General features: G+C 37.0%; 1 long non-coding RNA gene across 2 annotated transcripts; it reads left to right on the forward strand.

Moving 5' to 3' along the window:
* Positions 1–17093: 17093 nt before the first annotated feature.
* On the forward strand, positions 17094–48045 carry LOC108492344. 2 transcript variants are annotated; one of them, XR_001873078.1, is made up of 5 exons: positions 17094–17183; positions 17307–17345; positions 31407–31595; positions 45678–45726; positions 47466–48045. It is a non-coding gene; the product is annotated as an uncharacterized LOC108492344 (long non-coding RNA). The 2 variants fall into 2 exon arrangements; XR_001873079.1 differs by having other exon boundaries at positions 47510–48045.
* The last annotated feature ends 24044 nt before the right edge of the window (positions 48046–72089 follow it).

The raw sequence follows: 72089 nt of genomic DNA on the forward strand, positions 1-72089 counted from the left end.
TAATGAAATGTAATTTAGATGGATAACATCCAATAGGTATAGCTTAACTCAACATTGTGCTTCAGATCCTCACTTCTTTATTATTTTGAATGTCCTGAAAATCTCCCTTCCCACCTAGTGGCTCTGACTCAAACCATTTCTCTCCTGCATACCTGCATACCTATTGTCATGTTCACAACAGGAAAAATTCATCAAATCAGCTTCCAAAGTGTAGCTAATGGACAGGTGGTGGAGGGACTATCAAGCAGTTTTCTGGCTATATGCTGAAAATGTTGGCCAACTGCTGCATGTTAACCCCAGCTGGCAGCTCAGCCACACCCAACACTTGCTCACTCCCCCAGGAGAATGAGAGAGAGATTCAGAAGTGTATTTCTACCTCAGAGTACCTGCTTTCCCAGTTTCTGCGCTAAGTAAGGTTTAACTTTTTAAAAAAGGCACACAGAATGGTACAGCATCTCAGACTTTTTCAGTTTTTTGAATTGAATAAAAATAATGAGTAAGACACAATCCAAACCATACCCTCTTATTGACCCATCTGTTTTTCAATACACAGAGGTTAAGTTTCTTCTCATGCCATTCAGACCAATTTTCCTTTACTGTTTATGTAACACATATTCTCCAAGGCAACTACTTGACAGATCCAAAGTGTATTCACAGTTTCAGAAGTAAACAGACGCTGCTGCCAGATATGCCAGAAATAGGATTTATTTTATGTTCTCACAATTAACCACACAAACAACATCAAACAATTATTCCCAGCCGGATTATTAATACTGCTACTATTATTATTGTTTTTGACAATGACTCAGAGAAAGAATCAAAATGTGGATTATAAGTAGCCTGTGTAAGTACAATACTTAAAACCTTTGAGTGTTTTAATGGTCTCGTTTACACTTGCATGCATCCAACACTTCTGAAACCAAATTAAACAGATAATAGGTGCATGCAAGGAAATTTGTAAAGTCATTGTGCTTGTTTACTGCAGTTATCTTTGAAGCAAATTAAATTTGCTGTGTCTGTTTCATAGGTCAAGTTTTCAGGCCAATGCATAGCAGAATTTAAACTGTGTGGATCTGAACTTACAGAGTGTTGTATCAGTCACCATTTTTTTCAAATGGCAGAAGTACAAATGGTTATTTTATTACAAATAACCATACCTGCTGTTCCTTTTATTTACAAGAACAGAGAAGTAACTTCTCACAGGCTGCAAAACTTTGCACACAGAAATTGCAGTGGAATCAATGGCAGTTAAATAGGACCAAGCATCCTAATATTTTGTTATCTTCTGTGTGTGCAAATAGCCCTAAAAAGAGCCAAGACCCTAAAGGATTATGGAAGAGAAGAGCTAATAAATAAATGTAGGTTTATAGGCCAGGTAACAGAAATATATTAGTAAGGAAAACTTCATTAACAAAGGTAAGTGAGAAAAGAGATTTTATTCTGAAAATATTTGTGAATGAGGGCTTCCTTTCCTTCTTGGTCAATGAAGCCTTATTTACTTCTGTAGAGGGATAATTCATTTTCTCTGTAAAAACAATATCTTAGACAATCAATAGTTCTATCTGCTGCTTAAGTGAGTTAGAACTGAATGGATGGAGAGTCATCTGCTACCTACCAATTTAAATAACTTGAACAGATTAGAGTAAAAATAACCAGATAGCGCATGTTTACTTTGTCCCATAAGAGGTTAAATCATGGTGTTAGTCTTCACTGCACAGGGTGATGCCATGCTATTGCTCCAACTCTGCAGCTGGAGACAGCATAGTGACTTGTGGAATCCTCCACTGAGCTTTCCAAGTAGTTTTCTAACTGGTTTAAATAATATTCTGCACTGATTACATTGATTTCAGACTACTCTTCCACATATAGTGCTCATGAGAAACTACAATGGGAAGTGTCCATATTGCCAAAGTTGCTATCCATAAGGTCCATCGCTCTCACAAGGTTAAAGTCGACATACAACATGGGGCACTCTTGTCTTGTCAGTTTATCTTTTCAGATATCTTCCATCCCTAATTTTTCCTTATTTGATCTACTTTGTTCTAAACACTGGAAGATCAAAAGGGTCATAAAGTTTTGGCTGCATGTTGACCTGCAGCCTCATTTTTGTTTCGTTTTGGTTTGGTTTTTTTCCATTGGACATTTCCAGGCTACTTCTGTGTTCTCTCATAGCCAGTTGTTCACGTGAGTGTTCTGAATGAAATATTTAGGAAAGTAATAAAAAGGTTTCCACAGAGAAGCATCCAATATTCAGTAGCAGACAGCTGAGCTGCAAGATAGCATTTAGATCACAAGTTAATCCTAATGATGTGACTGCAAAGCTTCACAGCTGGAGAAATTTTTGAAAAAAAATATTCAGCTGCTATTTTAACTGATATTTAGATTACATCTTCCAGAAAGAGCAAAATATATACGTGAAGGAAAGGTCAAAATCTTCTCTTTCTCTGGGATTTTAGTATTCTATTTTTCTACTGAAATTATAAAACCCAATACACATGTCAACAATGTCAAGATGAGGTTGGTTTTGTGCAAAAGTTTAAGCCATGTAAGGTTCAGTGTATTGAAAGCAAGAGAAAGAGATATGAGTAAGACAGGCAGATGGGAATTTTTTCTGCAACACAGGCACACATCCCCATTCTTTTTGTCTTGAGTTTGATCAATATGTAAATATCTATTAAACAAAAATATGGTCACTGTATTTCTTTTAAAGGGGAGCATTCTGGTTTATTATTATATTCAAGACCTTCCTCTCCTCTCTTGCACCTTCCCTTAGAGTCTGTGTTTCAATCTTTGCAAAACTTTGGACACATTCTCAAGGCAGAATAAATGAAGGTGTGAAGGTGGGAGCTTAAAAAGGCATCAGGCCCCTATCCCTCCAGGCATCAACTATGTTCTCTGATGTCACTGTTGCTCCATCTCTCGGTCCCATAAACCAGATATGGGCACCCAGAAAGAAACTGACCCCTTTTTGCTGTTCACCTTGTCCAACATTTCAAGGTTTTCTTGGTACAGCTCCTCAGATAGTCACACTGATCACTTTAGTTTTCTTTCTCATTATTTATCATTCTATCATACCACCCATGATCATTTCAGCAGCTTGGAGTTTCCTTAACCTTGATTTGGTCTACATTGCAAGCTGAAATCTTCTTGATTCTTGATGAAGTTGAGATCATCTTAATGTCAAACATATCTTTTCCCCTTCAGACTGAAAGGGTCAGTCTCACTATCTTCTGCCTCTATTGCAATATCCATATTTATGTCCACACCTAAGCCCATTTCAATAGTCTAGTTGCAAAACATAGTTAGAAAATTAAGTTTATGTATATATATATATATATATATATATAACTCCTTTCTTTCTCTTCCCCGTTCATTGGAAATCTGCCTCTCCAGCACAAAGGTTATTGAGGAATTAACTAGGTATATTAGCTTGGGTATGTCTGCAAACTGAAAAGCCTGGATGCCTATTTTGGACTGTTTTTCAGAATATATGAAAATATGTGATGTTCCTGAAGGAATCCTGTACTCAGAAAATAAGACCAACCTGGTTCCATTCTGTACCCTGAGAAATACTAATAGACACTAAGAATGACATTTTATAAGAATATTGAAGCCTGCTTTCAACCAGAATGCTGTTTCAATAATTGTGTGGTCTTGAAAATCTCAAAATTATTCAAAGAGTAAATGAAGGAAAAAAAGTGGAATGAAAGAGACAAAAATCAGTGTAATCACTGCAGTTTGCTCAAAAGAGAAATCCAGATTCATTGCAAGGAAAGACTAGATATTATTTTTATAGATATATGTCCACACTTTCCCATTAAACACTGGTATTGTGCACTACAGTAAGGAACATGTGGATCTATGAGTTCCATAAATATTTAAAACATGTAAGCATGATAATCCATGAATAAAAATATATTTTCTAAGTGTTTGAGTTCACTGCAAAGTGTTGCCAAAACAGATGCCTGAAGGATATTTGCTAATCTTTCAGTGGACCAGCCTGTAACATATGGCTATATAATCTGTCATGCATTTCTCAAAAACTACTCTGGTGACTCCTTTTAGTAGCCATGATGCAATGTGAGACACTTTAGGTTACCTAAGAAAGGTCCTAAAAGGTAAGCTGAGTCCTCCACAGGGTGGAATTTATATCTGAATTACAGCAGGTGTAATGCAGTGCCTACTAGAACAAGTCCAGCTATTAGTTCTTGCTTTTTTCTTGATATTGCTATTTTACCCAAGAGGAAAATGAAAATCTTAAATTACTCTTAACTGGCTTCTCTCCTAATGTCTCCTTTACCCTGAATTTCCCTCAATTTTAAACCACTCTTGGGATCCCTCTTTAGAATAAGATTATGTTTAAATTAATCTCAGCCCTCCTAAATCAGTACTATCAACATTGTTAAGTCCCTTTAGCAAGTATAACACAGAAGAATGCAAACACTGCAAATAAAAGTTCAATATTTCCCAATTGTTTATCATACTGTTATAACAATTATACGGTTATGACACTGCAGCTGCTTAGGAAGAGAGTTAGATGTACAGGAAAGATAATGTAGCATTTTTTAGTATATGTGTGGCTATGAGTGGCACATCTCTAAAATATTTTCACACTGAAGAAGTAATGAAGAAGGCATGAAAACACAGAGTAAGTGCAAAAGTTCCCAAGATCAAAAAGATAAAAAAGAACTGACTTTCAAAGGCAAAGTGCCTTTGAAAAATCGAAGTTTAAATATATTCAAAAGTATTTAAAGTTTAGTGAAATGGTACAGGAAGAGAATCTGAATAATGCCATGCTAACGCATGGTTTCTTCTTCAGCATGTTAGTTACCTTTCTGTAATTCAGTGCTTTGGTCCCATTTAAGTAAACTTGTGCTTCTAATTCGTGGCATGGAAGAGGGAACACTGGGAGGCAGAGAGCTGACACCTGCTTGCAAACTGCATCTTAATCCTACTATCCATGGACTGGAGCTCAGTTTTCACTCTTGTGATTGTTCAACAAACACAGATTTTGTAGCCATGTCTTTTCTTTTTTTTTTCTTTTGGTTAGTATTAATTCAGGTTGCATTAAAAAAAATCCGTGACTGGTGTAAAACTAAGGACATACTGCAGACCTAGAGCATGATAGAGGCTTATTTTATTCTGAAGAAAACGTGACATTTTATCAACTACAACTCTTGCCAAGTTATTTACTCAGCAGATTTAAGTATTGCCCTTCTGATAAAAAAATAATGGGCTAACCTTCTTAAATTACACAGAAATTCTGCTGTGCCTATTCAGATCAAACTTCCAGTGATAGCTGTTGATTTTGGTTTATGATTACAGGAGTGCTCCTAAAAATGGTTATCAGCAAGGTTAAAAAAACTTTGGATCAAATTTGCAGTTATACAGACTTCTACCAGAGAAAGCAGAACTTATTTTAAGGTGCCTAGACAACTTAGTTTCAAAAGTCTAGATCTTTAATTCTAAAAAGAACTAACACCCAGGTCTACTATACGAAAAGGATGTATGTCATGAAAACATATTTCCACTTAAATGATAAAATGTTCTCTCAGGGAAGGACATGATTTGTTAAGGAACATACAATGCCTGTGAAATTTTGGAAAGTCAGAGTGACAGTCCAATGAATCACCACTTTTTGGATTGTTGTACTTCCTAAATTATTAGGGGATTGTAGGAGAGACCCTCCAATTCACTTTACCTTGTTAGTGTGCACACTTTACCTCGTTAGTGTGCATATCTTGAGCCTTGGAAAGTGTCTTACAAGCAAGTCAGGACTGTGGAAAAAATGATTTAGTGTCTCTTTTCAGTGAATGACAAATGCTGAATACTTTCCAGAAATGTGGGTATCAATAATACCTTTTCAATGTATCTGCCTTTCATCTCTCTCATTTCTCAGTATAGGCTTTTATATACAGGAGAAGCTTATGTTTCATCCTTCTGACTGTCCATGGTGCACTGAATACTCTTGTGATCCTGTAAGATCCTGGCTTTATCAGGAGTGAAGAATGTGTACAGCAAAATACAGAGTGAAAGTTTGGAGAGGAATAGTCTCCTGTAGTAAATCAAAAAATAGAAATGTTTTGTAATTCATCAAACAGAAAACAAAAGTGGGTAGAGTATTGTTATGTCAAATCCTACTCACTTAAAGAGTCAAGCTAATACTTAAATTCATGCATTTCTTTTATACATGCTTTATGATTTTGAAAGAGTTCCATTAAAACTTGGGAACACCTCTCATTTTCAAAAAAGATTGAGAATAAAATAAGGTGAGTCTTGTGCGTTAAAAGTAATTTCATAAAAGTGGTGCTATGCATTGTTTTGTATATGTTTGCTGACAAAATTTCTTGCAATCAGTAGAAGTAAGATAAGGGCACAATAATGATGTAGCAATATGGCTGTGGTTTTCAGCTTTTAAGTTCTGTTTTGAGAGATCCTTTCTACTCTGTGTCGTACTGGACTGAAAGTATCATTGACAGAGCTGAGTAAGACTGTTTCTGTTTCATGTATTTTTAATTGAGAAACCTCATGTTTTTCCCAAGTTTGTTTAGTTGCCAAGTTCAGATTGTATCATTAAACACATATTGTGAAATCAGAAGCATATTTTTTCACATCTGCCCCAACCTAAATTTCTATTATTTTTGCAAATTTTACCAGAGGAATTCCTCCCCCACACCCTACCATTTTCCTATTCACCCTACCAATACCTATAATTTCAGAAAAAGGAACGGTGAAGGAAGGAAGCATAAATTAATTCCCAATGAGTAAGAAAAGGGGTTTTTTTACTCCTTCATGCCTATTCTATGTTTTTTGCACTTATTAGTGTGTTTGTATGCAATGGAGGTACATGTCACAGACAGACGAAACCAAGGAATGGACACGAATATACAACCCCTGGTCTTATACAAAGGCACATAATATGTATCACAATCTCCCTGAAACAGTCCTTTGTTATGCTGCTCTTCACTTGGGCAGATTTCTTTAGGCCATTGTGCAAGAGGACAGATAGGAGCTGCTTCTGAAAGTACAGGGTGTTACATACTCTAGAGAAACCTCAAAAGGTAGTCAAAGAGGTTGCAAAGCCTTAAAAATTCTATTCTTAATAACTCATGTTTTCAATACTTCTCAGGATCAAGTTACTCTGTCAGCTCCTTGAAGCATGTAGACAAGCACATTGCATAACATTTCTGCTGTCATTGATTCCTCTCCATTCATGTTGTAATAGAAAATGTTAATATCTCATAAAATATTTTATTTTCTTTGAGTAGGGGACACTGTCAACATGAAAAGCTGAGAAATATCCATCTAGATATTTAGTATGGTTTCGTTATTTGTAAGCACATAAGTCTTTTAATTGTTTTTTTTTTAAAGTTTAACTGTTTGTTACAAAGGTCCATAATACTGCAGAGCCCCATAATAGTTTAAAAAAAATGGAGAGCTTAACCTCATATATAATTAAAACAGAAGGTCAGAATATTTAAAATATGTTGGTAAAATCCTGCAGAAGCTATTGATTGCATTTAAAAATTGTTTCTTAAACAGGTTTCCGTTTGGTGCCATGAAAGATAAGTTGAATCTTTATCTTCTTAGTCTATTTTCAAATAGGCATGAAGACCTGTGAAAGCAGGCAAAGGAAAAAGTGCAGTGAAGTTCACACATACATCAATATGTTTTTTTCTTTAGTTCCATGAGCTTACTCACTTGAAGGTGACACCACGTTTTCAAGAAGTTCTCATCAATCCTAAGCTAACAACACTGTGGTTTATACCTTCAATAATGTTACTTTTATGAAATGGCAGAGAGATGTGCATAACTTTCTCAAGTGTGCATGTAACTTTCTGAAGTTTCTCCTAGCTTTTAATGATGTCTGTGGTCTGAAAACACTTGGCCTTTTCTGAAGATGTGAGCATGTATTTTTAATATTGCTAAAGATAACATCCTTAAGATAGTTACCCTTAAACCACACCACCGGGTAGCAAGACTTTATATTTCACAAGAGCAGTTAACTGAAAATAGGTTCACCACATACATCTCCAGTCACCTCACACAGTTCCAACTCCCAGTACATCATGCAGGAGATATAATTTCAACATCCTATGTAAATTAATGTAAATGAGGATAAGTACCAGTGTAACAAAAAGCCATCGTTTAGCTCTTAATCCTAGAACATCAGGCTGAATTTTGAAATTTTGTTCTTTGTCTTGAACATTTTGTTTTGAGATGCTGTACAACATCCATCACTGACATTCCTATGAATAGACTGGATAAACATCTGTCAGAAATACTTTAGCTGCATTTGATCTTACCTTGGGGCAAGCAATTGGGTTAGACATCTTTACCAGGCCCCTTCCAGCCATGTATTTATGACTCTTTGCATCTATCTTTCAAGCTTGTTGAATACTAATCAGCAAATTTCTGATATGTGGGGCTTTGACAGAATGAACAAAACTGTTACAGGTCTGGTTCTAACAAGTCTCCAATACTGAATCTTAAAGCTCTTTGAAGCCTATGTGTGTAAGGATGATTAAAAAAAAGAGCGGGAGATAGCTTACTCACTTTAAAATATCACTGCCTACACTTTGTGTACAGCCTCCATACTAGACCAGGATGTGCAAAACAAACATTTTGTAATTGCCACTGCGAATTCCTGAGGCAGTACCTCTCAATGAGTAAGGTTCTCCTGTCAATAAACACGACACTGTGGTTTTCCAAATATATATTTTAATTAAAGATTTTAAGGAAGGTTAATTGCCTAGAGTCACTTTTCCTAAAGTCCAAACATCTGCTGAGTTATCTTGAATGTACTTTACCTCAGGCACATTATTAACTTTAATGATATTCCTTTAAAAGTTGCTCTTAACAGCAACTACAAGACCTGCAGTATAGAATGTCTGATTCCTTCTCATACAAAGATTGCTCCCTACCAAATCAGACACAGCAGCCACTGAGATTTGTCTCTGTAGGTGACTACATAGCTTTCAGATGGGTATGGTCTGTACACTGAGAATACTACAGCCATACTTGTAGGGATGACAGCCTAACCCTGTGAAGTAAAGGGAAGCTTTGACAATCATTTTTGAGTTAATCAGTGGCTGTGTTTTCAGTTGCTTTCTGTTTGTTTTTTTTTTTTATAATAAGCTTAAACTTAGAGCATTTGCAAAGAAAATTTTCTATATTTCCATATTTACAATTAGGGAACTGAAACAAAACTAAATTATATAGGCAAGCAACCAAATCAAAAATAGATTTAGGTCCACATCAGTAATCTATATATTATGTTCAGTTCTTATTGTAGTATGAACTCAGATGGATAAAAACAAAAGAAACAGTGTATTAAGACTCTAAAGAATGCTTTTTCCTGACTTGTAGGCAGCAAGCCAGCAGTCAGGAAAAATATGTTAAGCACACTGTGTTAACTCAGATGTACTGGCTTCCTCTGGTTGACTGCATCATCATAGGCTGGGTAAACTTGTTTAACAAGCAGATAGACACATCAGGTCTGATTTTAGTGAGTTTAGATCAGATACATGAGGACAGCATTTACGAAGGAATTGTTTTCATATTAATTTCTGAGGCCAATATTCAGCAGTTGAGATGGGCAAAGAAAACTAGGTGAAAATATGACTTCTAGAATGTGAACAGAAAATACAGGAAACAAAAACTGAAATAGTTGTTTGGACCAGAAACAGGAATCCAAATTTCCCTTACTAAAGTTTAGAGCGTAAACTATTGGGCCAGAGAGAGAGCACATCACTGTACTCCCTCTTCCCCTTCTTCAGTCCGATGAATATTTAACAATTTCAAGCAAGGGAAACCAGTTTTGATGTGAACCAACAAAAGGGCCTCTCTCAGGACAGCTTGGTCATTGCCAATCTGAAACAGGTGTAGATTCGAATGAGATCCAGGTCTATTTTTTCCCACAGCCTGCTAGTCTTTGAACTACAGGGCAAAAAATTGAGGAGCCAACAGCACATGTTCCTTTGGCGTCTTGGGCAGAGCTTGGCTCTCTAATGTAAGAGGGATGCCTGAGAACTTCTAAGGGATGAAGTCCTTGCGATGAGGCAAACTTTAAAAGAGCACCCCTCCTTTAATTCCAGTGAGGCTTAGTTGTGCTCAGTCTTGGGAGGCTTCTGGTCAGACTGCAAGCAGGACTTCAGCATTGGCAGCTTTGATACTCCAGGCTAAGGTAGCAGATAAACAGGATTTGGAGAATCTAATTTTTGACGGTAGACATCCTAAAGCTTAACTACCTACCTCCCTTGCTTGAGCCCACATCCCCTCAGTTCACTTATCTGTGAAATGAGGATTATTTTTTTTTCTTTTGTAAAAAAATGGTTTTAATGTGTTTATTTAGCAATTTATTTTCAGCCTTGGGAAAAACTGAAAAAATTTTACTCAGAATTCTTGTTCTTGTCTTTTTATGCCTTCTTCCACTTCTATTTTTGTTTCTTTCAAGATAAATTGGTGTCATTTCACTTGTTCCTTTCCTGCCAAAGACAAATTACATCATTTTCTTTTTATTTCTTTACCTCTTTTAGCCCAGAGAGATTCCCTAGCTTCTTAAGCAAATAATATTATTTGACTTTTTCCTTTGCCTCCATACAGTTTGCAAGTGAAGTATTGAGATACTTTCCAAAAGAGAATAAGTTGTTATCTTTTCTTTCAAAAATTAACCTTTAAGCCATATTTGTCTTAAAGTCACTGTAAAGTTTCAGAATAACTTTAATATACATGGAGTTAGGACTTTAAGGACTAACTCTCATCGTAATTTACACCAGAATAACAGCAGCGTTAACATTACTGACGTATTCCAAAATTTTATAGATAAAAATCTGGTTTCACTTATATCAGAAGACTTGTATCCTCTCTGCAGTAAAATGGATGCTTCTCCATCTTTTTTTCTTTGTTATTTTCACAGAATCACAGAATATGTTGAGTTGGAAGGGACCCACAAGGATCACCGAGTCAAACCCTGAGCCCTGCACAGGACCATTTTCAAGAGTCACCCCACGTGCCTGAGAGTATCATCCAAGTGCTTCTTGAACTCTGTCAGGCTTGGTGCTGTGACCAGTTCCCCAAGGAGCCTGTTCCAGTGCCCAACCTGGAGGCAAGAACCTCTGGGGGAAGAACCTTTTCCTAATATTTAACCAAAACCTCCTGACACAACCTGACCCTCCCTTGGGTCACCACAGAGAAGACATCAATGACTGTCCCTCCTCTTCCCCTCATGAGGAAGTTGTAACTGCAATGAGGTCTCCCCTCAGTCTCCTCCAGGCTGAACAGTCCAAGTAACCTCAGCCCCTTCTCATACAGCTTCCCCTCAAGGCCCTTCACCATCTTCGTTGCCCTCCTTTGAACATTCTCTAATAGCTTAAAATCTTTCTTATTTCGTGGTGTCCAAAACTGCACACAATCCCCTTTTATCTTTCTTCTTCCTATTTAGTTTACATTTTGTATTCTATATAAAAATCTTTTTCTGTATACAATTTATTATGCTTTGGTTCTTCATTTGTATACTACATTCATTTTTCCTTTTCTTAATTTCTTTGCAAGCCAAAAACTGGAAGAAATAATTTATTTGTAACCTTATTTCAGCTAGGTTTGAGATTATCCTCTGCCTCCTAATCCTGCTGACAATATGCCTATTCTGTTTGTTGTGGAGGCTGCAAAGTGCTACTTCACAACCCACTAAGAAGACCCCTCAGTTTCACACAGAGAGGGCACTATTCTGAGGAGTTTCCATTTGGTTTGGCTGCTACTTTACACCATTGCTTAAAAATATGTTTGTGTTGCTACCCTACAAAAGGGCAATTATAGCTAGTAAGAGAAGAGAACTACTATAATCAAATAATACAATATATATTTCTGTAATAAAGTGTTTTTCACTATTATTGAAAGACCTAAAAGAGTCTGATTATCAGTTCTTAAAGGTAATGTTCTGGTTGATCCTTTTGTTCAAGAGTTGGTACATCTGTGCCGTGCTGCTTTTCAAGACAGAAATCACCAACTCTACTTGATTCAAAGAAGAGACTCATGATTCTGGGAATTAGGGCAGTAAATACTGTCCTGATTACAATGGATAAGAAAAACAAATGGTCAGCTTTGACTAGGGAGAAAATTAGACAGACCTTGAATTCCAGAATGTAATTAGACTCATTAAGGATTGATTAAAAACAAATTGTACCTGACACATATTTAAAGTACTCATGTAAATGAAGTGGTTCAAAGATAAAGCCGTGAATATATTTCACCTGGATATCTTCAAAGCTTTGTGTACTTCATACTACAAAAGGATACACTTCAGCTCCCTTTTTGTTTAGTGGTTTTCTTAAAAACAAAATAATTGCAAGCCAGAGTAAAAGGAATCAGATGAAGTTATTCAGATATATCTTCTGTGCTGAATTGAATTAACTGTCATTGGCATGTTCTTGGACATCAGCTCAGAATTTTGGAGAATTTAACTTGTCTGGGTGACAGAAGGGGCTAGGTGAGCTCTCCTCTAATTAGAAACTACTGAAATCTTTCACACACAATAAATTATATAATCTACAATAAGTACATATTCATTTCCATAGTTATTTTTAATTAAAATGGCAAATAAAAGCACATATACTAATGTAATACATGCATAATTGATAGAATAATGTTACATGGGATTTTATAAATTGATATGCCAATAACTTCAATTGTTTAGTCCAGATGATGATCTGGTCTTGGATGGTATCTGGAATCAGAGGCAATGAGCTTTTAATCTTAGTCTGTCTTCAAACAGCTCCCAAGCACTACATTTAAAATAAATTGCACAATTGTTACAGAAGAACAATGTTTTCTGCTCCAATGCTGAATCAGTTAACCCATAGTGCCCAGAAAATAAAAACCTTTCTACACAAGATTTCTGAAGGCATGTCTGTCACTCCTTTCTTTACAAAGTTGGATACCACATTTTCCTGTTGAGCACATAAGTGGTGATGAACTCTGAAGTTAAGAGTCTCTAAGTCTTCTATGTGAAGGAGTTTCCACAGGTTTTCTGTACATGGCTGTGCATCAGGACACAGCTACGCCTTCTGAAGCAGAATCATCTCAGTGCTTCAGGGACATTTCAAAATCATGTATAGACAGGGCTTGTATAGGATGTGTTTATAACAGAATACTTCTTTCAAGAGATAGCTTCAAATTCAAGATAAATTCTGAATATCAACCCATATACTGCACATTTACAAGAGGTGTCATAGTGAAAAACATATTGTCTATCTGAGAGAAAGAGACAACCCTCTTACTGAGCCTTGGTGGAAAACAAGACCTCTAGAAGTGCTCTGGAAGCATTGATTGTTCAGAAGGAAATTAGGAAGTGCATGAGACCTCCAACACTGGTAACTAAAATAAAGCCTCAAGCAATAATGTCTCCCAGGTTTGAGGGATGGTTTGTTGGCTGCACGTTGTTTTCCCCTGTGCTGCAGTTCTTCCTCCTCTACTAGAAAGAAAATCAGACAGAAAAAGAATACAATGTTTACCTAGAAAATCAGGCCACTCAGATGTATTCACTCGCTTGAGTTCAAACTGAATAGCTTTCCAGACTCCAGCTCACTCTCCATTGATCAAAATGGGATCTCAAATATCGAGCTCCAGTGTATGCCCAAATGTCAACACTTTGATTTACTTATTTTAATCTGTGAACTGAATCCCACTTGGACTGTGGCAATAGGAGGCAGAATGAGGATCCAGGGAACTACAGGCCTGTGAGTCTGACCACGGTTCCAGGGAAGGTCATGGGGCAGATCATCTTGAGTGACATCACATGGCATATACAGGACAACCAGGGGATCAGGACCAGCCAGTGTGGGCTTATGAAAGGCAGATCTTGCTTGACCAACTAGATCTCCTTCTATGACAAGGTGACCCACTTGGTGGGTGAAGGAAATGATGTGAACGTTGTCTACCTGGTCTTAAGTGGAGTTTTTGACATCACTTCCCATAGCATTCTCCTGGAGAAACTGGCAGCCCATGACTCGAACAGGTGCCCTGTTTGTTGGGTAAAAAACTGGCTTATGGCTGGACCCAGAGAGTAGTGGTGAATGGAGCTACACCCAGCTGGTAGCCGGTCATTAGTTAAGTTCCCCACTTCAGAAGATCAGTGTTGAGGCCAGTCCTGTTTAGTATCTTTATTAATGACATAGATGAGGAGATCAAGTGCTCTCTCAGTCAGTTTGTAGATGACAGCAAGTAGGGCAAGACTGTTGATCTGCCGGAGGGCAGGAAGGCTCTGGAGACAGATATGGACAGGCTGGACTGATGGAACAAGGTCAACTGTGTGAGATTCAGAAAGGCCAAGTGCCAGGTCCTGTCCTTGGGTCACAACAACTGCATGCAGCACTACAGGCTGGGGGAAGAGTGGCTGGAGATTTAGAGTTCTGCAAATCTCAATTTAAGCATGCACAGCTGCTGTTACTTTTGCACATGTTAAGTATTTTTTTTATTGGGTCTATAGGACTTTGATACCTCTGTCTTTTAAAATCTATGCAAACAATCTATGCTTTATGGTGATTTTGCTGTATTCTTGTCTAGCAATGGTTTAGAAAGACAGAAACTGTAACAGCAATACCTCAACAGAATGCTTGATTACCTCTATTGAAAAGAATTTATGAGAAATAACGATACAAAACTCATCATTTATAGTGATTGGGAAAAAATAGCTTCTGTCTGTCATTTCTAATGCTTAAAGTGTAATTATTCTTAATCTCTTACATTAATAAGCAAAGCAATCTAGATACTTCTCACAAGGATGTTATCTGCTTCAATAAAAAGGAACAAAAAACTATATAGGTATAGGAAACCACTGAAAAGAGGTAAAACACATCTGAGTTTTCCCATGGTTTTCACCTGAGTTGCAGAACTATCTCTAACAGTTGAATTTTCTTTGTACTAACCTCTAAGGAGCATGTTAGGGCTAGAGGGGGCTCAAAGGCTGGTTCAGGTGGAAGTTGTAACACTTCCTAACAGTGGTAAGTCTGAGAAAAAAAAAGAAACATTTCCATGAAAACCCTGAGAGGATGGTGCTCTGTGTTCCTCTTAGCTACAAGCTTTTAACTAAAGTTCACCTGTTGCTTTGCTCACATGGTAAAAGTAGAAATAAGAAGTCATTGTGATATGTTACACAGAAATCTAACACTTTCCGGGAATGCAGCTGCTTTGGTCCTTGAGTCAGGAACATATTTTCAAAGGCCAGTTACAGTGTTACTAAAGCAGATTCTGCACTGGGTGTTGAGGGCTGTCCTTGAAAAGAAGATTTTGGCCTTCTAGATAATGATGCAGAGAAGAAATCCCTCACCATGTCTGTTCTCATGAGAGTCATTTAATGCCATGAGCCATGTCTAACAGGTAAAATAGATGCAGGACTTTATGTGTGGGGGATATCACTTGATCAGCCAGAGAATACATTTACATTATGTCATTTGTACACACCTAGTTGCATTCAGACATCCAGTCGTCAAAGTTCACATAAGGACCATCTCCTTGTACCTCTGTCCCCCAGGGCAATCATTAGACGGTCACAACTTTCTGTACTGGCCAGAGTTTGACTTAAACCCATTGACATTGAGGGAGAGGCTCTCTGTACCTGGATCACTGCAGACCTCATGCTGAGGACTCCCTCCAACTTCCAGCTGCTCTGTGCTGCTGATGTTACTTTTAGAGATAGGATATTATTTCTTGTTTGGTTTCAGTGTAACTCCATAGCAAGTATTAGTTTCAAGTAAGTTACCCTAGAAAAAATAAGCATTGACTAGGACCCACATTTTCTATTATTCTTTCTCCGAACAGCCAATCCCTGCCTTTCTGGTGCTTTAAAAATGTTTTTCCTATGACTAAAGGTTTCTTTTTTCTTTCCTTTTTTTTTTTTTTTTCCTTTCAGTTATGTCTCTGAAAGACTGTAAACACTTTTATATGAGAATTGTAAAGCATTGAACGTGCATCTGATTTTAAGCTTAGGAACTATTACAGTCAATAGCTGCTTCTATAATTTGCCCTTTTTATGCTAATTCTTCCTCACCTTGAAGGGCTTATTGCCTATACATCCTTTGTTTGTGCTTCCATGTCTCATTTACCGAGAGTGGCACAGCAGGCTCACAAAATTAAGAATTAAACAGACAATGGACAGGATTCTTCTCCCATCTTTGTCTCCTGTAAATTTTCACAGATACAAATGAAATCTTAAAGTCCATATTTTTTTCTATATTGTTCTGAGATTTTTGAAACCTTCTTACTCACCTGATCTCAGAACAACCTCTGATTAGCTATTCATTTCCTTTAGTGCTTAAATATACAAATATACACAATATATATGTCTGCATGTACTATTTATTCATACAAAGATACACATAATATATATATTTGTGTGCTATGTCATAGAAATATATACATAAATAAGATATAAAATAAGTGCATCCAATAAAGTGTAAGAATGCAGTGTATACAACATTCTTTAATATTAATGAACAATTAAATTTAAAATTTTAATAGGAAATAACTGAACAAAATTAAAAGGACCAGTTTTGGAGCCCCTCACTTTACAAGGCTGCTGGACAAGCCCAAATATACTTGAGGTGGGAGAAGTTCAAGAGGGTGAGATGGTGCATCAAAGGGGTGGGGGGCAGAAACACACAGCAGTTTTACACCTAGTAGTGAGACCATCACAGGGTGCACACTTGTGTTTCCTTATCCTTAGGCTGATGACCCTACCAAAAGTTTCTGTTCTGTTCCCTTTTCTGCGCTATCCTGCAGCAGTGAAAGAAGGAACAGGTGCACAAGGGGCAGCACTGTTTGGAGAAACAAGAGAAAAGGCTGATCAGCAAAAAACACGTCCCATACTCTCTTAATAAAGTTCCTTAGCACGTAAGTTACGTTGGTAGTCCAGAGTTTCTTTCTTATGTGTGTGGCAGGAGTCTGTGAGTAAACAGGTCTATGCCACAACTTCAGTTAAAATCCACTTCCTGTGCCCCTGGTGGGAAGCTTTGGCAGTAGAAATTCCTTTTCTGAAGCCAGTAAAAGGTCAATTGCTGATCTGAACAGAAGCCAAGTTGTAACCTGACTTGCAAACCAAGATGTTTACAACTCACAGAAGGCAGCAAGAAAGAGCTATGAAAGAAACAAGAACTACAGCTGAATAAAAGATTGAATTATTCTCCTCAGTAAATATTGATATTTTTTCTGTAGTCAGAACCATTTAAATGATTTGTTTAAATACTATGATTCTTTTGTTTCCTTTTTTTAACATTCTAATAGTTATATTAAAATGTTATTTCTTTTGCCAGGTTGAAAATTATCACTGAATCCTTTTTCCTTGTTAAAAGGTGGGATCATGAGCTTTCTTTAAAATGATTTTGTTCTGGAATATTTATGATTAAACCTGTACCTAATTGTGACTTTATAGTCCTAATGAAATTAGTTAGGAGGCACTCAAATGAGTACAGACTAATCTCTACCATCATACTATTGTCTTGAGAACATCATATATGAATAAGCTTCTAGACTATTAAACGGTTTGAACTTCCTATGTGATAGTTTGGTTGCTATGCAGTTTATCCCTAATTGTCTTTAACTTTCTTAGAATTTTGTGTCCTTAAGTACCTTGCCTGCCTTACTCTTGCACAGCTTAGTTTTGCATTGAATATCGTGACTTTCTCATAACAGTGATTTGTGGAACTGAACTTATTAACTATCTGACATTGATCACTGGGCTGCTAATCTCAGGAGAGAGTCAACTGCTGTTCCCAGCTGTAAATGCTGCACAGAAAACCTGGATCAAGGTCTTCATCTGATGGCAGCTGATATCTCTATTATATGTAATAAAGTTCTGATTAGCCAGGAGGTAACGCTTGATGAATATGTAGCAGGACAGTCAATGACAGAACATTATGACAACTCACAGAAAGAGTATTTAGAATATTATTTAAATGCAAAAGAAAAGCTTATTTTTCATTACTCAACAGATTTCTTTCTGTCTGTCCTATTAATGGCAAGTCTCTGTTCTGCTTTCTTGCAAGCTTTTTTCCACATTGCCTTGGATACAAAAGGATTATGTAATGGGAATAATGGAGAATAAGAAAGTGGAAAGGTGTAGCACAAACTCAGCAAAATGCAATAAAATAGAGATAGAGAGCATGAAGTTTGGATCTGCTTACAATTTATTGTTGGAATGACTGCATAGAAGAAAGGGCACTGCGACATTCATTTGTAGTTCAGGTGTAATTCTGAGCCAGGAGAGTAGAGAGTTTACATTCCTGCTATGTTACCAAAGTACGGAGCGATAACACCGGAATCATGGGAGGTTTAAAAGAAAAAACCTGTGAATCATACATGTTAGCTGTCTTTTTCTATTTGTTTTTTTTTTCTTTTTTCTCGTCATATACCAAAGTGTCTGTGATATACTAGACAATAGAAACCCAGAAAAGATTTCTGGGCTGTGGAAAACTGAAAAAAAAAAAAGAAAAAAAAAGAAAAAAAAAGTCTATGAATGGAGAGTAAATGAGGACATCCAGGCTTAAAATACCATCAGGGCATAAAAATGGCTTGTTCTGCTGGCACCTGCAGTAACAGGTCGATTTCCTAGCACCCATCTACCCACAATTCCTTAGGGCAACTGGACTTGAAAGAAAGTCAGTGCCTAAATCCTGATGACTCACAGATTGACAGACGTGGGACAAGACAGAGAATCATATCTGAAGGGTATAATGAAGTGCATCCCAAACCAGCACACTCCTCAGTGGTTTCTTACTCCTTAGTAAGACCCCAGGTAGTATGGAGAGAGGCTCAAAAACTCAACTTTCGTGTCACTCTGGCCGGGCTGCCTGGGTACAGTGTCCCAGTGCCTGAGGGCTTGCAGGCTGCTCACACACATCCTACCACTGGAGGTACTGGTGCCTCAGTGTGAGAGACTGAAATATCTTTTGCTGTAACCAAATCCATCATTCCTTTCTTCAAGGTGTTGCGTTGAGCTGCATTGTTGGCGTTGTCTTGCAGCATTGTTTTCTACAGGACAGTTTGACAATCTTAATTTCAGGAGTCTATAAAAGACGAAAATCAGCATTGAGTTTATCCCCTCCCGACCCAGAGTTCTCAAATGGTTCCCACGGATCATAGCCACTAGAGCACTGGAAGACGATCAGGTTAGGGAATACTTAGCAAATGGCACACCCCTTTGGCCCTGATGGGATGAGCAGACAGTGGTTGAGCAGGAGATTTGGACAAGACGACCTGTAGAAGTCCCTTGCAACCTCGAGCACACTGTGATTCAGTAATCTAATCGAAACATGGGAGGTGAAACAAAATGGTGACCCTCTGTCTGAAATGGGGAGGGACTTTCTTTTTTATGTGCTTTTGGGTAAATTGGATAGGGCAACAGATGAGACACAGAACAACATGCAAATGTGGGAGGGAGGATGTTTTGCAAAATTGCTGAGGTGAAGTAAAGAGACAGCATGTCTTTTGAAGGGGCAGGATTTCCAGGGGTAGTAGGGCAGTGGGGCAGTGGATGACAGGAAGGAACAAGACTTTTCCAGGACTTGGGTTTTGGGCATCTGTTTCTTCTGTTCTTGTATCAGAGGTGTCTATAGAAGCATAGTACTTCTTCGTTTGACTGTTAGATAGTGAAATATTAGCCATGCTAATTATGACTGTGGTGCAGATTTTATAGAATATGAATCTCCCTGCTTTCACTCACTCTGACCCTAGATGAAAAGTTAAACACGGTGTTGTAAATTACCCACAGGGGATGACAGGATGGTGCAGATGAGGAAAATTAAGTGAACCTGGAGCAATGAATTGAGATCAGGATCAGACTGGATCATTGCTCTTCTTGATTTCCCGGTGTCATCCCTTCTTAATCTAATCTTTTTATACTGGCACAGCATGAGAAAAGTCAGATGGGCAATTCCAATTTCTGTTTGGTCTGAAGATTGTCTCGGCAATCTGACACAATGGACGTGGCATAGAAAATATAAAAGAAAGAAATATGAAACACAGAAGACCCTACAAGAGTAGGATGAAGAAAGAAAGGGGTTAAGAAAAAATGGAAAATCAGTGCTACAAGTGAGTATGAAACGGATGTAGGTCCCCCAAAATAGGGATGCAAAAAATGGATGAAAGTAAACTGGTGAAGAAAACAAGCACACTGAGAAATAATCATCACATGAGGGGTTACAAGAGTATGTCAGTGTTTTGCACAGCATGCTGAATAGTAAGGTAAGAAGTGGGTTGGAGAAGAGACAGGTATTGCATAGGCAGCAAGTCCTTTCTGTCAGACATCATTTCTGCATTATTTTATGTCTCCTCGAGCAGGATGCAGAGAGGGGAAGAAGATGTTTCAATCCCAACTGGGGCTCTTGCGTACCATCATCATAATAAGACTTAACAATCTTAATAATAGTCATTATAGTTGTTTTGTTCCATCAAACACTAAGATTTCTGGGCTTTAGGAGAGCCTGAAAATTCATAATGAAAATGCAAACTCTGTGTGCTTTAGTTCAACTTTATTTGATTGAGAACTGACACCCTGTACAGGCTCTCACTGTTCCTGAATTATTATGGAAGAAATAAAAGGAAAAAGTCTAACTTCTCTGCATGAACTGGAATGAAAGCTTAGCAGGTCTCAGGTGGTTTTGCAAGCATTCATTGTGCTACTGCTGCAGAATGTGTCCCTGCATTGTGATCACTGCTGACGGACCCGCAGCTAATTTAACAACCATTTTCTTTTTCCTAAAGGAAATCAGAAGACTATTCACGTAGGTCAGAATTCTACAAATTCAAACTCTCTAAGTGTGTCTCATAATAAATAAAGAGTGATTTATTTCTACTTGGAAAAGGGAATTTAGTAATTGCAAGGGACATGCCTGAGTGTCCCCTGACCAATAACAAATGGTACATGTGACATAAGGTGTCTGTGATGGGTGCCACAGTAAGAAATAACATTTCTTTTGTCTTTTACCTTAAATATTAAGACAAATCCCAGTGCCTTAAAATATTTAAATTAAGGAAAACCAGACTGAGTTCCATGCAGCAAAGTAGTACCTCTCACAAACCCCTAAAGTAAATGGATATGTTTTTCCAAAACACCTGTGTCACTGAAAAGCTCTTGTCACTAAAAGGTTACAAAAATCCCCTCAGAATCTTCAAACTACCAGTCCACAGATGCCAGGCAAGAGAAGTGGACTTTACAGCTTGCAAAAAAGGATAGAGGTCAAGACTTTGCCAGACCCAGAAATCTCAAAACTGTCTTTCTTAGACAGTGTAAAAAGGCTGAAGCTTGTAGCTTTGTCAAGAATTATTTTTTTTCTCTCAGAAAGGGCCAACTTTCCTTCTATCCCTGTTACTGACGGGCTCTGTGATGTGGGGGAACTCACGGAACTTTTTAGTACCACAACCAGCCTCACTGCAAAATAAAGGCCCTTAGAGCACCGTCTTCTTTGGGATTGTGAGGCTCAATTTGTTAAGGTGTGTACACAAACCTCAGCTTGACAGAATAAAGGTTTGTTTATTAATTATAATCTGTATTTGTTGACTAGTGATTTGTGTATTTAATTGGGAACAAAGTCAGCTCTCTAATATGAATGTAGGAAGGGTAGAGAAAATATTATTTCCCACTCAGATGGGATTCCAAGACACTTATTTTTAGGTCCTGCAGTACTTGATGGGGCTAGGACAGTGATACACAGTTGCCCAGCTTCATGCTACAATAAGGCTTCCACAAAAAGGAGGCAGCCTTGTACTCCTCCTTAAGAGAGTTGAGACAACTGTGGAGGGTCCTGAAGAACTGCACAAGCAGAAGGGTGACTGAGGGAAGTGTGATGAGGTGCAGAGAGCTACTGGAAGGAGAGATACTTCTCTAAAGTAAAGGAACATTAAAATGCTCCAATAACCTAAAATATGCTCTAAGTAAATACATACCTATAATATTTATATATAATAGGATATATATATATATATATATAGGATCAGATGTACAACAACTTTGCAAAAGAGGACTTTTCATTGTGGTCAACTCATTGACCACAAGGAGATAATGTGCCCTTGCAGAAATGGTGGACAACAACATTGCCAGCAGTTCAAGAGGAGTGATCTTTCTCCTCTACTTAGGGTTGGTTCAACCACATCCGGAGTGCTCAGAGCAGTGCTGGGCTCATCAGCACAAGAGGGACATAATTATGCTGGTGTGAGTCCTGTCAAGGGCCACAAAAGTGATTAAGGGACTGAGACACCTCTTGTATAAGGAGAAATTGAGATAGATGGGAACATTCAGCCTGGAGAAGAGAAACTTCAGGGGATATAAATATCTGACTAAGGGGACTAAAGAAGGCAGGGCGGGACTTTTCTCATTGGTGCTCTGGGAAAGGACAGGGTAGAACAGGCACAAACTAAACCAGAGGAAATTGTTTTAAACATTACAGCTACTCTTTTTTTACTGTGAAGGTAGTTGCATGCTGGGGCAGGTTGCCGGAGATTTTGTGAAGTCTCCATTGTTGGAAATTTTCAAAACTCAACTGTGTAGTAAGGGAGAAGGACTAGAAAACTCCCAAACCAGAGGTACATTCACACCTCAGCAATTCTGTGGTTTTGTGATTCTGTAATCAAAGAAAATCTTCTGTCGCCATGAGAAAAAATAACTAGGCTGATAGGTAAAGAAATGGGATGCTGAAGAAAATCAGCAATTTTAAAAAAAAACTACAGGTTCTTTCTGCACTTGATTTGCATTCAGTTGAACTAAGGCATTAAAGAGTTGTCAAAAGAAAATATTCCTTAGTAGTTCATTGCAGGAAAACATCAAGAACAAATTTACACACATCTATCCAACATCCTGCTAATCTATGTTCATTAACCTTCAAAACAGTATTTAATGATCTTGGCTTTTATCTAGACCTATGGATTTCACCTTGAGAGAAAAAGTTTATTCTGCTTGGTGTATTTGTTGACTGTCTGGAATGAAAAAAATACGAGAAGCTTCTGAAACGTCTTGGTGAAGAGATTTGAACTTCTGTGAGTGTCTCAGATTCAAGTTTTAGGCTATATCACAAAAGAATACTTCATCTGAATCAAACCAAGCTCTGTTCTGTGTGTTATATGTTTTATAGTCAGTATCATCCTTATACAAGATTTTGGCCAGGCACAGTACACTCCAGTTCCTGCTTAGCACTCCAGTAATTTCAGTGGGATGGTGAGCAAATGGAAGCAAGCAAACTGAAGAGTACTCTCAGTAGTTATCCAGGTGTAAATAGTCATCCAAGTGTCCCCTGACTCAGAAGTACCAAGGAGGAGGTCCCGGGCTTCACAGAGCTCATGGCCATGAGAGTGGGGAGCCATTTGGCAACCTGACTATGAACAACCAGGGGCACCTCTGACTTGTTCAGATTTGCAGTGGACAGACTTGCAGGAGATCAAAATGTCAGCAAAGGAGGAAGAGATAGAAGCAATTAATCAGCAAGATGAAAGGAAAGGAAAGGCAGAGCAAGGGCTAAATGAAGTATATTTTCCCTTTATTTTTGGTTGTGTTTTGTTTTGCATTTTTGGAGACAGACTAATTTCATTATTTCTTGTAAAGATATCATCAATGAATACAGCATTAGTAGGCAGAACCACAGCTTGGAATAGAGACTTATACTGAGAGGTGGATTGGGTTGGGACCCCTAAATTTGATTTCTGCTATTCTTACTGACAAATCTTCCTACTACAGGGTTTCTACTTCTTTCATTGCATGTTTTAATGGATAAACAAGGACACAGAGAGTAGATAACGCTCTCTGCCTGGAGTTTGAGCAATCTTAGAGGTCTCTAGAGGGAATTTAAATATTTGGTGTTTTCCAGTATGTCTATTCATCTTAATAAATTGGTACTAGGCAACCAGCTCAAATACCGAATGCATGGTCAGCAACCCTGTGTAATTTTGAAAGCATTCTCAAGTTCTCTTTTGTTGTCATTAAATTAGCTTCCTCTAAAATGAAACTTGGAAATCATTTGGGAAGATACCCTTTCTGGGCCCTGCCAGGAATCAGTTGTATGGATAAGATCACGTGAACTTTGATTTATTCTAGCCATTTTAGAGCTCTCATGTTCACCTTGTTGTCCTCAAAATATACCTGAGAGTATCCTATACATTCTTAATACGTTATGCTATTAAAATTGTTTTTAGTGATTGCAGAGAAGTTTCTACACTACCTGGGGCAAATAATAATTCAAAGTTGAAATAAATAAAAAACCTAAGGCAGCTGTCATGTTTCAAATCTTTGTGCATATCCCAGGAGTTCAGGAAGCAGCTTTTCTTTCTCTGTTGTGGTGATTCTGGCAGGCAGTGTCTTGCTTGCCCCATCCTTGACAGACTGATTCATGGGCTAGAGAAGATCTTAAGGTTATGAACTGTGAAGAATATGAACAGAATATGACCATCAGTTTCATAGAGCTGTAGACAGAACAGTGTCATGCCTGCCACTAAAATCCTGCGTGCATACATAGGGCACTTTGAACCTTTTTTAGGGACTGTGTGTGCAGTCACACACCATGCATGCAGGAAATAAAAAGGGAAGATGTCACGCAGGATGTGACAGTGAGGGCCTCTGGTGAGTAAGCATAAAGATCAGTAGAATGGGCATAAAGGCAAATATCACTCTAAATAGTGTATAGTCTGCACACATCCACTCTGAACTGAGGGGAGGAGAGGGGAACTTAGCAAGGGTGACTCCTTGGTCCACAACCATTCCTTCCTCCTTGGGGCCAGGAGGAACATGCCAAGCATCAGGGAAGGATAATGCAGAGGAATTATCAATGGTGATTCTCAAGCCTCAGATGATGGAGCAGTGTCTCCTGTAAACCCTGTTATCAGAGGCACATTCGGCAGACCTATTAGATGAAAATGCGTCTCCAACAAATGACCCAGTACACTTGGATATGACTTTTTCCACATGGAACAGCTTGAGAAGGATTTAATAAAGCAGATGGTAATGGCCACTTTTGGACCATGGGCAGGGCTCAGAGATAAACAAACTGTTTCTCAAAGAACAGTGCAAGTTCATTGTATTAGGCATAAATGTGATCTTATGCAGCTTAAACTTAGCAGCCTGTTGTCAACTCAAAAATGGATTTATGTCCCTTTAACCTTTGCTTATATTTGACTGACATTTAAAATGAAAAGTTCTCCAGGATTATATTTGCATCCCCAGTTTATATTCTGCTTGTTTTTAAAGATGTGTTGATCATACATGAAGCATCAAGATCCTGATATGCAGATGTTACAAAATAACTCTAATTACTATGATGAAATATTATAGTTTTGTATGTCAGTTAAACTAAACACTTCATGCTTGCTTTAATAAACAGCATAGAATTTGTAGGATTTCTCAAATCTCATTATTGAATAATTGATCATTCAAATAACAAAGCAGCAGGGAATTGCACAGTATAATGACCTTCTTCCAGTTAATGAGTATTGTTATTTGTTAAAAAATGGTGTTGGTTTCAGTTATTTCATGACTCCATTCTTTGGCCTTCTACACCAAATAAGAAATGTTCAATTAATTGAAAAGTAGGGACAATTCTGAAAACAACATGCAAGGCTAGAGAATAAGAGGACATACTTTTATTTAGATACTAACGCAAGTTTTAATTACAGACAAGCCTAAATGCATTCATATGTTCAAACACAAACACAGGCACACAGCACACAAATATGCACTTTCACTGGGTTAGCATTTTTGTAGTCTTTTTTTCTTAAGGTTGTTGTGCATGTAAGTTTTCTATATCCAGTTATTTGAGATTTTCCAGTCATAACTCATTGCCTCCTATCCTTAAAATCAGCTAAGTTTGACAGATGGGGTCAAATTAATAATTGTGGTATGCTTTGTGCAGAAGTCTGCACTAAAAAAAATAGTACCACAAGGAAGTGTTTAAGAGATGGAACTGGAAGTGGCATTTAGGGATATGGATTAAGGGTGACTATGGTGGTGCTGGATTGACAGTTGGTCTAGATGATCTTGAAGGTGTCTTCCAACCTTGTTTATTCTGTGATTCTGCGATAAATGACTTTCATTTTTCTTGTATCATAAAGTAGTGGCTGGGAACTGCAGTAAAAGCGAGCATCTCTCCTCTTGAATAAAGTAAAAAATGTACCATGTAAAAAACAAAAAGCCAATTTACTGCACATTAAACTCCCTTTTCTGATGTGCAGCATTTAGGAAACCTTGGCTCAGAGGAAGTGTACTGAAAGCTCTCTCTGTTTACACAATGCTAAATCTCTGTTTTCCGGCAGTTTCAATAGGCAAAGGTTCATAGTCAGATACAGAAGTTAAAAAGGGTGAGACCTCAGGAGTGACCAATATGTTCAAAAAAACCCACTGTAGCTGGAAAAAAAAACCAGTTTTGGTTGTGGTCAGAAAGAGGTTGACAGAAATCTATTTGTGGTGTCAGAAGACAGGGAGTCAGATTGGAAGGTAAAAAGAAGTTGGAAAATAATTCAAATTCTCAAGGACAGGTAAGAGCCAAGAGGATGGAAGACAACATCCTCTACAAAGACAGCATAAAAGATCATCTAAAGTACTTTTCATGCTGTTGAAATGTTTTTTTTTCCCAGTTCTAGCAAAACAAACAAATGTAATTGGGTGTGACTAATTACATGTTACTTTAACAAATATGCTTCAATTCACTGTAGTTCTCATCACAACATCTGCAAAGCCACTGAAGTTTGGGAATACTTGCTGCTTAAAATTCTACACTGGGTGCTAAATTAATGAAATGAAGATATTTTATAAATTCTTACAGCTATTAGAGAAATTTAATTATTCAAAAATATTACTGAAACTGAGAGAATGTGCTGTACAAACGCTGGGGCACCAGGGAAATTAAATCATTTTGCTGAGTGTACATAACATATCACTTTGCTGCTTCCAAATTGCCTCAGAGCAATCAGTGAAATGACTGATTTTTCAATGAACAATGGATTTAAGCAGACCTATTGGGTCCTCTAGTGATGTCCCTTGCTGATACAGGTAAACATATCAATAGTATTTTCACATACATACAAAATTCTCACTTAAAATCAGTTAGATTCCACTGTAGGAAAGATATTTCAGAAAGTCTGTACTCTGAGTATTAGAATCTGCCAATAAAACTGTATTTGTAGTTACTTAGCTTCTATTTTCTCCAGACCAATATTAATTAACATAAATTAGTCTTCTCCCTCTCTCGTGTTTAGCCCATGCAGTTTTAGAAATTTACTCAGCTGACTAAATCAAAGGTTAATTAAATTAAATCTAATTAAAACTTAAAGGTTTTCTGTTCCTTCAAATTGTTGAGCAGTCTTTTTTTTGAGCTTTTTTTGAGCAATGAATTATTCTGTTTTGGTTCCTTCTTTATTTTGTTTGGAGAATCTGAACTCCAAAATACAATTTGCTAGTGCCTCATATGAATGTCAAGACTTAACACCTTGACAGGATTGACTGTCAGATTGACTCAGAAATACCTTCTTTTTTCCATCCCCCAACACAGCAGAAGTTATAGAGAGACAGTAAATTCAGAATCACCATCTGATCCACCGATGCCTACAAATTTTTGAACACCTTTGTATTTTGTATCTGGTAACTCTTCTGTTTTAATTATTAATTTCTCAGTGGAGGTTTTTTCATTTTACAGTGCAAAATTTCATCCTATTTCTCTAATTACTGTCCTTAAGGCATCTAAACAACAAAATGAATGAACTCTGCAAAAATACTGACTTTTAAAGTCCATGAGAGCTTTAATAGGTGTGTGCAAATTAAGATCTAAGGGAAATCCATCTGATCTGTCAGCCTTTGCTGTACAATTCTGTGCAATGTGCTCTGGGGTAGCGCTGCTCGAGCAGGGAGGTTGGACCAGATAATCCCACTGTGGTCCCTTCTAACCTGACCCATTCTGTGATTCTATAATTCCCCCTGACTGCTTCATATCTTTAGCAAATGCCATTAGTATACTTCTTTTCTTTAACAGTTACTTTAATTAAAGAAAAAATTTCCAGGATTGTAATAAATCTTCCTTCTAGCACAGTAGTTCCCATTTCAATGCAATATAAATATCTTCCCTTCAGCCTGTTTTTTGCTTGTTTTGCTACTCATGTAATAATCCTCATGATCTCTAGTTTCACTAACAATTTTCTGTGACCTTCGGTTAGGTGTATGCTGAATGGTCTGCTGTATTTCTCTTGATTAGAAGATATACACTGTTGAAACAGTGAGATATCAGACTAGCCAGGAATTATGTGGCATTGCTGCTTTTCAGCTCGTTTGTTTCCATATCTTTTCTTGTTTTTTCTTTGCAGTCTGCTGATTGCTGACCCCTGGTTTCAAAGCCTTAGTATAGAATGTGTCAAGAAAGATTTAGTCCTTGGGTTAATGAAAGGTTAATTCACAGTTACAGGGAATGTAAGCATCCTCTTGGGATAAGAGACATAAGAAACTTTTCTTGATAAGGCATCTCCAAATAATAATTTTAATTTTTAATAAAAATAATTTTTTATAATAATTTTTAATTCCTTTTACAGAGGAGTTTTTTATGAAAATTAATGTAATACTGTACACAAGAATTAGATTCACATTATCACTCAGATTTGAACGTGCTGTTTCTGGAGGCAGCTAAATTCCACACTAAATACACATGTAGCTGTAGAATGCCCGAAAAGCTTATTTTATACTGCAATGAGCAAGAACTCATGATGTAAGCAATAACACACCTATGGATGCTCAAAAACAAGATGCTTTTTTTTTTTTGCCTGATGTCCACTTGCGTGACATAGTCATAACAATTCCTGACTCATTAATTCTAGGTCATTACACTTTGCATAACTTGTGTTTTTAAGTGTTTTGCTTAACTGCTTCTCATTCTTCATCATTAATCATATGAGAAGATTTAATAAAATTGTGTAAAATCCAAAGGTCATTTAAGGTCTATAATTTTATTGTGGCATGGGACCTTTCAAAGGCAACTATCAGGCAACTATCAGCAAGACAAGAGGGCATGGTCTCAAGTTGTGCCAGGGGAGGATTAGGTTAGATATTAGAAAGAATTTCTTTACAGAGAGGGTGGTCAGACATTGGAATGGGCTGCCCAGGGAAGTGGTGGATTCTCCATCCCTGGAGGTTTTTAAGAAGAGACTGGATGTGGCACTTAGTGCCATGGCCTAGTAGCCGCAGCAGTAGTGCATCAAGGGTTGGACTTGATAATCTCGGAGGTCCCTTCCAACCCACCTGATTCTATGATTCTATGATTCTAAGAATCAAAGAAGCAAGGTCCAATGAATCACAGTGAGACTTAGGCAGTGAGTCTAACCCACCTGCTTTGGAAATCCCATCTTTGACGAGATCAGTGCAGTTAAGAAGTCTTTTTTGATAGATCAGTGGTAAGAACTATATCACATATCCTTGGGGCTCACTGCTCCACAGAGAGAGTATGTGACTCCACTATTACCCTTTCCTGAGGGCGCAATCAGCCTCTGTGCATTAAAGATACAGACTACAGGATGCTGTGGTCAGTCTCAGAAGAGCTGGTTGACATTTTCTTTAAAATTCTTGGTGCACTGATCCTGGGCTTTTAAGGACTTAATATAAAAAGATCTGGCTTAATTTAAAGCTAAAAAATATCTACTCGCCTTTCATTATACCATTTCAGGATGTACCAATTAGCAGTAATGGACAATCATATTCTGAAATTCTTCAATAATTTGTTTTAGATAGTATATATCTGTACCTCCACAGTCTTACTTGCACATTTATAGAGCCTATTGTCTGTAAGTCTGCAATAATAAATTAACTTAATAAAAAAGGCAATAAGTAGCTGTCTTGTTTATGATGTGATTATCAGGAGGGATATATTTTATATAAATAGCATTGCTGGGAATATTTCTGTACTAATGGAAGATGTCTCATAATTTAATTTTCATTTCATAATTTAATTCTTCCCCATCCAACATCCTTAAAACTACTATAGATAACTTTGTATGTTATGCAATACTTTCATACTGAAAAATATCAAAGAAACGCATCACTTCTTTTTCTAAAGTGTTTTATTTGAGGAAAAAATGAAGTTCTGAAAATTTAACTTTCTAACTAATTTTATTTTCTTTTCAATAACAGGGGTTTATTAATATGTTTGTTCTTGTGATATTTTAGTATACTTAAGATATTTATAGATAAACTAAGTAGGTAATTTTTGAAATAGTAACACTTAGACACATTAACTGTATGCCAAAAAATAGACAGTTGAAACTTATACTTGAGGAAAAAACAATAACCAAAATTGTGCCAAATGGCCTAAGACAATGTAGAGTATATTTTGTACATTGTGGAAAAAATTTATTATTGAAATTTATGTTTGCCTTGGCAGATTAAAATTGTATACATGCATTTGGTAATATTTTGGTAATAAACTTTGTGGACTAACTAAGATCAAAATTCAGACTCAGAAAACATGTATATTTGTTCTCCCTCTATGAAACTGTTGAGACGGAAAAATTATATACTAATAGGTAAAACACATGGCTAGTAAGGACAGAATAAAAACGCAAAGTAGAAGACAAAAAATGAGAGATAAAGTAGTTCTGGTCAGAAAGTAATTTCAGACCTGGTTTTTGGTGTGGATTTACTGGCTCCAGTGACAAAATGAAAGGCAGCGTCATAGAGTAAGAGCAGCCTTGAATCCTTCATGCATATCATCAAATAATTGCTTGTTAAATTCTCATCTGTAACTTCTAGACAATCTCTCTGCTTCTGATGGGTTGCACCGGTTGTCACTGGGAATACAGTTCAAAGGAAACCTAAGTGCAGAATGCTATTGACTGACTAGTTTAGACTATAATGGTTTTATTAGTCATTGCGATATCTGAGGAAGACAAGCCCCAGGTGCATTTTCAGATTTGATATCCAGATAGATCTCTGGCCAGGCAGAGTTCTTCTGTAACCTGGACATTTGATCCCAAAATATACAAAATTTCATTACACTAAAGTGCTTCTTTTTCAGAAATAACTGCATTTTAAACTCTGCATCACTATAAATTGTTCTTTATAAATTATATTATATGATATTTTATTTGGCATTCAATCTCTTCAATGTTCTCCCACAGACTTTTTTCATAGATTATGGCATAAATGAAGCACATTCACTGAGTAAGCCTTAACATTATAAACTTGGATTCTGTTTCATCTTTCTTTGGAATGTGGCAGGTGTAAGGTCAAGCCAGAGAGAGTCTACACTAGAATTTTAGTTCAGATCAAGTGTGACTTCTTTTGAATTTCTTCTCCTGGCCATCCCTGTTTTCTGCACTTTAGTTGCCATCACAGAGTTTTGGAGTGCATGACCTGGCTTCTTTTCAGGTGAACCCACAATCTCGTGAGATGATCTCATTCTTTTCAGATGAAACTGAGCTGGAAGATGGTCACCAAATGTTGGTGGGCCACAGGTTGAGAGTGCCATAAGTCAAGGCCTCAGGACCAGGCTGGAGCCCTCCTTTTGGCACTTCTCCACCAAAATCATGTGTGGTGTGTTCACTGCACCCTCAGCACCGATGGTTTCATCTCTAAGATCTGCTCCTTTTGAGTCATGGTAATTTATAATGTGGATATAACCTCTTTTGTGAATGTAACCTTTATATTGAAGTTATTGTAATTCATGTGCTGGCCAGTTACAGACTGGCTTATAGTACAAAGGAGGACACTGTGATAACCACTTGTAATAGATTTTGTTATAGCAGTTCATTTTATCTTAAATGTTTCCATTTCCATCTCAGTCACTCTGAAGGATGTTACAGATTTGATTTATTTTATATATATACTTATCATTGGTTGTCTTCTCAGAATCTTGAAAAATACTTTATTTCTTTCTCTAAAAAATCAGTTTTCTTTTTTTCATCTGCTGGAAGTAGGGTGCACAATGCATTTCTTTTTATTTCCTTTTTTTATTGTACCACTGTCATCATTCATGGTTTTGTTAGTTGATCTTTACTTTCTCTTCTGCATCTGGGATTAAAATTTACAAGATATTTTGAGATCTGCAAAACTCAAATTGAGTCTAAGAGACTAAGCTCAGAATTCCTGCTTTGAAATAACTTATTCTCATCTAAGAATAACAGTCATTTGGGAAAAATTACACATTGAACTGCTTCAGGTTTCAATTTTTTTTCCTTGGAAAATAAATCAGTGTGTTTCAATTGTCCTATTTTCAGTATATTTGAGTAACGTTGAATATTTGAGATTGATAATGCATATTATACACAGGATTGATGATAACTTGCCATGTAAGATTAGGGTTGATACAGACATGTGACAAGTTTGTTGCTCTTTTGAAGTAAGAACTTTATTCAAAGGAAACAGTTCTCACCGTAACAGAGGCAGAACAGAGGAAAAACATCAGCCCTGCCTGCAGCCAAGGCACAAGATTGAAAGGTGCAGTACCCCATTTATTCTAAAAAGTGAACTCCAAACCAAAAATCTCATTCCAGACTCTCAGGCTGTCTCCTTTCCTATTGAGCTACCTAGTAACAATAAAGGAGAGAGAAATAAAAGATAAAGAGTGGATATGGGTTTAAAGTGCTGTTCCTATTAGCCTGAATTCTTACAGCTGTTTTAGGATTGTGAAAGATGAATGCAATATTTCTTTTAATGTCAGGTGTAATACAAATGGATTTTATATAAAAAGTAGAGATGTAGGATAGAAGCAGGGAACATGGCACCAAAAATCTCACACTGCCTTACTACAGCAGAAAAATTGTTTATTCCCTATGGTTACCACATAATCACTGAAAAATGGGAATACTGGTATACATCCACAATCCTAACATTTGCAGTGGATTAATATAGCACTTTTGTGACAAATATATCTTCAAACAAAATAATGTCCTGTCCTCAAAATGCATTGTAAGGCTTCAAATACTGGAGGAAGTTTTCTCCTAATAGTTCAAAACAAAGGAGCAAAACAATTATCCCTCAGGAGAACATAAGGGTTGACACAGCCACCCTTTCAGGAAAAGACCACACAACAGCCACTGCTCTGACTGATGTCTGCATAGATTCAAATGAGCAAGCATTGCACTGACATGGGCATTGTCTGTAGTGTTTTCATAGCAGTGTGCAGATCAGTGTAGTCAAGAAAAACTAAGCAAGAAGTGGAGCTTCTGCATAATCCATACCGAGCTGTCTGCTACCACGGTTAGCTGCTATCTGTAAGAATCAACAAATCTAAAGCTATGTATATGTAGTTGATGAAAGATCAGAGCCTGTTGCCAGAACACAAGTATGCAAATTTTGCATTTAGTAATCATGAGGAAAAATGCCCTAAAAACTGCAGATAGAAAAAGGAGATATTCAGAGTTTTATTCTATTTGTCACAATGCCAAAGCATTATTAATTGCAACAACTAACTAAAATTTGTGAATATTTGCATTTATAAAGGTTTTTTAAAGTAATATGGAAGTGAACATAAGCTTGAGCAACTGCTTTTTGTGAATAACAGACTCATTTAGTTATTTTTGTTACACTTATGATCTCTGACCATAATTTCTTCTACATTCTTTTACAGAAAATACTTTCTACAATGCAATTTTCATCAAGGATTTAGCATAATGTTAAAATAATAACATTTTATTGTAATAACCCTTCATCAATCACTATTTATCTATGCTGTCATTGCCAGTCTGCTCCCTAAAATTTGAAGTTCATCTATGAATACAAACCTTAAAAAGCAGACGTGGATGATCTATTCTAAGACTTTCCACTGAGCAGATAAAATTTGCTCAGATATAAGGGAAAGGCAAGCATGTTATTTGTTATTCAAAAGGTTAAGAGTTTTCTGTGAGTGATGCATTAAAGGCAATACTCTCAAGTACAAAAAAACAAAGAAACAATACTTCCCACTCCTCTAAAAAAAAAAAAAAACCCACAAGAAGAAAAGAGAAGGAAAAAAATAATAATAAAAAGAAAATCTTAAGACACACACCCCAAAAAACAACAACAAAAAACCCCCCTAACTCATAATGTCTTCTCAACCTTTCTTTCAAATTGGAATAACAGTGAATAGTACCAAAGTATCATAAAGTTTCTTATGAGTTCATAATTCAGCAGGTACTTTTATTGTCATATTTGTGGGTTGTTGTCCCTTTTCTCCTATCAGATGCCACTTGAGAATGTAGATAAATTGCTCAAACATGGCTCAAAGAGTTCTGTTTCTGCTGCTCCTCTGAGAACATTTGGTTGATTTTTGTTGTTCTACTTGGGTTTTGTTTGTCTGTTTAATACTAGTGAAAAAAAAAATACAACAGGAAGCTGCAATGTTGATAGTGAAAAGTATGTTCTGACTGCTCTGTTCTCTTAATACAACTTCAATACCTCAGGCAGAGCAGTCTCTTGCCTGCTGCCTCTGGCCAGAAGCAGAGCATGGAGTGGGACATTTTGGGGGAATACAGGGGTAATCAGTTAATTTTTTAATGCAGCTTGTGAATTACCTTTTTTTTCACCTGTCAGTATTGCCAGTCATGAACAGGGGTCAGCTTTTACTTCCTCTTAGCTGACATTGTGTTAATCTGTGTTCTCTTCTGAAGATGGCAGTTTTCATCATGAAACAGTTTTCTGTTTAACCATTTTTTCAGGCTCTCAAATATATCTTAAAGGAGATTTCCTTGAAAAACTTTTAAATGAAAAGGGCTCCTCTAACAGATACCTTTGTAAAATATTGAAATGTGTTAAATCCAAAACTTTATGGTGTCTCAATAATTTTACATTGCTTCTCATGAAATGTTAAGATTATGCATTGCTATTTTTACTGATGAAATGGATGCTTAGTAACTGGAATATGGTTTTAATAATTTATTTTAACTTTGAAATCATGATGGGAAAATAATAAATGCCATCTTTTTAAACAGAAAGATGATACAAAATTAAAATTGTGATAATCTCAAATGGGTGCTCAGTGACAAATGTCTTTGGAAAACCCTTTTTCAGGGAGGAAAAATGTATTTGATATGATAAGTGTGATGGATTTAATCGAAACATGATCTATCAAAATATAACCCCTTTTATATTCTCATTTTTAAATTCAGTATCCTTGGTGCTTATACCCATCAAAATGTACTTTAATTAGGTCTCGACTGCATGGCTATAGAAAGTCTGTCTACCAACTCTGTCTTGATTCATTTATGGGTAAGAAAGAAGGTGTCTTTTCAGTCAAAAATAGAAACCTTCCCCCTTGCATAAACAAGATTGGACTCTTAGAGGGATGTAGAAGCATTAGCTAAGTAGGTTTTTTATTTAATTTAATTTTTAAATGTCCTTGTATCTCTGAATGATCTTTGTAATACAATGGGGGAAAATGTAGTAAATGATCTAGGAATCTCTTGCTGTGGTGTTTCTAATTTGGATGCAGCCAAGGTGAACTGCACATCACATGAAAACTCTCATGTGCTGTAGTCTGATGATAATGCTGAAAACTGAAGTGTTGAACAGACTGTTTTGGACAATTTAATCTGAACAAAACCTCCAAAGATTTTATGGGTTCCTCAAAGCAGTTTACATCATATGGGTTTAAAAATAAAAAGCCAAAACAACATGTTTTGAGGGATATCAATAAATTCATGCGGTCAAGAATTTATAGTTTTTCCTGTATGGCCACAATTTTATCACAGAAAATGTATAGTGCCATTTGTAATAGATGGGGCTTTATTAGATGAAAAATTGACCCTTTCAGAGGAAGCTAGTGTCCTTCACTGGTTTTATAATACAAACATAAGTCTTGGAAATAATATTTGGACCAGCAGTGCATGATAGGAAAAGGGGTAGTGAGAGCCCTGGAGAGATGCAAGCTACTGGAAGTAAATGCAAGTGGAAAATTAAAACATTTTTAAGAATGTCTCCATGAAAAGCATTTTCTTTCTCGGTAAAGAATTGAGTTATCCCTTGGCCAAATTATTAAAAGTAGGATAATTTCTTCGCTATAATGTTCGCATATCTGACCTATTAAAAAAAGCTAAGATATTTGCCATTTCTAAGTGGTAGGTAGAAGGCTTACAATTGTTTTCTTTTCAACAAAATGTCTGGAAAAGTCCAAAAGGTTCGGGAAACAACAAGAAAGCTGAAAAAAAAGTAATTTGAGGAAGTTATGGTGCCTTGAGCTAGAAAGCAACAGATTTGTCTGAAATCTGGACAAACTTGCAAAGGGCTTTACATCAAACCTAGAAGTAAAGAAATCCTTGTGAGATCTGAGACAAGTGGGGAGAACTCTTGTACTTCTGTTTCCCTGGGGAAGTAGGAATGATATGGTCTAGCTGAGAACTAAGATACCTCAGTCAACGAAATAACAGTACCCAGATCCTGCCATTAAATACACAGGATGAACATAATGTCTGCATTTACTTTTCTGCATAGTTTCCAGAAATAAAACACTTCTGATATGAGATCTTAGTATTTGGAAAGAAAGGATGTCTTGTAGCGCAGTGTTTATATAGTGCAAGCTTACAATAACATTTTAAAAGGTTAAATATTTGCATTTGAACCCATAAGTGAAGAACAAGGAATAAAAAGGGTGTTTTATGTGCCTGAATACTATGCATGGCATATTGGAAGGAGACTCCACAGACAAGGTTTTTATTACTTACTTTCAGCGGCATATGCCACTCTACAAAATGGAAAACTGATAACAAAAAGGAAATATCCCATATAATATGAAATATGGCTAGAACATTAAACAGTAAATGCTCCTATTAAACTCTGCAGAAACTATACCATAAGAACTTCATAAACTAACAGAATGTAACCTACTTTGGACAAGAGGCTTAAATCTAAAGCTAAACACAGGAAAATCTCAGCCTCAGTCTCATACTTCCTTAGAGCCCTCAAGCTTGCAATCAAGAGTAATCAAATATATACACCTTAAAAATAGCAACAAGGCTTGTTCTTTTGATTCATATTCCCCGGTTCAAATAATACCTTCCCTCAGGTAGTTCAGGGGGCAACAACCAAGGCAGTCCAGTTTAATTGACTTTGTGACTCTTGCACAAACACTAATGTAGATTCAGGGCTAACTAAAAAACAGTGAACACAGACTGCAGTCCTTTCCACAGGACATATTAATATATTCATAGGTGGTTGTTTGTTTTCACTCTGTCGTAGGAATGCAGCACATATGAAACTTGTATTCCCTTGACAAATCTGATTTAAACTGATAAAAGAATGCCAAATGTATTGCAAACAACAGATACGTGTGCCTGCAGACACCAAGAATAGGAAATGAGACTGAAAAAGAACAAATAAAAAACTACAATAAAAGTGTAGCTTTAATATAAGCTGGAAATCTCTCTTTGGTTGATGTTATTCATGATAAATTTTTAGGATTAGGGTTTTTTTCTGATTCTTTAACGTGACTATGAAAATAATCCCCAGAAGAAGTGGTTTGGCTTTTTGCTCTTGTTGATCATTTTCTGATACCATCTTTTGTTCCTCCTCCTGAAGTGAATAAAAGCTGTAACCCCTCTTATCAGTCAGAGGAGCCTCATCTCATAACCTCTGCAAATCTCAGATTGCCATTTGACCAACAACTCTTCAGCATTTTGCCTTTAATCTCTGCTAAATAGGTTAGATTACAAGTAAGGCTTTGTGTTTTACCAGCTGTTTCCTCTACTCTGTTCTTCCTCTGTAAGGTATACTAGCACTGCCTGCCTTATGCAGGACTTGTATTAAATGCATATCAAGATTTTTTCAATATTTAGAGATTTTATTTCCTGCTTATTTGTGCTCCAGAACTCTTGGTAACTCAGGTCTTAGTAATTAAATCTACTCTACAGCTGGCATTTTAACAGCAATACCACTGACACTGGTGGTTTGCAGGGCAAATTTATACAGAAATGGGATATTTTCATTACAGTGTCTTGATTCAGTTTTGACCAGAGCTCCTATTAATGTTTTCCCAAAACACTGGGAAACTGTTTTCTCATGAAACTGGGTGATAGATAGTAGATCTCTAGTGTTATACTTAGTTGTGCAGCATGTAAATAGCAAGCAAGGTTCACCAGGCCTTAGATATTTTCATAGCAAGGTTGTTATTATATGCATCTCTTCTGACTATGGGGGATAGGTCTCGGTCACAACTAAGTATATTTGATGTTTTTCTTTATTATTTTTAACTTCTTCCCTGCATAGCCAAATTGCTGCTGCTTCCAGGGCTCTGTAGCACATTGATATGGATGTCAGGTGCTGCTTTTGGCATAATTCCTTCATAAGTCATGTCCAACACTTCCATTTTGTGGCCAGCTGGCACAAGGAAATAACTTTTAGTTTTCTATGTTTTCATTACTACACCTTGATGCTACACATAAAATCATGTTAGCTGCCTTCCTAACAAATGTTTTATTATTATTACTTAAATTCCTGCAGAAAACTCATTCTCAGAGTTAACTTGAGTTTTCTGTGCTAGTAAAGCACAATTTAGTCTTTGGGGTTTTTTTTCCCTGGAAAGTGTATAAAGTATCTTACCTATAATAAAGCTTTTCCTTGTTTCTTAAGTCTTCAATAGCTGTCACAGGAGGACCATCAGGAAAAGATCCTGCAAGTCCAGAATTGCACTGTCCTTACAGTTCTTTACGCAGCTACAAGTAGAACAGTACAAATTCACTGGACTGTTGTTTTTTTTTCTGATGACTGACAGAAAATATTCTACTGCCAATGCTAAGATCAAGACCATAGTCTCAAATCTGGTGTGCAGATTTGGGATGAAATAGAGTTAATTTTCTTCACAGTAGTTAGTATGTGCTCCATTTTGGAATAGTGCTGAAAACGGTGTTGATAACACAGGGATGTTTTGGTTACTGCTGAGCAGAGTTTGCATAAAATCAAGTTCTTTTCTGCCTCTCACACCACCCAACCAGTGAGGAGGCTGGAGGTGCACAAGAAGTTGGAAGGGGACCCAGCCAAGACAGCTGACCCTCACTGACCAAAGAGATATTCCATACCACATGGCATCATGCTTAGCATCTAAACCAGTGGGAAGAAGAAGTGGGGGATGTTTGGAGTGACTGTGTTTGTTTTCCCAAGTCACCATTGCCTGTGCTGGAGCCCTGCTTTCCTGGGGATGGTTGAACACCTGCCACCAATGGGAAGTTATGAATTAATTCCTTGAATTAATTCCATGCTTTACTTGTATGTATTTCTTTTGTTTATTTATTAAAATGTCTTTACCTCAACCCACTAGTTTTCTTACTTTTAGTCCTCCTATGCTCTTCCCCTTCCCACTGGAGGGGAGTGAGCGAGTGCCTGTGCAGGGCTGAGTTGCCAGTTGGGGTTAAAGTGTGACACTTGTCTGCTGCCAAAATCTTCATTTGTGGTTCCAACATTTTAACTGTGATATATGACCTGTACTTGTGAGTGTTACTGAAAGCAAATTTATGAAATGTAGTTATACCTTCTTCCTTTGGGTTTCCCAAGAAGTGCTTAAAGCTTCTGTTTCACACAGCTTTTCACAGTCTTACAAAAACAAATGCTGGAAAGATTCCACTGCTGTCTTTGCAAATAGCAACCATCATTTTCCCCCTTTTTCTTCCTCCATTGTCCTCTGAAACTCAGAAAGGTTCCATGGTTTCTCTGCTGTTCAGAGCTGGATAGGCAGGTTAGGCATGTTCTCTTCAGGACCCTTTCTGGCTCCTGCTGGCAGGAGCTTTCATGCTTCCTGCTGGCAGGTGTAGGACAAGATCAGTCCTTACCTCTTTTCTGATGTAATTTTTCATTTGAGAACTAGATATGGGTACACTTCTGACTAGAACTTTATAATGATTTAATGCTATTCTCGAGTCCTAACACTTCCAGTTGCTCTAGGGAATACACCCAAATGGATTGAACTTCATTGAATCATTCCCTGATTTTGCAGTTCATTCAGCTGAAATTCAGGGGCTTGGCTGCTTGCTGCTCTGCTGCACACATAACAGGGACTTAGCTTTATGTTCACCATTTCTGTGCCAAGTTCAGTTCTTTGTTTTCTCCCTGAAATACTCAGCATGGTCAATCTTCAGTTTAAAGTGATAGACTCAGCTCATGCCCACCACAGTGTGGAGGGGTGAGATAAATGGTTTTCCATTATCATCTAAGAGGTGTTTGCATTTGTAGTTGTTAAGGAAACTGCTCTGCATGCTATCTTGTTTGATGTTTGGGGAAAAAAAGCCATTTTTTTTTTAATCTTAATATAAAATATTATTTCTTGCTTGCATCCTCAAAACTAGACGTAGGTGGTCTCATGCTTATTTCCATTTTCAGTATTTGGTGTTTGATATCCTTACAGAAGATGTCCACAACCAGAATTTACCATATAAGAGTTTATTACAGCTATAAAAAAAAAAAAAAGTGTGAGTAGAATCCATGGGCTCAGATTTTCTCCTCTCAGCTTCTTCATCGTGCTCCTCATTTTATAACCCTTAAAAGTATATATATTCCTTGCCTTCCCTTTGTGTGTATAGAAAATGGTAGCATAACAGTCTATTATACAAAACACATCCAACTATCTACCTTGAATGTTGCCAAGGAAGTCTTCTGAGTAAGACATGGTTTTGTTATCTCCAGAGAGGTATTTCAGTCACTGCTTCGGCCAATATCTGAACTTTAGTGGGTCTGCATAGTCCTTCCTTTCTCTACTTCTAGAGGCTGTTTTTTCAGGCTACACTTCCCTATACCCTCACATTAACCTACAAACAGCATAATGCCATACCTTCATTTTCCGTCGCACACAATCCTGCTTAGCCTTGCAAATCCTTCCCCCTCACTCCCCACTGGACCCTCACAGACACCTCTCCAGGTGCTCCATCCCTTGCCACTGCAGTGCACTCCACCTTCACATAGCTGGACTCCTGAAGACACCTCAGACCACTTGACTGGAATCCGTGTGTTGTTCAGGCCTCAGTCACTGTCCTTTTCACCTGGGGCCTTATTCCCACACCTGGCCAGTTTTCTCCCAAGCCTTGTCACATTTTCTTTGTGAAATCAAATGACATGGCTGGCACTTTGACTTAGCAAAGTAACAATTCCTTCTCATAGGCAATGTCTAACAGCTTTTCCCCAGCTGTATCACACCTTCAAATAGTGAACTTGAACATCAGAAAAGTTTTCAGAAAAACAAATAAGAGAATATTTTGAAGGCTATGAAAACATCAGAAAAGTTTTCAGAAAAACAACTAACAGAATATTTTGAAGGCTATGAAAACATCAGACAGAAGTATTTCCTGGTTGCATTCTGATAGATTTCGTTTTATTTGCATGAAATATTAGTAGAAGTTTATTTGTTTAAGGGAAAAGCAAAACTCATAGGTACAGTTTTTTCCTTAGTGGCTAAATATATCTTTCTGCTTTACTTCATGTGGGAAGTCTTTAGGTCATTGAAAATGGCATATTTTAAACCATAAAGTCATAAATTCATTCTTTATGTGTCCATATCTCCCATAAAATATGTGCACAAGTATTGTTACAGTCTAAATATAAACTGAAAATCATCCTGATTTTCGCTAAATTGGTCACTTTTTAAAATTATGCCTATTTAACTTTGGACTTTTTTTCTTTTAAAAGTGTCTTCCTTGTGATAAGTTTTATCTTTTTGAAGTTTTATCAGACACAGCAAAAAAAAATAGCAACAATCCTTAAAGAAGGATTGACAGAACAAATTTGTATTTGTACAGAGTTCTAAGCAACAAATTCCACCATCTCTAACTGAAATGAAGCACTGCAAAAATCCAGATAATAAACTAAGCTAAAATCCTGTGTCTCACGGTATGGTTCCCCAGAACTCCTAAAATTGTAAGGAAGAAACAGGCAACTTCTTAAAATATTAATTGCTACCTTTGTTTATTCTCAGTCTAGGAGTGGATAGAGACTGTGATTTATTAAGACTTTGATAAAGTTGTTTCATGAATTCTGTCAAACAAATTTCAAGGTAGTCTGTCCCCGGAATTATTTTTACAGACTTCTCTTATCTGCAGTTCCAAATAATAATAGTAAAAAGGCTTCTTCTATTTCTTTGGAGTGAAACATCTTTTATCTCCTGAAAATAGCTGAAACATCCAACAAGAAGGGGAGGAAAATAACTAACATGTTGAGCTGAGTGAAACTAAAACAATTGGAAAATAATTTACACTAAATTAGTTATTGGTTATATTGAACTTTTGTTTCTTTCATCTTTGGGGAAAAAAAAAATCAAAGCATTTCATATCTTTCCAAGGTATCTCTGGCACTGCATGTTTCATTATCATGTGATCATTCTGTTTGCTTTAGCTGCCTCCTTTTCCTTCCCAGAACCCCAGGGAAGATTTATTTTTGGGGAGCTGTGAAGCATAATATAAGTGTATCAGTCCCCCGCCTGTGGTGTGCAAAGGAAGGGCTCGGTAGCAGGGAGCAGGCTGTGCTCCATCGTGGCTGCTCGTGGCTGTGCCACCGTGCTCAGGGCTGGTGGCAGTGGTGCCCCAGGGCCCCCGCACCCAGAAGTGCTGCTGTGTTTCTTTTCACAAGGCGGCAAAGGCACCCTCTGCCAGCAGCTTTTCTAATTCTGGATCTGTTCTGCCTCAGAGACGAGCGAGGTTTAATATTTGCTCTTGAATGTTTGATGACCTGCTGAAAATGAGCTGATGTTTTTCATTCTTTGGGTGTGAGATGCATGTCGTGTAACTGGTATTGATCAGTCACCTTTGCGGAGATGTCATGACCGCGGTAGTTGTGTGAGTATCTGCTGCTATATCCTTAAGAGTTGCTCCCTTCACCTTAGATCTTCACCAGGATTGCTAGGAAAAATCCTTCTACTGTCCTTGAATCCCTTCTCCTTAGGTCAAAGACAATACTCGCACCAAGGCTACGCAAGACTGTGTGTTGTTTCTACCTCTAAAGGAATGGAATTTTGGTTTCTAAAAAGGCAATGATACATTTCATAGGAGGGACTGTAGAACACGTTTGATTTTTGACTGTGATTTCCAAATAAAGTTATTTTGAATCTCAAGGAATAATGCACAGAATTTTGCTAACCAAGTGACTTCTCTTCATGCCCTGGTGAGCTTGAGATTACTTTAGGGGAAAATTTCTTGCCTAGTCAATGTATACAGTTTTCTGTGTGTTTAGGACAGTTTTCTCCCACGTTGAAGTCCCAATGGGCAAGTTGTGTCCACTGGCTCAGAACAAAAACAAATGATGCAATTCATTCCTAAACAGGGTAGCAAACAGAAGATTGATCTAAGCATTTTAATGGCTTAAAGTGTGGTACATAGGCCTATAGATACACACTTCTGCAGAAGTAAATATGCAGTTAGTAGTACAGCTGACAATCAACTACCATTTGTTTGAGTAGCTCATTGTAACTGATGGCCCTCTGATTTATAGTATGTTATATAAATGAATACTAGCAAAACAACTTTTAATTCTTTAACAGGCCAGAGAAAATTATAGTTTCATCAATCAAACCATCCTCCTCCTTCCAACCAGGTAATAAAACATTAAGGCATCATGACCTCCATGTACTTTAAACCATCCATGCCTGCACTCTCTTGCTGAATATTCCTGGTAGTACTCCCCACTTTCTCATCTTTAATTTGTTTTGCTTGCTTATATCCTTCCTGAAACCACTTTGCCATTGTACTTTTTAGTATGTTGTGTATGACTGGCCATTCTTGCAGATACTGTTAAAGTCTAGTCATGTCCCTATAAAGGAGAATATGGGACAGACACAGGAGAATTGCCACATTCACCTTATCTTAGGGAGTAGAAAATGCCGAAAAAACTGAGGCCATGACAGTTAGGAGTACTTACAGCTGGAAGAATAATTCTGTGTTAAGTATTGCACAGTTGTTGAGCCAGAAGACTAAAAAGATCAAACTGTTTCAGTATTGTCCTCCTTCTTAAAAGTCTTTCTTTTTCCTCCTGCATATTTGAAGCTATCATGGTTAAAAGTGCTCTGTCATAGACATGTAAGTGGAGACAGGCATTACCAAACCAATTTTACAAATTAGTAACCTCAAACATGAAGTATCTAAAATTCACTGCAATCAAAGATGAGAAAATTATCTGGTTCTCATAATAACCAATTTAGTGTCATACCCATTGAACCACACTGCTTCTTTGAGACATCTGGTGAATCAGAGTGCTCAAGGTGCTCCTTTAATTATACAGTCATGTTTTCATATGAAATGTTTTGTTTGATAATTATACAAAGGATGATGAGCCTGTTGCGAAATCCATTTGGATGTTTCTTGCAACTTTGTGTCATTGAAACTTCATGTAATATTACGGGTATTTTAAGCAACCATGAAGTTATATGTTTTTCTTTTAGAGAATACAGCACAGCTTGAGGTTTTTTTTCGCATTTTAATACTTATATATCAAAGTAATTTTCCTTTCTCACCAACGATAATTATTTTAAAGGTATATTTTGAGAACCTAACAAGCACTTACAATTGCCAGTTTCAAGCCTAAACACGGTCATGAATTATGTAAGGATGGAAAATGAAATCTTTTACAAAGATAAAGATTACTTGCAGAAAAGCAGGGCACTTCTGTCTCTGTTTCTTATTACTCTTTCGTATTTTTCTTGTGCAAGTACCTAAAGACTAAGAGTAGTAATATGAAGAAAAGAAAGAGACCAAGAGGAGTAATGGAAGAGACAGAGGGGGAAAGAAGCAGTTGAATTAATAAGGAGAAGACCCAAGCTACAGAATTGCCATGATTAGTGATTTGATATAATGTAGAAAGTCAAATCTCAGAGCATTCCTACAGGTTGGTTCTTCTCGAGAGGATAATCTTCATTACAAGAGTTCCCATCTCCAGGTTAACTCGTGGGAAGACAGAGTAGTTTGTTTCCCCCACCATATACACAGGTTAAGAAGCCCCTAAAACATTGGTATTATTAACATTAGTAATATTGTCATTATAATTTAACCAGAATTGGGAGAAAGCAGGTAACATTTTATCAACATTCATCGGATGTTGATAAAATCTCCTCCAGTGAAATAAGACGGTATGGAAATGCAAGCTTGAAAAATGTATTTCTATCATTGTTGAAAGTGATAGGCATGCATTTTATCTAAATCCGAGCTTTGCTGGAAGATGAAAGTTCTGCAGAACATGGACTCTGGAGATGGAAATCTCTAGGAAGTTAGCTTCTCTTTTCTTGACAGCTGATTGATACCGGCAGAATTAATCACATTTTAATGCAATTTATAGAGTCATACATGTCAAAGAAAGCTCAAAAATTAATTAAGAAATCATCTAAAATGCAAATTAGATAAATAATGAATTTATTAGCTGTTGTATTGTTGCCTCAAAACATTAAAAAAAAATTGTGTTGTGAGACCCTGCATGTTCCTGGTTTCAAAGACAAACTGACATTCTTTTCCTCCTCCACTTACTTTTTAATTGAAGCAAGTTACTTGTCGAAGTGTTCTGGCTGATGGAATTCTGCCAGCCTATTTTATTATAACACATTTTTATTCACAATGAAAGAAAAGGTTATTGCACATGTCATATCTTTATTACACTTGAAAAGCTGTAAGGCATGTGTCCTAAAATGAAACAGAAAGTGATATATCAAATTATCTTTCCATTATCCACAAAAAGAGCTGTATGGCAAAACAGTGCTGAGTGGACACTGACATTCCATGGTGACTAATTTTGGTTTTTTCCATTTGCTTCCCAGGAGAAAGAATATTAAATACATAGTTCCACAGGAAAACTTGGAGACTGATGTAAGTGGTGTCCTCGTAAGTGGGAAAAGCTGTCACACTGTTGTTGGACTTGCTTACCCAACTTGAACTGGAGAGGAACTCAACAAAAATAAGCGAATCCTTATTAATCTGAAAAAAGCCTTTATCCACATATATACAATGTAGCTGCACACAATTTTGAGTGCAAAAAAATTTGAAATCCCTTTCCCAAAATATGGAAATATGATTTCAATTTTAAAAGAACTTCTAATTAGCAATATGCATGTGTTTATGCAACAGTACAAAAAAGACATGATTTGATCAGGATCTCTGAATACTACAAATATATTAACACTGTATACTAAACTCAGGAAAAATTACTTTTAGCTACCTGTGAAATTTCTTCACCTACTGGGCAGATTAAGCCTTTTTTTTTTGGCTTTGATGTTAATTGGCAGGAAAGAGTGCGATTCAGATATTGCAGAGTAAATCTAATCTCCATGCATATTCACCCTGCGACATGCAAAGATAAAGTTGTGGAGGTACCAAGTAAACTCAAAAATTAAAAATTACCACTGGGAATTTTGTTCAGGACACGGGGGCAGGATATTCTAGTCAGTTCCCTGTATTTTCAGAAGGATTTTTGTTGGGCCTCAAAATTTTATTTCTGCATACACCAACAAAATGCAACTAATAATTGCATATTACAATATTTTAATATCAAATCAATAGAAGTTAGTAAAAACTAGTTATTTGCTCTGAAAACAAATGATTCCTGAAAAGAAAAAATTAACAGCAATGATAAGCATGCTGTCTAGTTCTAGGACTGACAGACACACCAAAAAAAAGAAAATGAAGATTGGACTTTGGCAACATTTCATCTGTGCAGTAGAACATTTTATTAGCTGAGTTTTATGTCCCCTTTTGCAATAATGAGAGGGAATAGCACAGTGTCCAGACTAGCAGGCATTAGCAGAACACTTATTTGAGTCATGGTTATTTGTATAATTCCACTGATTTAATTGTAGATTTTTTTATTAACAAAAAATAAAAAGTGGTACACTGAAGTCTCAAAAAGCCAGAGTCCACAAGCCAAGGCAAATCACGCTTTAAGAGATGATACATGATGACAGGAGACAGCCCTAGAACCATAAAATGCTGAAGGAAATAACATACAGAGTTTTCTCCCTGCCCTTTTGCATTCAGTGAAAGGCCATTCAAAGAGATTTTACATGAAAGATCAAAATAGGATGAGATACCTCATGATTCCTTTTCCTCACAAAACACAAAGGGCAACATTTATAGCTACATCTCAAAAGTCTTCCTCTTTGAGAAGTGGTACATTTTGGAAGCTGGGATTATGTCTTAGGAACTTTCTACCAGGAATCAGCTTCAAGAAATAAAACAGAAATTTGTGCCTTTGAGTCAGTCACTTGGTCAGGATCAATTTTGTGGGTTTTTCTATGTGCTATGAAGTCTTCAAACACTTTTGAATGCTGCATCTATAGCATGTGAGGGACTGGAACTGTCAAACCTATTCAATCACACAGTTGTCGAATGGACCTTGGGCTCTGTTGTTCTTAGCTCTTGGATATTTATTTGCATGTGAAAGGACAAACTTGGCCTCTGTATTTGCAAGATTCTGCGTGCTATAATTTATATATGTACATCATAACACTTACATTTTTAAACCAGATACCAGTATAGAGCAAATACATGACCTTAAGTACCGGTAATTTCATCATCTTCCTGCTGGTTTCCACCACTTCTTTTTTTTCCAGACAGATGAATGTAACTGTATATAGTTATGTTCTCATTTCCAAAGGTCTCTAACTCCTGTTTCTATTTATGGACTAAGAGGATTTAATGGACTATAAGACCTTTCCGTGTAAGGAACCAAGCTGTGCTCCTGTAGAATGTCAACTCCTTCAATGAGCAGAGAAGCAAACGGAAGGCTGATTAACTGAAAATTGCCTCTTTTCAGGTAGTGGTAATACATTTTGAAAATTCTTACCTGACTGGCCTATTTTGGCTGATGCTCATGTCCTCCAGTTGGAATATCACTGTATCTATGCCCACGGATTTTGATATGTGTCTCCAACTACTTTGTTTTCTGCTACTTTAATCCACTGGGCATATAAAAATATAATCTACAACTAGTCCCCAGAAGATGACAACTGACTGTAGCCAACTGAGTTGCAATGAGTTAAATCTTCACCTTTGTTGATCCTTCACCTTTGACTATGCACTTGCACAAACTCAAAAAAGCCTCACAGCCACAAATCTGGAAGCTGAGCAAAGTACACAAATTTTATTCTAATGACTGTGAAATGGAAGACCAGTCAGTAATGTCACTGTAAGGTTAGACAATTTTACACTAGCTTTGTGATGACACAAATTGCTACCTGTAGGACTTGATGGGAGAGCATTTGGTTGGAACCAGCAAGTCTCTCATCTCTCCCTTTATTCTAGTCGGGGGTGGAAGCTGGGAATGTTTTTCCAATTTCATTCAGAATGCATAATAAAAATAATTAGAATACTGACAACCTGAGAGTTTGCCTCCTCACACCAACAGATATAATTAATCTTCACATGCAAGTAAACATTCATTTGTGGCAACATTTTGGAATATGTGCACGATAGCCATAGTGCTGATGTATGGTAATCATCCTTAATCATTTGTTGATTTGGAAAAATCATTTGTTGATTTGGAAAAAGCATTGCTTCACCTAGATCTCTGATATTTTCTGCTGGCACATCTTGGTTCAGGTGTTTGAAGGCTTAGTGACTGAAGAAGTTTATGTTCTGCCAAAGCCACATGGGATGGTTGCTTGGTAACGATACTTGTGGCATAAAAAGTATTGCATCAGGTATATGCCTGTTCCTACCTCTTTTTAGGGGACAGAGAAGAATAACAGAGAAGATATATTTTATTTAAGGAGCCTAGAAGATCTAGAAGAATTGCTACCTGAGAGATGAAGCTGAAAAGGGAATGCTTTGAAACCAATATATCATTGGAGATCGCCTTCAGTAAACCACTGCAGAATTAAATTAACTTCCACTGTGACTCTCTAGATAGCTGCCATGGGAAAATAACCTGCTTCTAGCTGCTTGCTGAGAGTCCAACTCCAGCAAGGCTGCCACCTGCTATGGAGAGCAGTTTAGGGGTAAGGTCCTCCACATTTTGCCCTCAGGGGGACTTCCTATGTAAACATTAAACATTAACCAGCTAGGCCATAAGTTGCTGTCTGCAGCTGTAACACTCACCAGGCACTACACCAGTCTCGTCTCTCAAGGGGAAGCACAGCATCCCACAGCAGCCTGAATGTTTGGTGACAGTTTGTCCCCAACTCCCATTGCTCCCATGACCCACACAGCTCTCTGTGCCAAGATGACAGTACCCAAACCCACAGACTGACAGAAGCAGTATTAGTTGAACAGATAAGACCTTTATTATGCCTCTGTAAGGGCCGGATGGGACCTCTATTACTTCTTCCTCATCGTCTCAGCTCTTCCACCATTTTATTAGTAGGTTTATTCCTGTGTCAGTCGACTTGGTGAGGGAGTGATATTACATTCTTCAGTAACTAATAAAGGCTAAAAAATGAATAAGTGATGGCAATGCTTAGATAGACTGAAGATGTATTTTACCTGCTGATCTAATGATATCATAGGCTATTCTCATGGCTGTCAAACTGCAGTTTGGAAGCAGTGAGCATCTGTGAAGGATCTGAGGGTCTTTCTTAAAGAAAGACCTTTACAGCATCCCCAGTTCTGCTTGTTTTGAGGATGGACAGAAGTCTGCTGGTCTCAAAGGTTAAAGATTACTTGAGCTTGGAAAAAAATGTGATGTACTACAGAACCACTTAACAACTGAGGAACCTCCAGAAATTGTCTAGTCCAATCCCACCACTCAGAGGAGTGTCAGCTAAAGTATGTTGTCCGGCATGCTGTCCAGCCCTGATTTCAGAGGAACTCTAGTCCATAGCTTTTACGCTTTTCAAGCATCTCTTGAGTCCTCAGAAGCTCACCCTGAGTTATACCATAAAGCCAGATGTGGCCAGGTCTAAAGAAAGAGATAAGGTCTTCTAGTCAAACTCCCTGTTCATTACAGTCAGAGATGTTTGTCTATTAATTGTGGCATCAAGTCCAATAACCTCTGGATTAGAGCAAATCTTTCAAGTTGATATTTTAATCTTGACTTTAAAACTCCAAGTGACAGAGAAGCCAAAATAACCCCTGGACAAATTATTCTGATGATTAATCATCCCTTCTATTAAAAAAAAACCACAGAATTTTAATTTTTTGCAGGAATATGATATACATGTTTGCTAGATTAAAAAGACTTCTTTTGTCAGGATTTTTTCTGCAGATAAATATTTATGAACCATAATATTCATACTTTTATATGCTCTTGGCTAAGATATACCCAGTAGCAGTCATAGGATAGTAGTCCATGCAATTTTAATAATTATTGCATCACTTTTTTACTGTGCTCCTACTTAAATAGATTTGATGTGATCCATCATTCTATAAAGAATTGAAAGAAAAGTAAACAGTGTTGGTTAACTAGTCTGAAGTGGGGAAAAAAAAAATCTAAATCTTGCAGAGAAGTTTGTCATCAAATCTCCTGTGGCCAGAATCACATTTTCTACATTTTGTTGTCATTAAATGGAAACTTAACCTTGGGCACAAAATGATTTCAAATAAACAGTTGCTGAACACTAGAGAGACAGGAAGTTGTATAGTGCTTGTGTGTTCAGCTTTAGCAAAGTTGTTTTCTTTTTTCATTGCCAACCCAGTTTAATCCAGCATAACTCATATTTTTTAATTGCACAACCTGAAGGGTAAAATATGTCTGGGGATAGCTATATTCTGTCCAGGGAAAGGACTCATGCAAGCAGAGCCCAGAATCCATCATACCCTAGCACCTGCCACTCCCTTTATTCCTAACTCCCTCCCCATGCCAGAATTCTTCAATCACATCAATAGAATTCTGGAAAAAATAGAGCCTGGAAATACCTTAAAGTTATGACAGCAGACAGCCTGACATGGTCTGCTCTTTCCTTCTGAATTAGCTAACCGTGGTTCTATCAGTCCCAACTGCAGACTGCAGATTTATGGCACCAGCATGAAGCCTGCTTTTAGAGAGCTGGAGGCTTTATAGATCAACAGTGGTGATTTATTCCTTCTGGAAACAACACCGGGTATAAAACACTGGCTTGCTGAATTCTTCATAAATTACTATCTTCCTAATAATGCTGAAATTCTGGTAATCTCTCAAATTCCTTTCTTATTTGAATACAAGACCTACACCCTTCTGGCTAAGAGCCAATGCCAAAAGTCTTCACAGAGTTTCTCCCTAAGCATCCACAAGCAAATAGGGATCTCACAGTAATTCAAAACTGGGAAACTCAGTATCAGACAGCGAGCATGTCTGACAGTGGTCATCCTGTCTTCGTGCCTGAATACTAAGTTGTACCAGTTGTGCCACACATCACTGCAGCACACTGCTGCAGCCAGTTCTTGGGAGAGAAAACTCTTCAGCACCTACCACTGCTTGTTGCTGGAGACAGGTAACTGTGATGAACCTGAGACACCAGGCTAGCACCCACCTTGTCATGAAGGACCCTCAAAAACAGCTTTCTGAATAAATAAGTCTAGTAACATTCCAAAACTCACTGAAGACTCTGAAATTTCGCCTGTTTAGCTCAGTGTTTATACTTCTTAAGAAAATGAGTCAAGCTTTCTCAGGGCCGGTCTCCAGTGAGCACCCCCAGATGAGCTGCGTTGTGGGCTGCCTGCAGCCATAGCCTGGCTCTCTGGAGCTGCATCAGCCACATGCAGTGTCACAGGTACACAAACACTTACCTTTGGAAAGTCAACACCAGCTAATTACTATTTATATTATTCAATTACAGGTGAATAAGTGTAAATTTCTCTACACCTCTTTGCAAATCCCTGGCTTATAATCAAAATATCAGCACTGTTTTTAAAAGCTTCTCTCTCCAGTCCCTGTACTGAGCCTAGTAGATTACCAGTTACACTTCTCAGCCAGTCACATGTTCCCTGCACAGCTGTCTTCTCTGTGGTAGGTGGTGGAGGTGGTTTAAACAAAAACCACAGGAGAGGAACACTGTAACCAGCCTGGAATAATATGCCATTGGCTGGAAGACCTGAGGCGCTTGGCAGTGCCTGGGCTGAAAAGCAGACATAAATGCCAACTAACATAGCCAAGGTTTGCTTTGAGTCAGAATAGAGGCACATGGCAGGAAAATGCCTATGAAAGATGGCCTCCTAAAAGAACAACTTGTTTGTCCAACCCAGAGATGGATGTTGCATACATTGTTTACTCTCTCCTGCTTTTTCCCACACGTGTGGACTGAACTTTTGCCTGGCCTCAAACCCATTTCTAAGTATCGGTATTTGGTGCCATCCCTAATGAACTTTTTCCTTCTTCATTGGCTGTCATTCTTACTAACCTGATGGTGGTATATTTGAGAGAAGAGAGAGACTTCTCCACCAGGAGACCCACTAGAGAAGAGAGATTTGGCTGTTTTAAAGAAAAAATTATAGCTACAATTCTCCTTGCCACCAGCCCTCTACTTTACCTTGCAGTGTCCCAACTATCCACAGACAACTTCTAGGTACATACTTCCCTGACACTGGAGAACTGTCACACACAAGATATGTCTGCTTTGTACAGTTAGACTCTGTATTGCTGACTAGTAGCAGAAAAGTGTGGGAATAGGCATCAGTGAACGACCTTGTTTAGATTTTCTTCAGAAAGAAAAGCAAAGGGTTTCCCTGGAATAGTTGGAAGAAAGGAAGCAGTAAACTGAAAAAAAAAGTAATTTACTAGTAATAAGGAGGAAGATCCAGAAGTGTTCAATGCCTATGTGTGCGTAAAAAAGAAAATACAAAGATGCTTCAAATTTCTAATTCTCATGGGAAATTCAGGTGAAAAATTCATCAATTTATTATTATTTGTTTGCTTTATATTGTTATAAAATCCTCTTCCTTTGCTTTATTTTTGCAGAATATAAACAACAGAAACTGTGTCATGACCCCTCTACAATCATACTCAAATTGGAACCGTGTAGGCAACAGTACTGTGTGCTGTACAAAAATAAATATGCATTTTTCTTCAGAATACTTCAGCAAATATCCTTGCATAAGATCTAAAACCAATTTGCACTCCTTAGCTCTGTCTTTGTTCATGGAGAGTTCAGGAGAGTTTTGTTTCAGAATTACCAAGCTCTATTAGAGCTACAATGTCATAAACTATATATTAAATGTAGTCAGTTGTCAGCACCATCAATTTACATGTTTGGTGATGTTGTATCATTAATACAAAAAGAAGAACCTCTAATGGACTGATGTTAATGCTGAGAGTGAGGTCAGTTTTTTGTCTTGATGGCTGAATGCATATCTTATATAAGATTTTTAATTTCTGAATCCTGGTTAAAAAACCTCCAGAAACTAAAAGTTGTTTCCTGTCCAGATGTTTACTTTTACTCAGACAAATAAATAGGTAGATGTGTTCATATATAAAGTTTAATTAAGTACCTGTATGCGTATATAAAATACACATATGTTTTTATCTGCATATATAAACATTTTAATCATTATTTTATATATATATTATCTATCACTCACTTCTATATGTGTTTCCTCAATACTTTGTCTTGCAATGTTTACAAAATGATCTGACCTTGCTTCAAGAATAAAGTTTTTGCTTTAGCAGAGCTCAACCGACAGTAACAGAGCTACTGACAACCAAAAGCAAATGAGTCCATGCTGGTTGCTGAGGCAGTGGCCCAGGACTACCATAGGTCAAGGTTGTTACAGCATCATACCAGCACCAGGACAGTTTTGTAGGTGTATCTGCACCAGCTGGCTGGTGGGAGGAGTTTCTGGCTTCAAATCTTCTTGCTGTGTCCTGTAAGAAATCAAGTTGTCCACAAACCCACACTTGACTCATATAATTACTTTCTCTTTCCAGCAGAAACAGTAGGAAAAAAACCCAAAAACATATTAACCAAGACTGGTTTATATCTTGTTGCAGTTTTAGTTGGATAAACAAGCAAAGNTAAACCACATTGTCAAGAGACAGAATTTTCCATCCAGCAAAACAGTACAGAAAAATCCAGCAAAGTTCTCCCAAAAGAAGCCTTGCCCTAGGCAGCTGAGAGCTCCACAAAATACTGTGAAAACTGTCCGGCATTTTCACAGGTTCTTTACAGGATAATAAACTTGAGATTCCTTTTTAATCCTTTCATCCTCCCTTTTGTGTTATTTCTTTTTAAGGTCAGGCTGACAAGCAAATGAGTTCTTTAGCATATTCCCTTCTTTTTCTCCCCTGACCTGCTCCCTTTTTTTTTTTTTTTTAATATTTGGGGTTTAAAATGTTTCCAGGTATGAAACAAAAGACCCAAGCAATCCCAGGGGCTGTTTTGCTGGTACTGGGCAGGTACCTGAAAGGGACAGATCCTAACTCAGGCTATTCAGGAAAGATGCATAAAAGGATAGGTAGAAAAGAAATCATTTCCTCCAACAAGCCTTTTGTCTGTGTTTGTGTATGGCTTTTGACATACAGACAGTTCAGAAACCATAACTGTTTTCCTAAGCCTATGGAGGAAATGTATTACAGATCCATGGTCTGATTCTAGATCCACTGTCCAACTCTGAGACTAATCACAAACCAGTCCTTCCCTTCTTAGTACCTTTCTTTTTAAAAAGATCTTCAGTGATCAGAACACAGGCACAGCTACCCAGGCACATTGCTCTTCCTCATGACAGATAAATTTTCTTAAAATATAGACATATGAATTTTAATTTCATCTTTGCTTAAAGACTACTATAACAAGAGACTGGGTTAGACTTCTTCCCCAAAAAGAGCCTCAGGCCAAACCCCAGGACTCAGATACCATGGAGACCTGTGAGACCGCAACAAAGAACAAATTCTGGAAAGCAAGCTGCTAAAGTCAGAAGATTGTGCTGTTTTCTTGTTGGTCTCCATCTGCATTTATTAGTGTTTTTTTTAGAGAATGATTTCAAGGATCAAATTGTCCATCGAGTTCAGATTCCTTTGACGTTTTGAAACTTGCATATGAAGCTAAAGTTACCAATCTCTCAGACTGACATATAAAGATTTCAATGTAAAGCTAGATAATTTTCCCCACATCTAATTTCCTTGCATAGTTTGGTATTTGGGTTTTTCTCTTCCTTTCCCCCCCACCCCATCCTAATCTGTTTATTTCAAGAACATTCTTGACGGCGTAAGACTTGTCCTCAGGGTAGTTTTGAGTTCTGTCTAACCCAATAGCCTGGCTTTTCAACAGCAGATGCCTCACCAGAAGGGACAAAAAAGCTATTAAACTATTCCTCCTAAGATATGTTAGAATCTGGTCCAATCTGTAACCAAAAGCTCACATTCTTGTTAAAAATTTCTTTTCCCCTGTAGCTTGCAAATGTTTTGAATCTCCCTTTAACTTTTCATTCCTGTTACAAAAAATCAGCATCTGAAGTAAGAAATTCCTACCAGTTTTTCTTCTCTTCTGCTGTTCCCATTTTTCGTATTTATAGCTTTTTGTTTATATATAGACCAGTCTAGAACTATTTGTCCTGGTCAGAAATTTATGTGCCACCTGAACACAAGTTATTTAAGCAAATTTTTTACAGTAACATTGCGAATTTTCTTTCATCTGTGGAGAAATTCATTTATTATCATATTGCCAGAGTTCAAAGCAGGTAGGAACCAACCATAAGCCAGCAACAAGGACACACCATGAACAATTAGTTCTCTCTGATGTTCAGCATATCAAGATTTCCAGCCTTCGTATCCCATTAAGTGAAACTGAAAAAAAATACTAAGCTTTGAAGAATGCAAAGAAATGAGTCCTAAGCGTTACTTTAAATGTCCTAAAATGCAGATTTACATTTTAAATACTAAGTGTAACCATATTTATAAAGAAAAGGAAAAAGGAAAAATAAATAATGCAGCATCATTCCACACTCCTGCTGGGAAAATTGTGCAATGTATATGCATGATTTAGAGTATCAGTCCCCCTGTCCAACCTCTGGACACAACTGGAAATAGCTGTCAGTGCCAAGCCAGAGGAAGCCGATAGGCAGTCTGGCATCAACAGGGACCTTGTTAGTTGCCATTAGTCAGAATCATCCCCTAACAGTTTTTAAGCTAATTTAGACTATGAGGAAAGTAAGAATAACATTAAATTAATTATTACTTTCCCTCTCAGCAAGCAAAAGCAATATTCCCTGTAGCTGTAGCTGAAAACCACAGAACAGAGTTGAAAATAGTCAGCTCAAACAGCTATGAAGTTAGAAAATGCATTTTCTTTCCCTGATACAGGGAGATGAAACTAATGATAATACAAACATTTTTATGTAGAGAAAAACAAAGTTAGGAGCAGCAGTTCTCTAACAGAATATTCTAAACTCATAAAATTGCTCTTTAGCTTTCTACACAATAAATTGCTGAAGGGCAATTTTAAAGAAGTTCCACAAGAAGAAATTAGTGTCGTTATTCCTTCTTAAACAAATAGCACAGGTGCTACAGCCTTTATTTAGTTATGGAGTCTTTAAGCAATATTGTCCTCCATTAAGGGGCAAGGGAAAAATAGTCCCTTTTTAAGCAATTGCATTCATTTAAAGTGACTTCTAAAGTGTTTTTTTTCTAAAACAAAAAGGCCCATTCATAAACATTACCAAATTAATAGATGTAGATTCCACAGTGCCATAGAACCTGGCTAACAACCAAAGATTCATATTAATTTCAAAAATTGGTTTCTACATAAAATCATGGCGCTGTCTAGATGAAATAAATAGAAACTAGTATACAAGACTTGCTGTTACTGAATGGATTCATATGTATTTTTACATATGTGTGTGCTTCAGACATCTAAGTTTACCATTCCATAGACAACCATACCAGATTCCTTTTTTGCCTGTAACCCAGCTCAGGTGGAAATTCAACGAATTTTAACCTCCAAAATCCTGAATCAATTATTGGTAAATCACATCAGGGATTATGCCTAATTACTCCACTTGCATGAGGATTGAAGGTATGTCTTACAGCATCTCTGTGTCATTTACAAGGACTGAAGTAACAAAGATTTTAAGTAAGTTTTTCAATCAAGAATTTAAGTAATGGAAGAACAATGCATGGGGACTCTTGCACAGCACACTCCCTTAACACTCCTGGCTTAAACTCCTATTTTTCCAAACAATTATACTGAGGACTTCACTGTAAAGGATTAAACTGCTACTCTGTCTTTCCCACTCTCATTTTTTCTCTCTTGAGAACACATAATGCTGAAAAGGCATTATTTCCCATGGAAATGTAGAATCCCACAAATGGGTTAGCATTCTTCCACCAGCATATGTAAGAGAGTGAGGATCTGAATAAATGAATCCTTAATATTCAAGGTCAGATTGGATGGGGCTCTGAGCAACCTGATCTAGTTGAAGATATCCCTGCTCATTGCAGGGGGCTTGGATTAGGTGGCCCTTAAAGGTTTCCTCCAGCCCATATCATTCCATGATTGCATGATTCTATAATACTAATTCCATTCTCTAATTACTTTAGACAGGAGTGTCATAGTAATTTCTGGGGGAAAAAAAGTCAATTATGAGTTAAAAGGATGTGTATTTGAAGCTATTACAAATCATGATGAACATGTCAGTCTACAAATGAATCTATGATGCTCTGGTTCTGTCTTTCAAAATGCTATTTTCAACACCACTCTGCACACCAGCAATTAGTAATTTGTATGTATCTTTATCTTGCCTCACCTTTTGATCCTAGAGACTGTTAATTGGAGCAATTCTTTCCATTACCATTTCAAATGGTTTTGTACAAGAAAAGTGACAGTTGAATTTTTTTTAACACAGCCAGGACTAAAAATCATTTATGGCTTTATGAGATAAATACAGTGATATTAATCTCCACCAAGAAATGAAATGCACATCAATACATCCTGCAAGATCTTCCTTCAGAATGGCTTTCCGGTCTGTGAATGCTTTGAATGAACCCATATTGTCCTGCTCAGCTGATTTATATGCACTTTGTGGGTTTTGAGACAGTTGTAGCTTCAGCCCTTTATTGGCAAAACTTTGCTCTTAAGGACGCAGAGATAATACAGGAGTAGATCTGTTCTTTATCTCAATGCTCCAATAGCTCAATGGGCAGTCTATTGATTTATGCGATTAGGGCATGTCCTGTACCCTGAAATTGTCCTCTTTGTATGATCTAAAGACAAATCAGAGTTAATGTGCAGTAGATATGTCCGAAAGATAAATTTGTCCCGTTATCCTGACATTCATCACCACTTGCTATGCCCTGTGCACCTTAGATTTTTTCAAGATTCCATTAAGACCAGCAAAACTTGTAATTAATGATTGATTCCATTTGTTTTCTGGCACTGTACCTGTAGGGTTGCTGTCAAAGGAGTGTTGCTGGATTACACTTTTACTTATTTATTTACTTGTTTCAATCTCAGTGGTTTAATGAGCCTGCATCACCTCCAGAAAACTGATGGCAGGACAGTAGGAAAAATGTCTGCGTAGAGGGACATAGCCACTGGCATTTTGCAGCCCAGCCTGCTTGTAATGCTCTGGAACCTGTGTATGCACACACTCATGGCAAGAGCAGAACATCTGACCATAATATTATGACAACTTTAAGAACATTTTTTCAGGTTGATTCAATTTTTACAGAGTTTAAAAGCACAGGAGTATTTAAACTATTCTAGAAATCAAGAGTAGCTGCTTTTCCTACACAAATACATAGCATGCACTTAATATGACAACATTCCAGTTTCTCATAGACATTAGGGAAGGTAATAAATGCCTTTAGAGAACATGTGAGACTAGGAGCAGCTGTCTATATTCTGTTCTCTCTCAGATTCAGTTTTCCAGATAAGTCAGTATTTACAGTGAACGTACTCAATGCCAAGGCCAGACCTTCAACAGCTCTAAAGGGATGTTCCTTTACCTCAATTGCTGATATATATCTCTAAATAATCTTTCAAACCCTTGTCCTTCCACAATTCCGTAACTGGAATTTTTCTTTCCAGGAATCTCTGAAGTGTAAATAAAAGCTGAGATAATTTTGCAAAACAGGTCCTCCTCAACAGCATTTGTAGGAAAGGTCTTAAGAAGAGTTTTAGAACCCTCCTTAAGTGAGTGCTTTTATTTAACATGCCCGTTGTGAAATTGCGTACTCACTCTGAATAATTCTATAAAAGTACATGTTTTAAGGAATTTAAATATTGGCTAATTTTATATTGAAGCTAAGTGTAATGAATTGAAGCAAAACGAATTGAAAAAGCACGATTTAAATAGTAGTGTTATAGAATTCATATTATCTTTATGTTTGATAAAATTCTAACATATATATCTATAGTTTCATTCATACACGACACTTTGGCATTCACAATTGAAGAAGCTGATGAAAAATAAGTGTAAATTTGAAACACATTTGAAAATTATAACTAATTTATCTGCAGCCCACATACTGATCTTAAGTGTCCTTTTCTCAAAGAGCAGTCTCTGCATATCAACCAAATAAATAGTAGCTGAATATTTTGTTTCATTTAAGGCAACAAAAACACACAGGGTCACTGTGAGAATATGTAGGTCCCAGCCCACTGATGAAGTTAAGGAAAGAACAGTCAGCTTAGCCTGATATAAACTTTTGAAGCACCCACATCCTCAGGAAGGAGCTGCAGGTCTACTTGCCTGAGCAAATGTAAAGTATTTTCAAAGTGTGTTAGAGAGTTAAGTGCCCTAGAGATTCCCTCATCTTTTCTGAGAAGTAGAATGTAGTATCACTCTCACTTTTCCCTCTCCATTTTTGTTCTGGCTTTTAGGAATAGCATTATGGCAGATGCTACAAAAGATATCAAATAAATGAAGAAGTGGAGGTGGGTAGCAGTTGTACTAAATGGGACTTTATTCTATGCTCATGACCTTGACCTCTTGTGATCACAACAATTTGTGTATATAGAATGCTGAATTCTTAGCCCGTTTTACGGGAGGAAAATTCTCCAATGGAGTAATAACATAAAACATCATTACTTCAAACTCATAATTTCCATATGTCTGCATGAAAATTATCTGCCAAGGGAATAATAAGGTCCTTCTTTGTGCTTCTAGCAGTATAAAGTGTTGCTAGGAATTCAAGGGAGAAAGCTGAACAAGCTGACCTTATTTAAACTTCAGTCTGCCTAAATTCTGAAAAGCACTTACATCTATAAAATGGCATTCAGTGGATAAAAGGAAAGATTGGAGGAGTGAAGTTTTCCTGTCTTTCCCTCTAAAATGCCAGTTACTCCTCAGATTGCACACCATTTGCTGAGCCTGGTGAGTCACAACCTTGAATACTCCAATGCTCGCCATACAATTGCAAAGACTTGGTTTGTAACAGACTACACAAAGTAATCTAGCCAAAACAGGTTTAATTTAATTCTATCACTGACGAGATTTAAAACTGGTCCTAGCAAACCTGCACACAAGCAAATCCCCAAATATCGTGCCAGGACTGAACACAGAACACAGATCAAAGGTCCAACTCACCAGTTTTCAGAGCATTTCCCCTTCATGGTATCACTCTGGTTGTGTCAACCAAACCTCCCACCAAAGTCCTGAATGTCATGTTTTGTTCCTTTTGTTTAGAAATTCGATTTGATGTTTCTGTGCTCGTCATGGAGAAATCAGGAGGGAAAAGAAAAATGCTGACAGCTCTTTCACTTATAACTGTTGTGTTTTCTGTGAAGTTCTGCTACTCAGCATGTTAGTGCAAGTGTGTATGAACTCTTCCATATCGGTAAGAGAAGGAGAGAAAATAGTGAATTCCTAAGAGGCAAGTGTTAAACCTGTAGACATACATGATCTTAGTACAAAGATATGCATTGAATCAAATTGCCTGAGCCTTAACTCATTAATGGCCTTAAATATTCAACAGGCAATCTACGCTGGAAAAACCCACCACACTCACTAATAACCAGTAGTATTGGAAAGAGATGCTGGGACCACCATTCATACCTAATCAGGACATGCTCTAAGTTTTTATTATTTCCTTGGTTACTATATGGTTCTCATTTCTATGGAGTTACTTTGTGGAATAGTCATTACTCTGATAAAGCCTAAACCATTATTCTTAATGATGCAATTGTTTCTTAAGTCTTCTCCCTTGTTGAAATGCCTTTAAATCCTAATCGTGGAAGACAGAGTTGCTCAAATTCTGATCTCACTAGAAGTGTCATAAACTGAAATATTTAACTACATTGAGTCAAAGGAATGTATTCAAATTTATACAGGCACAAAATAGAAAACTGATCAAGTATATCAAAGATAACCAAACATAAAATTCAGTGCTACATCCTCATGAAAACAGCAAACTACAAGGACATGTGGACCTTCTTGAAGAAAGGATATATGAGTGGATAACTGATCCAGAAACAAAACAAAATGAAAACAACATTTATCAACAAATATTTAAAAAGTGCTGAACTGCCCAGAACATAAAAAACATTACACAGGGACAACAGCTTCACTTCAAGTGAAAAACCTAAGAAATTAAAGCACTCTGTGAATAAAGGGAGCTAAAAGTAAACAAATTCCAATCCAGCCAAAACAGAGCAAAATATTGAACAGATCTAGGGAACCAGGTAGACTCTGGAGGTCAGGCAAAACATTAGTAAAATTAAACATAATTTTGAAAAGATTAATTTATAAACTGTCTAAACTGTTTCAGTGCACACTTCTTAAAGTATAAAGAGGCTGTGGTTTCAGAACTGTCAATTGAGGGGTTTTTTAGAATGCAAAAGCAGTAAAAAAATAAAATGGTACTGCTTCTGAAAAGAGGAGCTGCTCCTCTCCCCATTTTCTTCACCCTCAAAATAAACTAAATGCAGTCATTGTGTTTTGTTTGAAATTATTCAGATAATGGTTGTTCCTGTAATCTTTTGTAGCCTATACTTCCACTCAAATTTAACTCACTGTGTATTATCTGAACTTTGTTACATCATCTATATACCACTGTACATAAAGAGGAGTAGCAGATCGATGTGATAACCATGGGACTGAGCAGATAAAATACTACTCAGCTGCCTGTGGTCCTCAGGGGAAAAAAAAAAAAAAAACAAACACAAAAGCAAGCGACAGTCTAAAGATGCCTTCCTTTCTTCAACTGTCAAGTGAGGAGTTTTATGTGCAGACACATAAAACAAAGTGTACAAAATGCTGCTCTTCCTGTACCAGTTAGATTGGTAACCAGCTTTCCTAGATGATGACCCTGACCTTCTGTATCACTTAGCATAGATTAAAAAGACAGCAACAAAGTTACAGATCTACCAGTGAATTTCTTTGGACTCCTGTAGCTGCAGATGTGCAGGTGGAGGCTCTCAAAGCCAGTAAAGACCTTGAAGTAGTGCCCTTGCTTGCTAGTGGGCTTCACTTTAGGGGTTAATATGGTTAACCTGTCTTCCTGACTGTCTAGAAATAGTTGACTGCTCTTGCTTGCAGACACTGCAGAAGGTAAGGACTGTCCTTTGAATACTGCAGATTGTCTCAGTGTGAGCAATTTTTCTGCCACAAAGATCACCTTGCTGTGATGAATTTTTAAATCTTCAACATTTAGACATCTTCTGGGAAATCTTCAGATGATTAGTTATCTTGACTTTCCAGGTTCTTTGTTTCACCACAATCATTCAAAATAAAGTCAAAGATCAAGTCCCCAACCACCTATTATTGCCCTCTGTGGTTTTTGCATTCAAACTTTGCTTGCTATTTTTTCTAAAGTCTTTCAAAAGTATTTTCTTTAATTCAATGAAAATCATTTGCGTTTTTATCATATCTACTTATATTTTAATATTTACAATTTTCCAGCTTTGAAGAAATGAAATAATAGAAGTGTCACTTCTTTATTAAAAGTCAGGTTAATATGTGATGCATGTTTTGGACTGTTAAGGAGGCATAATGCTATCCAAAATTCATTCAGTCATAAACAAGCTTTTAGGTCTGTCTTTTCCCAACTCTGATAATATACTATATTATATTTTTTCCTGCATAGCGAAATACAGATTACATTGCAGTTCTTTCATTCCAAATCCATCAGGAACACTTTTTAGAGCTGTCACTTTGTTAATCATTTTGTGGAATCTATAGCAATAGAAAGAATTTTTTGTTGTTGTTGTTTCAGCTGATTTTGACAGGCATTATGAATTGTCATTTATGCATAACCTTTTCATTGCAATATTACAGAAGCTTCAAATCAACTGATAACATATCACATATTATCTAATACCTGCACCTGGGATTTTGGGCAAATCTGTACTGACCATTCGTCACTTGTAGAAAGCCCTGGATGCAGAAAAGTCATCTTTTTCCTGTCATGATGCATAGACAAAGCAAAATTTAACCTAGATATGCAATTGGACCCTGCATTTGCTAAAATAGCTGAAGAAGAATGCACACACACTGTCTTCATATAGAAATAATACAATTAAATTTAATTAAGCCCATCTTTGTCTTTTCTGCTTTTGTTTCCAAAAAATTCCTGCTGAAGATCTCAATCTGTCACCATGTCCTATCTGGTACAGTTCCTTTTCCCACCGTTGGTCTCAGAAAAGCTGGTCACAAGCAAAGTAACTCAAAAGATGGTGTGATGGGTTGACTCTGACTGGATACCAGTTGCCCACCAGAGTCCTTCTATCACTCCCCTTACTCAGCTGCATGGGGGAGAGAAATATTCAAGTTTACCCTGCATTTTCTCCCATTTGTTCAGCATATGTTTACCTGTAATTTACTGCCAAATGCTGCAAGTGTTGGCCAGATTCTGGCAATCTCATTCTCACCAAAACATGTCATTGTTGTTAAAATGTCCACATCAATTTCCACACTGCCAAATCCGTACATACTTAAGGAGCTACAGAATGTGGTGCTTCATATGAGTAACCAGAAATAGCTCTTGTAGAAATCCTGCAGAACGGAACAATCTTGTTCTCAAAATACTGGTGCGAAAGATCATCAGTGGAAAGTTGTTTGTTAATGGATTCCTGAAAGGTTGATTTTGTAGTGTTGTTTAACAGACATCGCATCTGGATGGACCTAAGTTTGGGGCAAAAACTGTGCAGCTGTAGGATTTATATCACTGCCCTGGGATAGACAGTCGTAGTTCCAAATCAGAGGTGTAAGTAACAGGGTGTCAAGGTCTCTCCTGGGCTCCTTGGAGCTGGATTTAAAGCTTATTGCAGTAGCTTTTCTGGCATCAGAACACTCTAGTACCTTTCAAAAATTAGATGACAGGCTTAGATTTTTACTACCTTACTTGATTGGTGTTCTATATTTATAATTGAATTATTCACTGCACTATACTCACTGTTCTGTAGCTGAAGTATTATTATTTTTAGCCATTGATGATTAGCACTTTGTGTTGCTAAACTACTGTTAAGGTAGGTAGCCAGAGAGCTCATGAAATGACCCTCATGAGCTCATGAAATCACGTTGCCAACCCCCTTCAGTGTGTATTTCAGCTGCAGAGTCCCTTACCTGATTCTTCTTTGTTCCAAAAAATGATCGAGGAAATACTTTGCTACAACACCAAAGCGAAGAAATTGGTTTAATTGGAGGGGAAGATGCCCTCGAAAGCCATTCACTTGCTTTCACTCATTGTCCTCTCCTTGTTAATAACACTTTGCAAATGGAGACAGAACTACAAAGAGTTCTGATCATCGCAAGGCTCAGTATGTCAATACTATCATTATCTTTGGACTTGACCTACAGTGAAGGATCGACAGTCTTGACCTCGGCCCCTGAGTTCCATTTTAACAGAAAAAGGAAATACACTGCAATATCTCTAATTTTAACGATACAAACGACACCTTTACAATGATTATAAGGAAATCTTAATTTTCCCTTTCGTGATGCATCTATATGATGGGTCTGTTTCATAGGAACAAGAGCAGGAGCTAAAAGAAATTTTAACCTTAAAGTGCTACATTTCTAGGAGATCTTTACTTTTTACATTTCTAAAGAAACTATAAACACTAGACTCCTGTATATGTCCACATTTCAGAAAGCATTAGAGGAATGTAATATTAATACAGCTGGAAGTAAATGCAAGTTTCAAAAGCAGAATCTCTGAAAACTTTATTGTCCTGACTTTGGGAAAAATTAACCTCCTTACTAGCACTGCCTGGTTCAGAATGTTCTCTTCCATCTATAACATAGTTTTAACCATGCAGCTGCACACCATTCTTCTCTCTTTTTTCTGCAGCCTGATCAAGATGGCATCCTCCTGACCTTATAAATAACAAGTACCTCACATAGAATCACACACTCCATTTTTCATTCTTTTAAGCATAGCACTTTGTTCCTGTATCAAATAGAATAACAAATTCTGGAATTCACGTAGGAAACTTTTCTATTTTCTGTAAAAGGAAAATCTCATGCTATCTCACCTCTGTGCATGATAATCTTGCTGCCTTAGCAAGTCAGAGTCAGTAGCAGCCATTTAACTACGTTTCTCAGCAGCAGAAATGATAGGTGAGCTTTGAAAGATCTTGCTGCAACAGTTTAAGGCATGACAGTGCCAAGCTACTTCATCCAGTCTCTTCTCTTAAAGTTACTGCTTTCTTCCCTCTAGCCCTCCAGCAAAGATGGCAGGGGGCTGGCCATGATTCGTATTGTTGCAGTCATTGATCAGCATCAGCACTGAGGGTGAGTTTGCACCGTGCCACCAGACTGCAATACAGAGCAGCCGAGCTATGATCACACAAGACCAGTGTGACCTGGCTCTGCATCGTGATCTGCACCGGTAAAAGGCTGGATGAGACTGCTTTGGTGCTGTGATTTAAAGTTCTATTTAGGAAATATATAAAAACATGTACATACTATGGATTCGGGTTATGAGTCTAAAATATAATCCTCTGGGGAACAAAATCTTAATTTTTTAAATTTTTTTTTTATTTTTTTTTTTTTAATCAGAGGCATGGTCTGAAGAGCCCTGGCTCTGGATCTGGAAAGAAAAACTCAAGAGGGAGAGGTCCTTTGGCAGCTATTAACGCAGTTAATTGGCTGTAAATCAGGAAGGCCATTAGAAGCTGGTGGATGGAGAATTATCTTGCACTCTTTTCCCAAAGGAAGTGCAAAGAACTCCCCATGTTTCTTGCAGCCTTTCCCAAAGCATCAAATACTGGCTACTGTCAGAAAGGAGATAGGGAATGAGATGGACGCTGGTATTAAACAGTCTGACAGCACTGTGGCTGCATTCTTTTGTTCTCTTTATCATACCTGTGCTGGCATCATTAAGCTAATGCGCAAAAGAATGTATGTTTGGGTTTTTTCTTTTTCTGTTGAAATATTTGCAGTGATCTGTGGCAGTAAAGATGTAAAATGTTACAGCACAGTCAAATATAATTCAAACATAAGGAAGTTTACAAATGCCTAATATTTACTCTGGAGGTGGAAAAATTATCTCAAACCCATTGAATCATAGAATGATTTGGGTTAGAAGGGACCTAAAAGATCATCTAGTTCCAACTCCCACTGCCATGGCAGGGACACCTTCCACTAGACCAGGTTGCTCAGAGCCCCATCCAACCTGACTTTGAACACTTTAAGGGACGGGGCATCCACAATTTCTCCGGGAAACCTGTGCCAGTGCCTCACCACCCTCACAGTAAAGAATTCATTCTCTCCTCTCCAGAGCCAGGAAAAATCATAACCCATTCTAAGACCAATGTTATTTTACTTCTGTTGTAGAAATTAATAAGTAGGACAACTAGTATCCCGTGTAAATGTCAGGTAGAATTGAAACTAAAAGTGTTTATTGGAATATATCTAATTTAAAATCTAATGTTTCTGACCTGTGAAAATGTCCTAAGAAGCTTTCTTCCAGAAAGTATTATTTCATTGCAAGCTCTAAATAAAATTATAAAAGATGAGATTTAAAAAACCTGTCTGTATAAGTAATGAACATATTTATTCATTACATGAGAACCTAAGGTATGTATTTTCTTGAGGTAAATATCAGCACAAAGTTGATGTTACAAAAATTCCATCTCAACACTGGGAAATAAAAGGTGCCAAACCTAACACATGACTAGTTAGCTATAGCTTGGTAATTGTTCTGCCTTATGCTTACCATTGGTAAGCAGAGCCATTAAATCTCTAAATCTCTTGAATTTTGATTTGATAAAGTAGTGCAAAGACCACAGTTCTGCAAATGGCTTTGTGCTCATGATCTCCTGTAACTACACAGAGACCCAGCAATAGAGATCATGTAGGAAAAATTGCAGGGTAAAGTCTTTGCTCTTTTACCAATACGTTTTGTTGAAAAAATAAGATTAAAATAAAAAGTATTCATATAATGAGTGGTTTTTTTGATTTCTGTAATTCCTCATGAAGCCCAGAAGCCCATGTTGTTGTGGCATCCATCAAAACTTGTGCACGTTTGAAAACCTTTTTTGATGTATCAGGCAGTTACAGTTTCTTCTACATTCCCACTTTTTAGTCATTTATCTAGGCAGTTGTGGCATCTTAACAGAAAAATCCACACAAGACAGTTTACAGATGTGTTTGGATGAGGACAATGACATATATATTTAAGTAGGAACAGACATTTTGAGAAACCATGTTTTTAATAATGTAAAATGCGTTGTGTTAGAAAAAAATAGATAAAAGTTTTCTCTTGTGTTTTATTGTGCGGCTGCAGTACATGGTATTATGTAAAAGGACAATGATTCCTCCAGCTATAATTAACATTTTAATTTTCAAGTAAAAATAATTAAGTTCCCTGTGGTTATTAATATTTTAACATTATAAATATTTTTTAAAACAATCAAAAACTATGTTGTCTGTTATTGAAAAAGCACACAGACCAAATTAGTTCTGGGCAAAGACTGTAAAACCATTTCTAAGAAGATTAATTTTCTCTCACAGTGCTTATAATCATGACCCTTTTCGTGTTTGACTTTTACAGCAAATGTCCTTTTGGCAGAAATATATAAAACATTGAACTTTTGTTTTTGTGGAAAACAAACTGAATTTATAAACATAAATATTCCATTCCCATCCTCAATTAATCAAGATATGAGGCTTACCATCTGATCTGAATACACATTTTAAATCAACCAACACAGCACAAATTTCAGATTTTGAATGCTTGTGATAAACTGCCTCTGCATGATTTGTGGACCGAGAAATATTACTGAGAATTTTTAAGATACCTGAAGTGTACAGATTTTGGGGGTTTTCGGCACGGTCTGTATTACAAGTAGTACAGCAGAAAAGAAAAGTCACACGGGGTGAAACCATGGGTGCTGAGAGCCCAGTATCCATGTCACGTTTTAAGGAGGATTAAATTGTTCCCCTGACGAGTGAACGAATGACTGAGTAAATAGTTGATGGAGGATGTTAAGCACTCTCCTGGATCTCTTCTTCCAGGTTCTTTACCTTAGAAGGGAATCCCATTCACAACTCTGACACAGCCCCGAGATGCAAACCAAAGCACAGAAAAAGGGAAAAACTGGAATTACGCACCTGATCTGAAACAAAACCAGGGCTGTAGGTGTACCTTATATGTGCATTGCTTGTTGTCAGTATTTATACTGCAAGGTACTTCTATGCAACATGGAACAAAAATTACTCAATTTTCTCTTTATTTATATTCCTGAAGTAGTCCTAAGTATTACTGTAGGAATCTCAAAACTTGCACATATACCTAATATACTATACACATACAGATATTTCAAAGAGCATAACCATGTATATGTGTTTCTTTTCAGGTCACAGTCTTCAAATATAGCACACAATTTTACAAAACACATTCAAATGACTTTGTAATAAAGATTTTTTTACCCAATAAATCTAGAGCACAGACTAGATTTCTTTTATGAGAAATGGTGTGTTACTTTAATTTCACAGTATGTACTTTTCTGACATGGAGGAGAGATATTATAATAAACTTTCTTCTAGGATGATCTTTTAAGTCAATATCTAAATCACCAGGGTTATATATTTCAAAAAAAAAAAAGCCTTGAATTATGTCACACAGAGATACAGGACTGGCTAAACCCTTAGAGTTAGCAGTTTGGTAGATTAGTTTTCTAGCTTTTCACCTCTACAGAAGTAGCTTCACATCCTGGTGCCAATTCAGCTCAAAAATAAAATAAGTTTGCAATTTTCCTGCTAATACCCAGTGGTTAGTCTCAAAGAACTGGTGCCTGGTTCCAGATGATTACCAGTGCTAGTTTATTAGAAACTTATCACTGGCATAGCAGGGGTGGTGCCATATTAGTGACATAGCTACTACCGTCAGTGCTTCTAGTCACCGGGTCTCAAAAACAGAGTGCTAGCAACCAACCTCAGAATGGCCATTTTTCAACAAGTTATGCCCAGAAAGAATCAGCAAGCAGGTGGAATTTCCTTCTTCTCCAGCAGATCAAATTTGAATCTCACCTTGGGAAAAGTGTAAAAAAAATTTACTGTTTTGATGTACCTCCTCTGTAGATAAACAGTGGCAGTTTTTCTATTTTGAAAGGTTAAAAAATCCCTATAAAAATGTATAAAAAGGTATCATTTGAAGAAATAAGTAAAAGTCTGTGATTGATGTTTCTTTCAATGAAGGTACAGATGAACACATCCCTCTGTTTTCTGGGTTTAATCCAGACATAATAGAAGATAGACACTTCTTTCCATGTAAGCATAGAAGACCTTCCTGAGCAAAAACTAACCAGGTGTTCATGGAACACTTTTGTGTGTACGAAGCTTGTGGGCTCATGTTAGTGAGTACAAACTCACAAAGCATCCATTTCATAAAGTACAGATACATGTTTTGAGCTTAGATACTTGTATGAAAAAATAAAGCAAAACCAAACCACAAAGAAATATATCTTCTCTTTCTATTTATAGAATTAAATGGAGCTCTTATATAACAACCATATGAAAAGTATCAAAAGTTTTCATCCTTTAAACTTGTTACATTTCACATCCCCTTGTAAAAGGCTTCTAAGTGTCATAGGTCGATTATTTTCTTGAATTTTATTTAGAATATCAACATTTTCATAAAATCTCCTTTGAATCTGCGGTATTTCTTCATTAAATTCAATATAATCAAATTGCTTATCCAGATTTTCACTGTATTACTCTTTTTATAACGGTTTGATAGCTGCATTCATTAGAATTATACTGGTACAAAAGCTAGATAAAACTAATGAAGAATCAGGACCCTTTTATTCCTACATATAGATCAGTTTTTGCTGGAAACAAAACCTGAATGTTTTCAACTTTGCATATTTTAAATTATCTGCACCAAAAAAGGGAATGATGACTGTTGCCAAGACCTATACACACTATTCATTATGTCTCGAAAGAGAGGACAGCCTTAGTTCATTAAAAAGTTGTTAAATTTTTTATTAGACCCTGGCTAGTTAATCCATTAAAAGGAACAAACCGCTTTTTCTCAAAGTTTAATAGCTTGCTTACATCATGCTGTGAAACACATAAGAATGTGCACAAAAGACAGCTCAAGTTTTGAAAAGTTTTATCTTTTTATACTGTTGCTTATCATGTTAAATAGATGTAAATATATAGTGGTCTTGTTTAAGACATGGGAGGGTTTGTTTTGAATATCTTGCATTATGTTTGGTATCTTTTATACGTTATTTTGATCTATGATTTGTTCTGAGTGCCCTCTACTGAAAAGTAAGATGAAGTGATTAATTATTTAGTACCCAAAGATATAATGCTTTCAAAAAACATTAGAGAGCTGTACATTCTTAAAAGACATACGTAATGATATGTGAAAGGCTTTAGAGAAAATTTACTGCTTCAAAGATTAGTGTTATGTGTATGTGTTTATATATATATTCAAATATGGTGTGTTTGTTCCTTCTGCTTCCAATTCTCTGAAAATATTTTTTTATTTTTACCTAAGATTATATAACAACAGAAATCCAGTGCAATTGTTGAGTAACAGACATCTCTTGAGAGCTTGCTCCAAAACCCCTGGAACTCACTAAGAATCTGCTCATTAGTTCAAGTGCCTTTGAGTTGTCCTAAGTAGGTATTGTATAATATTAATCAGTTACACAGAACAACTGTTCTGCTTCTGTAGGGCAATATAAATTAGAGAAAGCAAAAGCAGCAGGTGGTTGAAATTTGGAAATTTAGCAATCAGTTATAGATGCATATATACATAAAAATATGCATGTATCTTTCTCTACAAAAGTCAAAATGAAACGTTCATCCTCCATACTAATTGAATTCTTACTGTTCAACAAGCTTCCCATCAACTAGGAACCACCATGGTCTTACTCAATAGAGATCAAACAAAATTTATACTTTAAAGTACTGTATTATAATATTTTTAAAGATTTTTAAAGCACCATTTCATATATTTTTTAAAACACATATTAAAAAGAATATATTTTTAAAGCATGTTTGAGAATAGTATTTTAATCAGTGCTTAAAAAATTGCTCATAAACTGTTTTACTGCAATACTATCGATGTGCATTCCCAGTCTGTATTTCAAAGGAACAAAGAGGTCTCTGATGTGATCTAACTTTACTCCCAGCCAAAGGACATACAGATTTTTGGTTGAGATAGAAAAAAAAATGTTTGCATAATTTGCTGGCTAATAAAACCAGCAAACTATGATGCTTCCTCAGCCTACTGTTTACTAAGTGTGGGTAAGAGTGATTGCTGTCTGGTACTGCCAAGCAAAATGTAGAAGCTAGAGATCCCTTGCTAACAGAATGTGACCCCAAACTCTCTCCATCATACTGTAATAAATATGATGTGTCACCTGCTCTTGAATCAAAAGTGCCTCAGAACTTCATTGGCCATTTTCACTAATTCTCTCTCTACATAATACACTGTTCACTAATATATTGGTGTCAATCTCAGCCCCCTGCTCTAGCCTGCTTTTCTATTTTATTTCCTTTCTTACCTTTTAAGCAAAGTTTGTTGCTTCTTTGGGGTTATTTTGCTAGTCAGAACAGGCATAACTTTATACATTCATTTATTTTTTATTTCCCCAGTTTATTACATTTTCCTTTGATTCTACCTTTTCCAATATTTTTCCTTAGTTCCTCTGAAGAACTTCTTGCTAATTCTCACCACTCAGGTAGCTGACTACAACTCATATTACGTCAGTCTTTCTTCTAATTTACACCGCATTTTTATTAAGTTTGTTCACCAAATATCACATAAATGTTGTGTATTGCAAGATTTTCTAAATGTGTTATAATAAATCTCTTAAGTGTCCGTCTTCATTATGTCTGCATTCTGATTTTTCCATGAAAACCATTTTCAGCTCATGAGTTTCACCATCAGTTCCATAAAAAGTACTGATAGAAAAGGATTAGTTCAATAG

This window comes from Lepidothrix coronata, unplaced genomic scaffold (assembly GCF_001604755.1).
Source record: "Lepidothrix coronata isolate B3197 unplaced genomic scaffold, Lepidothrix_coronata-1.0 Scaffold10, whole genome shotgun sequence".
Taxonomy (NCBI): Eukaryota; Metazoa; Chordata; class Aves; order Passeriformes; family Pipridae; genus Lepidothrix; species Lepidothrix coronata.